The sequence below is a fragment of the Protopterus annectens genome, chromosome 2.part0 (genome assembly GCF_019279795.1).
Source record: "Protopterus annectens isolate FY-2018-M chromosome 2.part0, PAN1.0, whole genome shotgun sequence".
Taxonomy (NCBI): Eukaryota; Metazoa; Chordata; order Ceratodontiformes; family Protopteridae; genus Protopterus; species Protopterus annectens.
In genome coordinates, this window is record NC_056728.1 from 821,314,332 (window position 1) to 821,386,420 (window position 72,089).

The window sequence follows — 72,089 nt, forward strand, 5'->3', positions numbered from 1 at the left end:
ACATCGCCCAGTATGTTGCAGACATGTGAACGGCTGTGCTACTCAACATATGCACACATGACACATCACCTGGTACACCGTGTCTGCCTTGCCACCTGCTATTGTGACCACCCTGTGATGACATTGTACGGCCCACATGGACGTGGACATGTGATGGCTCAATGGTGAATTAACCGTCCAGGTGTGTGTCTAGCCAGGTGTCCAGTAGCCACTGGTCTGCATGCAGGGATAGTCTACATTGGCCTACTCTGTCACTGGGACTGTTGACTATGGTCATACTGTTGTTATGCAGGCATGTGCTGTTTGTCCAGTCTGATAGTCGTGTTGAACCACACTACCGTGGCACACATGACGGTGGACATCTGGCTAAGGTGTGCAGCCCACATGTACATCTTCTCATGCTATGCTGCCTGTGCAGCGGTGTCACATGTCTGTCTCTGGCAGGGCTGTCACAGGTAGGCACAGCATGCAGTGATGTGTGACAATGCTTACACCCTCCACTGTGTTGTACACTAGCACTGCACACACAGTACAGCACACATGTCATTTATCTACGGTGCCTGGGACCTGCCTCCATGCCCTACACGGCACACCTGCCAGTCCAGATTGTACACAGATCATACCTCCCAGTCACATACCTGACTGCAACACACACAGGTGGGTGGTTCCCACACCACACCGTGATTTACACACATACTGTATTTTCCCATGACACATTGCATCATAGGTAGTCCATGTTCAGATACCCATGTTTGTGGCCACTACGCACATTGTGACACGCGACAGTGCAGACACTGTACACCACAGGTTACATGCCAGTCGGGTTGGCATGCTGTACATTGCACCTGGGACAGTTGCTACTGCTATGTATTGCCAGCAACACGACCTTCCCTAGTATGGACTCCCACGCACTCCACACATGCTTGGCCATGCAGTACACATAGCTGGGTGACACATTACACGACACATACCATACCTACACTACCCTCAGCATGCACCAAACCTCCATGTGTCTGTATGCTAGGCCTACACACCTCCCCTCTGTTTGCTGAACATCCATGCTTACCATCCCTGCTAGCCACACCCTAAGCACACAACCATAGCAGCATGCATGGTACATACACACTACAGCCGGTATTACTGACATCCACTGACAGAGGTAGTTGAGGGCATGGCACCACGTCCGATGGACAGTCTATGTGCCTATGCCAACAGTGATCACAGTGCACTTCTGCTACATTTACACACTGGTAGGGACCATGCTATTCCACACTGAGACATGGTGGTGCTGGCATTTTCACAGACGCCACAGTGGTATTCCTGTTCCATGCACACGTGCTGTATGGGCACATGTGCAGGCTGTTGCACGGTAGTTTTGTTCACCTGTGTGTTGTGTGTCACTTGACAGTCATGGTGTGTCCTGCTGGTGCATGACATATCCACAGCTAGCTACCTACACATGACTGCCAGACATTGCAGTGTGGGCCCTCACGCAGTGTGGTGGTATGTCTCTGCTGTTTGACTACATCCACATTCAATGCAGCATACCACGGTCATGCAGGCATTGACGACACAGATGTTGCTGGCATCCTGCCTGCCAATGGGGTACCTACCAACAATACACACTCTCACTCACTACAGGGTTCCAATCCTTGGCTGGACATTGTATTAACCCTGTGGACACATACATAGTACTGGCATGCACATGTTATGTCTGGGAACACAGTCCCAATGTCACCTCCAACCGCCGTAGTTGTTGTATCCCGCCAACCTGGCTGTTACATGTCTCTGCAGCAGCACACGCCAGTGACTGCTAGCCCATTCATGTACGTTGTGCACCCTGACCACCACACTACCACATCTATCACACTACACATGGATGGTACTGCATTGCACGTATGGGGCTGCATCTCTACACCCATGACTGGGCCATTCAGTATGGCACTGGGCCACATCTTGACATACATGCTTCACACACTCATTGACTACCTGCATGCCTTTCCTGGCACCCTTGTTGGGCTTCTGTGCGCCACAGCACACCACATCCCATGCTGGCCACCTGTCATATTATTGCATGGGTGGTTGGGGTGGTACAGAGGGTATCACATCAGACATGATCCGCCTTTGCCCTTCAGCACCATTCCACTTTATGCTATTGACAGTGTACACATCCAGCATCACATCGCACCCTATGTATCGGCATGTTACGCCATGTGCCTTCTGTACAGTTCACACAGTGGTGCAGGCATATCATGCTGACTACAACATTTCAGGGACGTGTGGCATTGCACGCCTCAGACATGTGGCCCCTCATGCTCGGTATTTGCATACGTCCACTACCTGCTGTCACACAGCACTGTACATGCCTACATATACCACTTCTACATACCTGGTGCTGACACCCATACAGGTGTCAGTGTGGCAGATATATCATGTAGATATCATTGCATCAGTTACATCACACATAGTGCATACACATCACCTTTGCATACTGACAGTCATGCGGTGTGTATCACATGGATACTGTCCCTATACAGGCATATCACGTTGTACATGGTTGATGTACACACACATGGCCCACATGGTGCTGTGGTTGCCATATTACACCATAGCGTGGGTACACATGTGCAGGACTACACATTTCTGGACCGTATGTCTAGCTGATACCTTGGGTGCCCTTGTACCTGTGCCATACACACATGTACACGCAGGCCGTGTTACAATAACACATGTGTGGTGTACCTTACACAATGGATACAACGTTACATGTCTCAGTATAGTCATGCTGTGCTCTCTACCCAGCTCAGACAGTTTACATATGCAAATGACAGTCATGTAACACATCTGTGCTCACCTGCATGCCACTAACACAGGGGTGTAATGTACTCTGCCATGGGCCATGTTCTCCACAGTACTGATGCATGTAGTACTCCTACATGGCGTTTGCTGTGGGCAGGGGAGGAGCAGTCCTGCATGTGTGCACACATGCCACATTGCTCAGCCCGGCGCCTGTGTGACATCCACAGACTGGACACACACCATGCTGTGGGACATAGGTCCTGTGCACATCCCACAGGGGCACACTGTGTCACTAGTCATGTGATAGCTGCCTTGCTGGTAGGGTGACACAGACCCATGGTACCACCACAGCGGACGAACTGTATAGACATGACAGTTGACATCCAGTTCTGCCGCTCAGTGGACACTACCATGGGGGGGGTGTCAGTACTGTGTACATTGCACATGTGTTTACACACGGCCCTGCTGGACATCATTGTGGCACACATTGCACCTGCTATGGAACGTTTGGACATGGTCACTTGCTGTTACCTCCATTTCGGGTACCTATTCTGCTACTACATTGTCCCATATGTGCAGGCCATACATATCTTGTGTATGTATATAACATTAGCCCATCGCTCCATCATGCATGCTATGCCTGTGATACTGTCTATGATTTGTGAACATATCCATCATGCCAGCTTTGCATTACACATAATTGACATAGTCGCCCCTACTGCGTGGGATAGGTGCACGCCGTGCGCACATTCCGTATGACATCGACGGTATATGCCCATGCACATGTGTGCTGTGACACTATACATAAATGTCCTATCCCCTGCTGTGGCACTTCAGTGTTGGATATCCACTGCCAGCATCGGCGTGGGTGGTGGCATTGTTCTGTGTTTGCAACCCTATGGCAGACCTGGGGTAGGGTTACCACCTGTGCCACTTTGCAAGGGACAGTCCCTCCTTGGGCAGTTGTGTCCTGACAAAATTTATCACAAATGGCAAATGTCCTGAGATTGTGGGACATCACTATATCCCATTCTTATGTAAGAGTTGCATAACATACTTATTTATGTATGTACATTCCTAACTGTTACAAGACACACAATAAGCAACTGAACTGCTACAAGACTACACTTTTCTTTATGCAAAAGAGTAGAGTTCTAACCTTTGTACTGACCATGGGTATGTGTCCACCTGTAACATCTGAAGTGTGTCCCGACGATTTCCCACTTTGGCCTTTTGAAAGGGTGGCAAGCCGCCCTGGGGTTATCCCGGTGTTTACATGTTGTCCCACTGCTGTGCACACGTTGTCCACAGTTGTTGGTATGCTGCGCCGCTTTAGCATTACATATCCAACCTTCGCCTCTCTCTGCCTGATGGACAGGTATCTTTACCTACACACACTGTTCACATACTGTACAGATTCGTCATACGTATCGCGTTACACACCAGTACATGTCGTGGGTTCGACATACCTTTCCGCCTTTTGTTCTGAGTTCGCCTCTATTCCCTTGTTTCTCTTTCTAGTTTGTATGAGTTCGGTATGAACATACGGTTTGAATATCCAGGAGTCTTCCTTATATTCGCCGCCGCCTGATGCATGTGGGTTAATCAGGCCAATAGCTGTTCCTCGGTGTGTACTTCTGCGCATATCAGCGGTGATCCCCTTCCTTTCGCTCATTACGCCGGCACTAGGCCATGGTTCTTTCCTCGTGTGGCCGTTGGTTATTTGCAATACCTTCGTGAGGATGGTATGTATTGTATCATGTTTGTGTGACTGCATCCGCTATGTGTGGTGTCGGGTACATTTCGCTGTGGTGTTAGCCGTGGATTGTGTGTGTTGGGTATGGTATTGTGTTCGACATGTGGGTCCCCGTGTCCTGGCGGCGCCTGTCGATGGCGTTGTGCATTCAAATGTGTTACATGGCTGTTATTTTCCTGTACATAGCGAATGCATGGATGCATGAGCCGCTGCTAGTGTTTCCCAGGAGCTTGTTGTGGGTATGCCGCTGTCATTCACTGCCTGTATGTGTTTGCTACGGTTTTAGCTGTTATCCCTTTGATATGTGCAATGGGGTATATCTGCGGATGTGGGTGACGGGTACGGGGTGTGAGTCTTGCATTTATACATACCAGATATGCTTGTGTGTGTGCTCCATCCCTGCTTGGGGAGCTGCGGGTTACCTGTCTGTTGTTCCGGAATGTTTGTTTTGTTGATGTCGTCTGCTGTCGGTATCGCCTGCATGTGTGCTTCCTGCACGTATTCCTCCTTCACATCGGTTATATATCTGGGGATGTTCGTCCGAGCCTACCATCCATTGGCATTTTGTCGCTGATAGTTACGGTGATTGTGGTCCTATACTTGGGGCGGACTGTATGCTACTGGTAGCCTCCTATTCGTGTGCCGCTTGCTTACGTCACGGTCGTGGAACACACCGCGGTATTTACCGGACCGTAAGTGTTCACGATCGGTGCCGGATGGCACATTCGTATTTTCACCGCACATGCCTGATGCTGTGTAACGCTGTCGACGGACCGTGTGGAGTGTACGTTATGGCCGCCATACCTACGGTCGTGGTTTGTACATGCGTCCTTTGCATCTCCTGTTTGCTATGGCCCTGTGGTACACTTTGGGACATTTGCGCTTTGCATCATTTTACGCCGCCACGCATAGCCACTGAGGAGATGTCAGTACTACTTTGTGGGTACTGCTGTACATACGCCTATGGTTCCTGTACTGTATGCTTACGCCTGTTATTACACTCCGCCTGTGACATGTCACCTTCATACACAGTTTACACTGGCACACACATTACACACACACAGCGGAACACACGACAACCTCACCTCACACATACACATATTGCCGCCATGGCTGTCAACCTTCTATTTCCGGAGTGGGGAACACACACAGTAGTAATGTGAAACACATGGGCATAATGTGGAACACATAGTAATGGCATAGTGACAACTTCAGCTAAGTAGGTCATAGGTTGATTATGATATGCTGATTTACTTACAGTGAAGAACCTTTACTAACTTACTATGAGTACATTCTATTTACCAGGATGTCATTTATATACATTCCTAACAATGGATGTTTGAGAGACATTTTCAATGTGGAACTTGGAGGAACTGCGAGGAACATGAACTGTTTTACACCCCAGATGAGGTACGTTCCTCATAATGTCGTACACTTCACTGGTATGCTTTCCGCCGCACCGACGGTTGAACACAATACCTACGTTGGCCGCATCGCCGGTGGCGGCGTGTATCTCCGCACTCATGTCCTATGGATATGACACGCACATATGTAGGGTTGCCACCTTTTCAAATGGCCAAAGTGGGACATTTTTAGTAGAAACGTCAGATTTTGCATGCCAACACATACCCACGGCCAGTACAAAGGACAGCGATTCACTTTTTGACGGAATACAAAGCTGTAGCATTACAGTTGCTTATTCTGTTTATTATCATATTTAGATGTTTCTTCTACAAAATAACTGTTTTCTGCAACTAATAAAGTAATTATGGGAAATGGTTTTGTCCTACAATCTCAGGACATTTGCCATTTTGTCAATGTTTTGCAGGACACAACTGCCCAAAGGTGGACTGTCCCTCACAACGTGGGACAGGTGGTGACCCTACACATATCCCGTTACTGTACCGTGGACTGGTGACCATCCCGACACGCTGGATATGTATTGATGCAGGTTAACATTTCCATGGCTGGCGTTACCTGCCCTGCCCACCCTCCAGGATGATCGGGTTGTCGGTCACTATGTTTAATATGTGGTGATTTCGCCTTACTTATCTGTGAACTTGCATCCCTGGGTTCCATATTACCCTGTTGTCCTTTCTATCTGTGTATGCGCATATATTTCTACATGTGTACTGATATGTATTTCCGTATCTGTGTATGCACATGCGCACATGTGTGGTCGACTTGCGGCGATAGTGGCAGCATATGGCTACGCCGTGTGCTGTTGAACCGGCGTGCGTTGAGGTGTTGGCGTTCCATGCTCTGCTGGCTATTGGGTGTGCAGTGTTTGGCCGGTGCCTTTGTTGGAGTCACACATACGTCCGCACATACGGTACACATTACGGGCGGACATGTTTGTGTGGCGCCCATTTTACTGTGTGTGCAGGTCAGGAGGTGTCAGTCCATGGGGCCTACACTGTCAAAGTATGTGCTATGCGTTCCCTCTTTGCCAGGGCGTAGGCATATTGGGTACGCCTCTGTCTACCTACTGGGGCTGGCTCAGTGTGTCCGTGGCGCCGCACGCCCTGTGCCTGTGCTTGCCCTGGCAGTTGTGGCGGGCTTGGTGGCCCTCCGGCATTATGTCCCTGCAGCAGCTGTTTCCGCAGAATCATATTGTGTAGCATACAACATACTATGAATATGTGGGCACTTGTGCCTGGAGAGTACTGCAAGGCTCCACCGGATGTATCCAAGCACCGGAACCGTGATTTCAAGATCCCAACACACGCCTATGATTATTCTCGCTTGTGCGTGTGCCTCATTATGGCGTTCTTGCATGTGTGTGTGTGCATTTCTGATGGGTGTCATCAACCACGGCTCCAGTGCGTAGCCAGCATCCCCACAAGGTGACCTTGTGTGATGTCCCCACTGGCGAATACCTGATACAGCTGTGAGGCATGCCAGATATGGGAGTCGTGGTAGCTTCCAGGGCTGCCAGCACACACATCCATGATAATGCCCTGCGCATTGCACACGACCTGGCAATTGATGGAGGGGTATCCCTTGCGGTTTATGTAGCGTCTACCCTGCTCCCCAGGTGGTGACTTGATTTCTATGTGCGCACAGTCTATCGCACCCAGGACCTCCGGGTATTGTGCCACACGGTGGAAGCGGCGCATATTGCTAGCCTCCTGAGATGTGGGGAACTTTATGTGCTCATGGGCATGTGGTAACATGGCATCCAGGAACTGGTGTAGTACCCTGGATGCTGATGCCTGTGAGATGCCCATTATGTCCCCGGTGGGCCTTTGAAAGGTACCTGTAGCCAGTATTCGCAAGCTCACACATACCTTTGTGTCCACTGGGATGGGCTCCCTCTGTTGTCTCTTGTTCTCAGGCGGCCGCACAGCTCCACTATTTGCTGTAACGTGTCCCTGTCCACCCTGTAGCGCTCTACTATCTCCAGGTCTCGCAGCCCCTGGTAGGTCACCCTTGGTCTGAACACTCTCCTTCTCCTGTGAGGCCTACGGTAGTTGTCGGCACCACCCTCCGCAACTCCGCCTGTCTCTGCCACATACCTATGCATCACGGCCACGGCGGCACCCCGCATATACATGTTAAAAGTTCCCGCCTGTTTACACCCTACGGTGCGGCGTTTGGGAAATCGCTGTGTGTTGTGCGCATTCACATTTATTACTGTTGTGCTGTATAGCCCGTGAAGTCATTGGGTGTGTCTGTGCGGCCCTATCCATGGATTATTTCCGTGGTTTTACGCTTGCAGCTGCAACGGTACTGCCTGTAGTGTTACATTACAGTTGCCTGCATTGCCTTCGCCTGGCATCTTACATTACTGCATCCTGCAGGCACATGGCATATGATGCATTTTATCTGCAGCCGCAGTTATGCTACCTCTGTACTTGGCTGTGCTATTTCGGTTCTTTGCTCTTTGCATTTCTACTACATCCCCTATTATCTTTGCTCTCATATGCCTCCCCTTTCCTGTTCTGCAGGAGTCTGCATGCAGACTTATCAGCTGCCGGCGTTTGCCCTTCCTGCATTGATTGGTGTTAATTGCTCGTTACGGATACATTTACACTGCTTCCGCATTTCCTCGTATTCTCCGCATTACCTTCCTATATCCCTGGTTGTTGCCGGTGAGGCCGTCACATGACTGGTTTCGGGAACGTAGTCATCCTCGTGCACATGCATTTGTACGCGCATTCTGTACTGTCAGCGCATCTATTTCCTAACACGCCAGTCATGATGCTGTGATGCGCATTGTACAGCCCAGATTTGCTGTCCTCCAATATCCTTCCTCCTACAGTGGCACACCCTGTGTGGTTGACATGTATCTCGTGTAGGCCACTCCTCGGTGTCGCATCGCCACGCCGCTTGCTCCATCCTTACGCTGGCGCCGTTTTGCGATTCACTATTATCTGCCTCATTTGCATGGAATTGACTACTAATACCTGGTTACGGCGCCGGACACCGCCTCCACTCCTTGACAACCATTGCGCTGGGGTTGCAGCTTTACATACATACTATGGTGTGTGGTGGCTGTGCAGCTGATTTGTGTTCTACTGCTCTTTCGGACATTATCATATTATTTCATTGCTTTACAACTTCTGTGCACACATCCCGGGGTCTGCTGTTCTTTCTACGCACGTGCCATTTATGTCATTTTTACATTTTGTGCATATTTTCTTTGGACATTCTCGGTGCCTTTCCACATTGGCATATTGCACCTATATGATACCTGACTTTGACAGCCTTCCGCTACTCCTCCGGTATGTTTGGGTAAATGTAAACCGCTTTTTGGTTTACATTGCCGTTCTTACGCTACGCCTGCGCCACTTGGTGGTTCGCTATTTGCCCTAATTTGCATGGTGCAATACCGCACACAGTGTGTTTTGCATACCTACGCCGGGCGGGACGGTCCGGCGCACGCCGGTAGTGCACGTGGAATTCATTCATACCTGAATCGCTAAGCAGCCATATTTGGCGTTATAACGCCGACGCTATGCTGGCGCCTGGCGCAAGGTTCATGAATCCCGGGGAACGTCTTTGTATAACAGCAATAAAGACACATTTGGCACAATGGCTAAGGTCTTCAACTCCAGTGCACAAGGTTTGATCCTGACCTCCAGCCTTATGTGTAGTCTGCATGCTATTCCTGTGTCTCTTTGGGATTCAAACTCAAAACTCACCTAACAATGGTGTTATGGGCAAGCAGCACAGACTCTGGATGTTGCTTATATGGAGAATAGTTGTATAGATCAACCACAGTGGTCATTGATTTTGATGTTCAGTTGGGCATCAACTGCAGTACCCTCTAGATAGGAGACTTCTCAATATGTCAAGGCTAGCATTTGGTGCAAAAACTGGATGTAAATAACTGGATCATGTTGAGTAATGCCACCAAATTTGCCAGGGTTGTGGACCCAGTCAATACCAGGGACTCATGCTAGTGGTGAGGAAATCTATGTTCCTCAATTAGCCAATGTGTGCCTATCATAGTCTAGTAACCCTGGGTCAATAAGCTACTGGCCAGCTGCTGCACTCAGTATGGGTTCAATGACAGGACACAGCTTGGAAGTAGATGATATGATAAGGAGGAAGGTGGGCATTCTATGTATCCAGGAGACAAGATGGAAGGCCACTTGGCTTTGTATCCATAGTCTACTTCTTATGGGAGGACAGACTAGAAATGGTGTGGGAATTGTGGTGAGACAGAGGCTTCAGAAGACAGTGATGGATGTCATCAGAATTAGTAAGGGTATGTCAGCATTCGTAATCTTAACCTATGCCCCACAGCAGCGTTGTGATAGCAAGGAAAATAGTGTATTCAGGCAACAGTTACAGGGCCTACCAGATAAAGCAGGACAACATATGTTGGTGGTGTTAATGGAGGACCTGAATGCACATATCAGGACAGACAGAATATTAGGACTGCCTGGGTCCCCAGGGATTTCTCTTTTGCAGATATCCTGATGGTGGCCAATACATGGTTCAGTAAGAGTGACAGTCATGGGATCACACACAAGAGTGCAGGTAGCCTTCCTCCTAGTAAGAAAAGGACATTGGCCTTGAATCAGCAATTGCAAAGTTATCTCCAGTGAAACAATCAATCCACAGCATAAATTACTGGTTGTCATAGTCAGCCGCAAGGCTCTAAGGTCAACAGAGATGAAGCTGAAGACATGAAAGTTGACTAGAGAGAAAGGTCAAGAGTTCAAGGAAACTGCTGTAGCACCTGAAGAAGAAGAGGAAATAGGTGGAGTTGAAGAAGACTGGCAGCATCTTAAAACAACATGTGTGATACTATAGAACAGATGGGCTGAGCCAGGTATGGAAGTAAGGTACATAAGGAAAGCTGGTGGTGGAATGCAGAAGTCTAGGAAGTCATTAAAATAAATAAGGAGTTCAGGAAAAAGTGTGACATAGAAAAGATGGGCCAGGCTAAGAAGGAATGCTGATTGGCTAACAAAGAGGCAAAGAGACCAGGCAAAGAACAAGGCATCAGATGCACACTATCAACTTCTGGAAAGTGACTTGGTAGATGGCACAAAGAAATTCTATATCAGGTTACAAAGACTGAAAAATTAAGAAGCTAGGCACTAGACACCCTTTATAAGGGACACCAGCAGAAACCTTCTCACCAATCCACAGGACATCAAAGGCAGATTGAAGAAGTACTTCCAGAAAATAGTAAATGAAGAAAACCTCACAGGAGGTGTACTGCTCCAGACACAACCTATGAAGAAAGAAGAAAAGGAGACCACTCTAGAAGAAGCAAGCACAGCACAAAGGAAAATTAAGTTAGGGAAAAAAGCAGGCTTTGATGAGGTCACAACAGATATGATCACAATGTTGTTTGAGTTAGGGAAGAAATGGCTTCAGAGGGTACTCATAGGAGTATGGAGAGAGAAAGGTGTATCCCAGATGACTGGTGAATAAGCATCCTAGTGCTTGGGCACAAGATTACAGGGGACACTCACAACTGTGGGCAGTATAGAGATATCAAACTCCTGCTGTACTGCATGAAAATTCAGGAGAAGATGATTGATAAACAAATATGCAGAGATGCAGAGTAGTAGAAAGTAAAATGAGAGATGACCAGTTCTGACTCAGATCAGGATGGAGCACAATCAGTTCAATGTTTGCAGTGAGACAGGTAGCTGAGAAGAAACTAAAGATGAGGCATTGGGCATTCCTAGATTTGGTGAAAGCATATGACAAAGTCCAGAGGAGGCTAATTTGGGCATTCTTTCAATGCTTTGAGGTCCCCGAAACATTTGTAGAATTAGTGCAGGCTCTGTACAAGGGCCTGATAACACAAGTACAAACAGTGTTTGAACTCAGGAAGGGGTTCCCTGTGGGAGTGGGTGTGCATCAGAGTTCAGCTTTGATCCCAATGTCAGGATACAAATCAAAACAAAGACAAAAAGATATAGAAGGCAGTTATGAGACACCCTTCATAAGGGATCCTATCAGGAGACCGAAGACGCATGTTTTTGAATGCGTCTTGGTCGAACTGACAAAACCGAAACTCCAAAATATTAAAGCGGCATGTAAGCAAATTCTTTCCCTGGGAAAGAATTTGCATGGCCGCTTCGGTACTTTGCTGTTTTTGGCACTGTAGTGCGGTCTCGGAGTTAGTATATTTAAGTAGAGGGGTGTGGGGGGTGAAGCCCCCCACTTAATCTCATGTTTTAATGTGCTTTCTTTTTTTTTTTTTTTTTGTTGGAACAGCGATTTTTTTTTCCACTGGAAAAAAATTGCTGTTCTGACAGTTCAGTTTTGTAAGCTTTTGCTTATATGGGGTCGATTAATCACCATTTGCTTACCTAAGTGTTTGGTGATCTAATATAGATTCCTTCATAATCGTGTCTAATAACTATTAGACACCCTTCATAAGGGATGCCAGCAACAACCTGCTCACCAAGCCACAGGGCATCAAAGGTAGATAGAAGGGATTCTTCCAGAAGCTACTAAATGAAGAAAACCTCACTGAAACTGTACTTACAATTAAAGAAGAAAAGGAGACCACAATTGAAGAAGTAAGAATAGTACAATGGAAAATGAAGTCAGGAAGAGCAGCATGCTTAGATGAGGTCAAAAGAAATGTTATCAAGATGTCGGGTAAGTTAGGGGAGAAATAGTTCCAGGGGTACTCAGCAGTATGGAGAGAAAAACATATCCCAGATGACTAATGAATAAGCATCCTAGTGCCAGTGTACAAGAATAAAGGGGACATTTACAACTTTGGACATTACAGAGATTTCAAACTCCTGCCACACTGTGTGAAATTTCTATAGATGATGATTGTTAAACAATCAGTGCTCCGACTTATGGAGGGGTTGCCAGTGAGTGAGGGTGTGCATCAAAGTTCATCTTTGATCACACTGCTGTTCATACTGGTGATGGACTACATTATCAAACAGGTCAGAGGGGACAGCTCTACAAGGTTACTGTATGTAGACAATGTGGCATTACAGGCAGACTGAACAAGAACTTCAGTAAATGATGGAAGAAAGGAATGCAAAACTGAAGGCACATGGGATGAAACTGAGTGCAAATGAGACAGTTGCAATGGCCGAACACTGAGACTGAAGGGAAAACAGTGGAACAGCTGAACAATTTCAAGTATGTGGGATGGGTGGTTGAGGAGAAGGGAGGTCTGAATGAGGGGGCTCAAAGCTAGAATCAGAGGTGCTGCAGCCAACTGGCACAGAGTGTCAGGAATAGTGTGTGAGGAAGAATGCCAAAGAAGATGAAAAGTAAGATGTACAAAATAGTGGTGCGACCAGTACTACTGTATCATACAGAAACCTGGGCAGTAAAGGCAGAGCAGATGAGGAAGCTAGAGGTGATGGAAATTAAGTGCCTGAGACAGCTGGTAGGATGCACATTGTGAGGCATATGAAGAAATGAGGACATCAGAACAGAAGTCCAAGTAACTCCAGTTGGAGAGAAGGTCAAAGACAACAGATTATAGTGGTTTGGGCATATGTGCAGGACAGCAGCATACAATCTAGTGAAGACGATTTTGGACAGACAGGAAGAAGACAAGAAGAAACAAGGGCATCCAATAAAGAGATGGCTGGATTGTGTGAGAGAAGACCTGTGACTGTCAGGCATGACTGTCGAAGAAGGTAGCACAGTGGCATTGAATCCAGAGAAAGAGATGGTGACAGCTAATGTGACACCCCATCCACATGTAGAATATAGGAAAAAGGAGGTTGATAATAATGATAATGCTGATGTATAATAGCAATAAAGTGTATTTGTTTGTGAGGAATGCAGGTTTGGCTGGCTTTGTTCATCTGGGCTTCAACATTATGACCAAATCACTGCAGGAGTGTGTAAACTCCACATTTCCAGAAACATATTTGATATGAAGTGATAGATATCCATGTTTTCTTTTCTTTTCTTGTTTTTTTTTGTTTCTTCTTTTTATGTTTTATCTTCACTAAGGAGTCACAACTATTGAATACAGGTGGCTCACAGCTTCATAGGTTAGTACTATGTAGGTGGTCTGTATTACCATGTTGACTGTGGTTATGCATACTAGGGGATACAGATGGTAGATTTACCTGCCTTCTTAATAGGGGCCATACTGCTAATCCTGGGAGTAGATATGTATTTCAGCCCATCCAGTTATAAAGACTTAAGTTGAAAGAGGCCAAAGTGTTAAATCATTTAACACACAATGGAAATTTGTTCCACAGGTTGGGAATCCTTTGCATAATGAACCTGTCCCTCCATGAAATCCTATTTATGTTACAATGTGAAATTATACTGAATGCTTTAGCAAAGTTTTTTTCTCAAACACTTTTGTTGAATTATCACTTGAGACATAGGCAAATTTACATTCATATAAAAGTAATCAAACTATATTAACATAAATATTATACTTCACATATAATGCTATATATCATATAACGTAAGCAGTGTTACATACATTATTCAATTTCTGCCTTTTTTTAAACAAGAAGACATCTTTATTAAACCATCACTTATAACACAGGCAATCATAAAGTTGTGAGAAGTGACATGAACTGAATGACCATCATCAGTAGTGTCAGACACACCCTCAAAAACTCCAACAGAGTAAGCAAACAAGACTTTGCCTTCACAAAACTGAGCTGACTAAGGCTGTTGTCTTCTTTATTATTTGAGCTATTCTGTTTGGTTTTCTCTGGAAGATGTTGTTTATATTATATTTGTTTTGCACGTAGGCTGATAGTGGGGCTGGTCTTCAAATCTGGGTGCTGGAATGGTGTATGTTAAGGATCATAACTATGTTTTGGTGTGTTAGACTGGGTACGTTTTTGCAGCAGGCTAATTTGAATAGAGGATGACTTGGATGTCAAGATACTAGATGACTTTGGTGGATATGCTTAGATGGTGGTTACTCCATGCATATGGTCAATGCATTATACTTATTTGGGGGGCTAATTATTGCCATTTTTAAATGTGTGTGACTCTGATATCTGGTGCAATTTTTTAGGAGTAGGGATGAAGGGAAATGTTGCATTTTATATATATATTTTTAGCTACTGATACTCTTTAGCTTTGCCTAAAATGATTCATATTGATAGTTTGGTCGTAACATCTAGTTCACTTAGTGCCCCCAGTCTTTCCTAGCAAGGTTAATATTTTTGTCCAGGTCTTGTCTTAAGCTTTAGTCCTTTGGGCTTTGTGCAATTATAACTTTAATGGGAATTTAGAACTGTAACTCAGGTGGGGCAAAGGGGATGGCTTCATTAAGTGCAAGCTGTTAGGGGGTGCAATCTGCAGTTGCCAGTTTTGTGCAAGTGCAGTACAGACATTAATTTATAAAACCATGAGGATATCGTGGTTTCATACATTTACACTGATACTGCATTCATGGTTACAGATGCAGCTAGTAACTGTAGCAACAGATTTGTTGCAGTTGTAGAAAGCAGCTTGCTACAGTTATAGTAAAAGAGCATATTTTGCTCCTCTGGTTTCTGATTTGAGAGGAATAGCTTTTCTTTTCTATTTTTTTTTCTCTTTTTTTTTACTTCACAATTTTTGGTTGGGGGCAAATAAATTAGCTATGGTTTCTTTCAAGATTCCTACTCAATTATAATGGCCACTTTGCGTGACTTTGTATAGGGATTTGGTAAGCAAATTTTATATTTTTTAATTAATATTAGTGAAATGTGGTTTGTTTTCTGAATTTTACTGTTATCCATTTAGTTGTATTGTGTTTGTGTGTTATAGGAGTAAATGAATGCCTCATTATAGTTATTGTGTACTGCTTCAATGGACTGTTAATATAAAACTGAAATTGGTTGCTGTTTTCTTTTTTTTCTGTAATTAATTAGGTCCAACTGACAATAGGGATATTGGTTGGTGACATATGCAAATTGTTTATAAGTTGTTGATGATTTAAGTATAACACAAACAAGCAAATATCTGATAGCTACAGTATGTTTTTTTTTACAATCCTTTCCTGACATCCTTAGTTAGAATGGATGGATGAATGAATGGCTAACATTATTGTTTTTGAAGAACAACTACTTAAACAATGTAAAGGAGTGGCTATGGGGGCTATTTGTGTCCCTATTTTTGCCAACATTGTTTTAGCTTTTTGGGAAATGGAATTTATTTTTACCAGTCCTTTCACAAATTATTGGAACTATTATGGGCGTTATTTGGACGACATAATAATCCTATGGAACAACAGCGAGGATGTACTCAAAGAATTTTTATTATTTATTAAGGAAAGTACTGATTTCCTTGAATTTTCACATACCATTTCATATGATAGAATAGACTATTTGGATATTACTATTAGTAAAAATAAATTGGACAAATGTTTTGAGACCACCATTTTTAGGAAACCTACATATTCCAATACATTATTGCATTTTAGTAGTTTCCATCCTGTGCATTAAAATAAGTCATTGGTAAACGGGCAGGGGGTTAGATTAGCAAGGATGGTGTCAAACAGTTGTGATTTTTTAGACCAAATTCACATTCTTACAGATATGTTAACAAGGAGGGGTTATCCCTTAGAATTTGTACAGAATATACTACAGGAAGTAGTGAATAAGAGAGAAAATGGACATTTTTTCCCATTGTTAGATAGAGGTATGGATACTTCTTATGAAGGGGATATTAGAATTGAGTCCCAAACCTATAGTAGAGCTGCTATTTTTAAATATAATAAACAATATATAGGTATCAGACAAATAATACATCATAACTGGAATCTATTTACTACTATCAAAGAATACTTAGATGCAGTGGGAATGGTGCCTAATACAGTTTATAAAAAAAGATATGACCTTTAAAAACATGATAGAGAGATCCCAGGAAGTTTATTTTGGCAGCAAGGGAATGTACACATGTGGGTTTTGTCTACAATGTCAATATATAACTGAAGGGAGTGAAATTTACATTCCAAATTATGGGAAATTTATATATAAAAAGAAATTTTCTTGTAGCAGTAAGGTGGTTGTTTATTTAGCTAAGTGCACCCAATGTCCCTGTTTTTATATTGGGAAGACTATCAATGCCCTTAGAAGCAGAGTATATCAACATTATTATGATATTAAAAAAACAAGACATCAAGAAAGTCTTGGCTTCCCATATTAAAAATCATGAAGGACATAGTTTCAAATTCTCTGTTATTGAACAGGTAACATTAGGTGATAGAGGTGGACCTCTTAATGATTATCTGGAGGCTAAGGAACTCAGGTGGCAGCAAAGAACCAATGCAACACAAGAAACAGGTTTAAACAGTAACACATCCATCAGTTGTATTCTTAGATTAAAAGCAGAAGGTTTTATATAATTTATTCTTGATAATATTATCATGATGTAATTTGTAGTTAGTATTAGTTTGGTATTTTATAAAATTTGAGTATTGCAGCTTTAATCGTATTGTGATGGCATCAATTTATTATGGGAATTAAGTAGAGTGTATGTATTTATAGGGTCAGCTTTAGTCTGTTTGTTATTCTGAAGAAGTTTTTATTAAAGACGAAAGCGCTAAATCAAACTACTTTGTGGATCCTGGTCTGTTCTTTCCTAGTGTATTTCTTAGTTTGGTATTACGGTTTTGAGTTGGGAATTTTTAATTAATATTACTGAAATGTGGTTTGTTTTCTGAATTTTACTGTTATCCGTTTAGTTGTATTGTGTTTGTGTGTTATAGGAGTAAATTAATGCCTCATTATAGTTATTGTGTACTTCTTCAATGGACTGTTAATATAAAACTGAAATTGGTTGCTGTTTTCTTTTTTTTCTGTAATTAATTAGGTCCAACTGACAATAGGGATATTGGTTGGTGACATATTCAAATTGTTTATAAGTTGTTGATGATTTAAGTATAACACAAACAAGCAAATATCTGATAGCTACAGTATGTTTTTTTTACAATCCTTTCCTGACATCCTTAGTTAGAATGGATGGATGAATGAATGGCTCAGTACACAATCAATAAATACAAAGAAACACGAAGACTTGTATACACATGAACCATGCTTATATACACATGTGCACACTCACACGGGCATGCATGTAGACTCCCATACATGCCTACATAGACACACACACACACACACACACACACACACACACACACACACACACACACACACACACACACACACACACACACACACACACACACACACACACACACACACACTAACAATGAGTACCAAAAGGCAGAACATGCAGGATATTAGAGAAAAATTATGCAGATAAAAAAAAAACAACAACAACAGTGTGAGGGAGGGAGTATGCAAGTGAAGGACACATGCTTAACAGTACAGAGGTATAAGGTTGAGGTTTTCAGAAAGCAGCTAAAGACATCATCATCATCATTTTGTTCATGTCAAATTCTTGGCTGAAGTCATTAAGTGCTTTCAGCTAGACCATATTTAGAATGCTAAGCATATGTGATTTTATGTGATCTCTGGAGGCTAGCTTCTGTGAAATACATGTTGTATATATAGCATAGAAAAGTTTCATTATATTTTCTGAAAATTGTTGGCCTGTAATACATGGAATGAGGTCTTTTACTTACTGGGAGCATGGTTCATTTGTTCAAATTTATGCTTGTCAGAGGTTGGAAATACAGAGTGCATCACTTCCCTTTCCTCATATTTTCTCACATTTAACTGTTATCATACCTTCAGTTTCTCTTTTGTTGTTGTGTGCTGCACAACAGTGGGGATGAATTTTATGGTTCACTGTCTTATTTAAGGAATATTGCATTAGACTGTTTGTTGCTTTGCTTCAAAGTTTTGCTACATTGAAGACTGAAATATGCAATTTATAAATATATTTATATGTTATTGTCTTTTCGCTTTTCCTGGTTAGGGGTCGCCACAGCGGAACTCCGGTCCGCTAATGATTGGAAGTAGATTTTCACGAATGCTGAGGTGCCAGCTCGATGTTCAACCTTCAACGAAGGCACTCCCATTTACGCATGTCTTTCGAACGCCCACCCAGCCATGGGGAGGACATGCAGACTCCACACAGAAGGCAGTCCCCGCACTCCAGCCGAGAATCGAACGGGAGAACTTCTTGCTGTGAGGCAACAACACTACCACTGCACCACTGTGGAATTTATAAATATATATTATATATATATTTTAATTTTCAACTCAGAAAATTTTGAATGAAATCACTCAAAATGCAAAAAAAAAGCTTGACTTGGCAGCTTCTGCTAAAGAGAAAGATTTAGGGAGAGAGTCACAATGAAATATTATGTCAGAGAGGATAACAAATATGCTAACAGGGATTGGCAGTGATGAAGAAAAGATGTTCAAACTACCAAAAAAAGGAAGTAGTTGAAATCAAGTATGTTTATGACTTGGTCATTTATTCAGACTGGAGGATCATCATTTTTAATAAAAATTAATTTAAATATACTTATCATTTTTTATAAAAATAATAAAATAAAATAATAAAATTGTATTTAAATATTTAATGATCCAGTGCTTTGTTTGCTATATCTATTATGTGAAGCTATTACTTGAAACATTGCAAATTAACTTGAATGGAATGTGTGATGCTTGGCTCATGTTAGTTAATTTTAAAACTCAAATGAACATTTAGGTTTGCCTATTAAGACTTCATTATATCAGCTACAATAACAAAACATTCTATCTAGGTGTTTATGTTCATCTTAGGTTATTCATTTCATGTGTAAGTATTTGGGATACATTATCATGATAATGATTTTTACATAACACTGATGGGTTATTAATAATTATGCTAATGATCCTTTGAGGTCAGAGAAATGCAAATGGCTAGCATTTGATGTTTGATGATAGCTGGGATCAACATCAGAAAAGAAGTGGCTGTGAGATAACAAGTAACAGTCATTTAGCCTCTTGGGAAATGTACAAGATTCTTGGGTTAAATAATCTTACTTACCAGCAAGAGCTAGGATATAGGTTTGATATTAATAGCAAGTTAAAGCTATAACAGTGGGGAGCCATTTGTTTCTGTTTTTTAGTAACATTGAGCAGAAAAGAAGCAGAGGATCTATCCAAAAAGGTAATGACTGTAAGAAGGCAGGTATCATCTGATAACATGGAAGCACAAGGTTTTCAGTAAATACTCCACATCACTTAATACAGCAGCAAGGAGCAAAAAGAAGACCCTGGAGCCGCAGTGCAGGAAGATGTAGTCCTTATTGTCACCTAGGTAATGTGGGTTCAGTTAGCAGACCTAGCACTGCAGGATCCAGGCAGTGAGGGCAAGAAATAAATGGATGAGGCACAGTCACCACTTCAGGGGGTGGGGGTGCAGTGGCTAGTAGGCACTAGGGGAGCATATAGTGAAGTGAAATTTTTCCAGAGGAGACTGGGGAAACCAATTCCCTTTCATGAGGTTGGGGGGAGGTAGGCTTGCTTGCTGGCAATGTTCTTTATGGAGCAGTGTGATGCCCAGGGTGGACAGCCCACTGTATGTCACTGTTCAGCGTCACAGGTCAGACATCCACAGGGAATGTAGGGCTAAGTAGAAAACCCTTGAACCACCCTTAATGGTTGTCTAAGTGATGGCCCTTCCTGGTCACAGTGATGGGGAATGAATACACTGATTAGCCGAGAGATGGCCGATGTTTGACAGACCTGTCCTGGCCAGTTAGAGGCGGCAGATGTTCAACAGGCAATGGAGACTAAGAGCATGAAAATTAAAAAAAAAAAAACAAGGAGTAAAAGAAGAGAGGGATATAGAGCCAAGCTTTTTGCTTATATACTTTTTTCCACTTTGGACCTGATAGACTTTCAAGCACTCCCTGGTTGTTTCATAGATCCATTAATTTTCCCCCATTATCCACCTGGACTTAACAGCTCTATGTGTAACAGACTTAGTCTGAAGGTGATCTCATCTTCTTATCTGGGCTGGGAGCAAGTGCAGAATGCCAGTACGCCATAATTCTCAGCAGGTTCTGTGTCTTTGTTTTATGAACCTAACCTCTTTGCTGGTGGTTAATGCACCCAGTACTCCCTCTTCAGAGCACATGCAATTTCCTGCCGAACTGCTTGAGTCGTTACCACACATGTGTGGTTTGGTTAATGCTAAGCAGTCATCGCCAATCCAATATATTGCATGCTACATTTTACTGCATTACCCTGGAGCATCAGCATTGTAATGGACCACTCCAACTCCTCCCCCCATAAAATGGGTGAGTCTGTGTTAGCACCTCATTCCCACCCTCCCTGGCTGGTTCCTCTAGTGCACGAGAAGTTAAGAAAAGAAGAATTTTCTTGACCATAGTCAGGGCTTTATCTCTCCATCCTATGGAGCCAACTTAAAATTCTTCCTGTGTTTTCCCCTTCTACTCTGCTGACCATCAATCCTTCATCTACTGTATTTAAACTCATTTGCTCCCCAGAAGTGGAGATAGAGCCCCAACATGGAGAAAACCCTTCAGGTCCTGTAGGGTGACTGCTATCAACAGGGTCATCATCCTGCCAGATGTGAGAAATTTTGCATCCTTGACAACTTCCTATCAGTTGCGGACATTATGCATACTCTACCTGCTGATAAGGGAATATGGGCCACCTATGCCCCATGATCCATATGTGCTCATTCATTCACACATACAGGCAAGGGTTACCATCATTAACTCAGTAGGCCAGCTTCCCTTCATGCTGTAGTCTCACATCTACCCCCTAGTGTGATATATTTATTAACTGGAGCTGTTAGCATGGCTGGTCAGAGTCACTGACCCCCTTCTCCCAGGATGGTCACACTCATCCTCTGCTATCTACTTCATTAAACACCAGAGATGGTAGTCTTACTCAGAGTTGCCTGGCAGAAGTCAGGGCTTTTGTCACTGCCAAAGCAGGCTAGATTTGTGTTGTTTGGCTCGTGCATATTAGAAAATGAAACAGTGATGCTGCACAACAAAAATAAGGGAGAAAGGTTTTAAATGAGTTCGGAGCAGGACTTCAGATTACATTGAGCAGTTGTTCTGTAAAGAAATCAGTGACCAATGAACTGTGAATGTTGGTAGTAAGGACTTGAGTTATTCAACCAATTGCACATCCACTTTCTACCTATAATATTAACTATGTAGCGTTGTCACCTCATAGCAAGACGTTGTCCCGTTCGATTCTCAGCTAGAGCGTCTTCTGTGTAAAGGCATACGTGAATGGGGCGTGCCTTCATTGAAGGTTGTGCATCAGGGCTGGTAACCCGGTATGTAAAAATCCACTACCAATCATTAGCGGACCGGGGTTCCGCTGTGGCGACCCCTAACTGGGAAAAGCCGAAAGACAAGAAGACCTTCCTTAGCTTCAATAACTTATGTTAAGATGTCTGAATCTTGCAACACACACTATAATCCTACTATCCATAGCTCATTCAATTAAATTCCTGGTCTTCAGCTAGCACATCTGTTACATCTCCTTCCACTTGCTTTTTCTGCTACTGTGTGCTGTCCCTCATTTGCCAAATTTTCTCTTCTTGTTCCTACTCATCATATGCTGAGGTTAATATTATTAATCCAGCCTTAGTCATGTTTCATTGCTAACTGTAATGTAAGCAAACCATTAAAACCTAAAAACAGACACTTTATAATTTCTATCCTTTTCCAGTCTATGTTCCATAATGGCTTGTTGTAGCCAGATCTCACTAAGTATCACATTCATCTAACACTGTTTATCCTAATGGCTACTCCACCTATGTGAATTATCACACAAGACCTTCATCACCTCCACCCAGTCAAATGACTCCTCAGTCTTCTTAACACATGCCACTTTTGTTGAGTGAGTTTGATGGGTATCAAAAATAATTCCAAGCACGAACAGTCACTAGTAACCAAACAAATCAGCAAACCTTGAATCCTGGTATCCACACAAAACGTATTTTATTGTGAAAACTGGACCAAAACAAGAATAAAATCAACCCTTGACACAGGCACTAAGCGCTTTCACCCTTTCGTCCTAGGGCATCATTAGAGTACAAAATTAAGCAGATCATCATCCCTTAAGTACTAAAATCTTAATTATTTAATTGTATAATTTTCCAATCAAAACATTTATCTCCACAATTAGTGAAACAGAGAAGGAAGTTAATACCTAGCCTGAACTTGAGGTGATATATCCATTATCCTAAACTCAATTAGTGATATATATATGAATAATAAACACCACGAATAATGAGAATAATAATAGAAATTAATTTAAAAATGAAAAAAATTAAAAAATAAAAAATAAAACTCAAAATAAGAATCAAAATAAGAAATGAGAGTTAAGAAAGCAGCTGATTTCATCATAGCTATAAAACCCCACAGTTCCCATTTGAGCAAAGCCTACAAGGAGTTTATGTGATAGGCAGTGAGCAGCAGCACTAATTACATATTCATGCCATGCACCACATTTAAACATAAACAAGTATGGTTTTGTGGCCGGCAACAGTGTTGCCAGCCAGAAAACCATATAAAGCACCATGAATAGCAAACCTGGTTACCTCAGAGCAAAGTATGTTAGCGGGTTTGCACAGAATGCAACAATGATTACTAGGGCTTAATATATAGTTAGCTATATGGTCCAAACACAGTATAGGACAGTGTATACAGTGCAGAGTATTGTGAAATTCCATTCCAGACATTCTGTACAAAAGTTGTATAAATGATCTGTAAGGGTATATGGACTGCCATGTAAAATAAATATTCAAGGGAAGTGCGTGTATTGAATAGGGACACAGCTATGAATTGCAGGAATGAACACAGGGAAAGATTACAGGTAAAACATCCTAATGTACAGCAGATGAGGGTATGTCAATGGAAGACATCTGTAGCAGAAACACCAGTCATATATTAATATGGTACAGTACAGACTGCACAATGAAAATTTGTATCATGTGACTATCACACAAGGTAACATAACAATGGAGATGTCTTTGTGAGATAAATATCCTTGCATGAAAAATGCAAAGGGCATCTATTGGGGATGTTATATACAATTGACGTAGGGTGCATATTGTGAACCTGTGCAAACTGATTTGCCTGAATATGAGTGTAATCTCAGCAGAAGTCTCCAGCAAGTGGAACACAGTTGCAGGCTCATGGACAACAATAAAAGAAGCATGTACAATCATGGAAAATATCAGAATAATACCACCACTAATCCCATGTCTCTGACATAACATATATGATTCTGAGAGATCAGAGATGATTCTGCACAAACACACTTGTACAATTATTATGACATGTCAGTAATCTATGAGGGTAATCAAGCACACCGTCCTGACACTTTAACATCTTCTGGATGTGTTAGGAGGGACACTGCTGTACCTGTTTGTGATATTATAATCAATACAGGGTAGCTGATTGGTGTGCATGCCATATATATATATATATATATATATATATATATATATATATATATATATATATATATGTATATCATAATCCACATTATCACAATTGTAACTCATGCCATCAATGTTGTCAAATAGATATTTATGTACTGTGTGCATCACCAGAACAGGTATCACACATACATCTGGTGTGGTGTAACACCATGATGCGGATTCTGAACCATCAGACAGTAATGTTTATGCAAGAAAAAGAATACCTACGTATGGCCAATAAGTTGTGTGACAGCTGTCTGTGGCAAAGTTGGTGCACTTCAGTTACACATCACTGCAAGATGTGTAGGGAGGTACATGAAGAAGGGTACTGTTAGATTAGAGACTTCCATTTTAAAGTAGTTATTAGACATTAGATAGGTTAAAGGGTAAAATAAACCATGTTTCATTCATGCATAAAAGACAGTTAAGCAGAAAGAAAAATAACTTTGCTAGTCAAGCATGAGAGACAGTTTATTAGAAAGGAAAGATAAGCATAAAGTGTATAAAAATACAGAAATACAGAATGCTCTTTTCTCAAGGGAAGTATATAATCTTAACAGCTACAGACTGTTCCTCAATGGAATGTTAAAATAAAGCACATATAAAGCAAAGCCTGAGACCAAGATTAGAAAAAATAAATAAGGAAAATTACTGGACTGAAGCAATATAATATGTTGTGTTCAGGATAGCAGTTCAGTTAAGGTTAGTGAGTTCATTCGACCTGTTACTTCAGAGAAGATTACAGACACTTGAGCCTGAGTACAGAAGACACGTCAAATAAAGACTATATTAGTTTATGTTGTTCAGGGCAATCAGAATATGACGTGCAGTAACTTTGAACACTAATTGTTTATCAGCACTGTTAATGAAGGCAATATTCAGATATTGTGAACATGAACTACAGTGTTTAGAGAATTTATTCTGGAAAGTACTTAAGACTTGGACCATAAAGGAGAGATTGGCACCTGCTCAGCATGAGTTTGGGTAATTAACAGATAAAGACTTTTGTTCTCAGTTTCATTACTGTGTTTCCAGATAATTACGGTACAGTACAGTATTATAATTTTTTTACAATGGCACCCGACTTGGCCTGCTGTCTAGGGAGAGATACATATTTCTTGCAACCCAGCAAGCAGCTACTCAGGACAATCAGAAAATCAGTGACAGTAACTCTTTCAAATCCAGTTTCCAGTGCAGCATAAATTTTCTTCAGCTCACAGTGACTGTTCTTTCAAATCACTACAGCAAAAGTACTATGAATGTTTCAACAGCACTTCAAGGACTTTCCAGCTAGAGGTCCCAGTAAAGGTAAACAACAGTGCTACAAACCACCCTTTCATTGAAGGTATTGTTCATTTCCAGACCTGGTCATGCTACATGTGTTCTACAAAAATATACAGAATAGCAGTGTTTCATTCAACTACATATGATCTACAGAGTAAATCAGCCTCATCAGAAAACTTCAAAAGAAACAGCTGCAAAGAGACTTTTTAGTAAAACAGCACTACTTCATGCAGAATACAGACAGTACTACTTCATGCAAAACAAAAACACAACAGATGACCTCTACATATAGTAAATGCAGCTAACTAAAGAACACAGCACAAGTGTTTAGAAAAGCCTCAAACAACTTCAGCATACCAGTATTAAATCAAAGTAGTGTTGCTTCAGAACATAAAAGACATTATCCAGTTAGCAGCTATCTTCATGAACTTTCAAGTTTCCAGTGTGATGTCATACAGTCAAAAAAAAAAAGTTAATAGGTTGCAGATAACTGCTCACATTCTTTCAAAACCATAAAGTTATGTAAGACTTTATATGCATTTTTTTAGATACCAGTTCAAAAAAGTTTAAATTAATCAGCTAAAGTCATTTGCATATAAACATGTCAAGTAATATTGCTACAGTTAAAACATCAGTAAATCTTTGGTTTAAGTTTAAAACTGTTCTCTTAAAGTTAAAGGTTACTAGTTCAAGAATGTTAAATATTTCTGAACGCAAAAAGTTTAAAATCACAGAAGTGAGTTTATGAGTCAGCTTCTGTCACTATGGGTTTGGACTTAATTAATCCTTGTCTAAATGCTTCATCACATACAATTCAAAATAATACTTTCACTTGTAGTATAGTTTCACATACAGATGTTCAGAATGTAATACATGTAATTCAAAATACAGAAGTATGTTGCAGTATTAAACATACAAATGTCAACACAGTCAATGTACATAACATGCAGGTAATGTCCATAACTCTCAACATGGAAACATCAAAAATCTGGACAAGGCCCATGAAAAATAGGTACAAATCTGTACGCTGATTAACTTAAAAATTGCATATATAATTACACAACCCCACCCACTCAAATGGAATTGTGGGATACCAACTTTTAAACGCAAACTGAAGAACAGAACCAAAATATAGCACTAGAGTCCCCCTGCATCCATTCCAATGTCCCATTATCTGGCTTTTTCACCCCATTTACCATAAACACTAATGTATGCATACTGCTTTACTTCTACAAAGATTATTTGGATTTTATTTTTTTATATTTTATAGCACAATTCAGTAACACTAATAAATATCTGCTAAAACAAAGCAATACTGTCTCACAATGAAAATAGACTTGGCATTAAAACTTCTCTGCCCCTGAAACTCATTCATTGAAACAGCATTGAAACCCACACCACATCCAAAGAAAATGCATCTGGCCAGTGGTGTATAAAAACTACCTTTGGGCTGTTTTCAAACCAGAGGCCCCTTGCACACAAAACAAGAAACATACTTACGTTCTTTGATGCACCTTCCTGACTTTATTAAATTATATTTCTTGTATGACACAGCACACTTGTTAGACTTAAGTTAGAGCACATTTTATATTTATTGTTTTAACATTTTTCCAGTAGGCAATGAAACAAAATGCATGAACCAATAATGCCAAAACTGCCCTATCCAGAACATTTCCATGATAACAGTCTACTTCTACACACACAATATATAAATATTTATATACATACATGACATGGAACTAAATAAGTAGCCAAAAACAGATGTCTTCCAGTTCAGCAGAAGTGCATTTTGTGAATATAATTCAAAATTAACTAAACGCAGAAGCAGAGGGCCCAAAGTATAACAAGTGCCAAGCAACTCACTAACTGAATGGACTAGGGAATTGCAGGCAAATGTCATCACTGTTGTGTATAAATTAGATATTGGATAATATAATGTTAGAATCTACATTCAAAAAGGAATCTGTTAATTGCAAGATAAATCTGTGTGCATGAACAGTGCTATAGGTTCTGGGCAAAGAATAAAGCTGCACAATCAGATATTAGTAAGTTGTGTACAAAAACAAAATATAAGCAGTCAATATTTTAAGAAGGCTATATTTGTGAATAATTATGTGAATAGTACTAGCTCTCATCCCTTAAGTACAAAAAAAAAAAAAAACATGACAGAGTCTTTTTTTTCCAACAGTCAAAGTGACATATATAAAATAGGTATTTCTGTATGAAGTACATTCTGATAAAGTGGCTTGTTTAAAGAGGTTACAAGGAATCTTTTGTAAATACATTGTTGACCATGTTGTACCCGCTTTGTTGAGGAGTCAAAAAATACAACTTTATTTAATATGGACAACATCATAGTGAATTATACACAGGCATTTGCATGTACCATAACAACTGACGGCTTCAAAATGAGAAAAATTACTGAAAATGGCTCTACAAGTATTTTATATAATAATGATCTAAAATTCAATATTTGAAACTTGATTTTCCTACCCAGTCTTGAAGGAAACTCTGCGAGCTTCAGAAGCTCACAGAAAAAGAAGTCAAACAGCATAAGGCCAAATACTTTTCTCCAAAACATTGCCAGAGCAACTTCTAATTGTACTCTGGCAGTAATTCACTTTATACAGATTTTTCTCCCTTCTTCGAGTAAGTGTAACCATGGGGTTGGTACACACACACACACACACACACACACACACACACACACACACACACACACACACACACACACACACACACACACACACACACACACACAGACACACACACACTCCTTCCTTCCTTAAGCTAGCTCTATTAGGTACCTTATCAACCGCATTCGTCGTTCTGACTTACAAGGCAGGCAGTTGTCCTCCCAGAACAGAAATCCTGCTTTAAGTTGTCCACGGCTTAACAGTGGATCTGCAGCTTAATATTCAAACAACAGATGCGCAGCAATTACAGCAAACAGAAATCCTGTGTTTAACAGAGGACCCGTGGCTTAATATTCAAAATCCTGTGCCCTCAAACAGACACACGGCTAATGCTGATGGAGCTAACGTCATCGCGCACGTGATGACGTCGGCTCCAAAAGTGTGAATTCTAAAAAAAGAATAGATTAAAAAATCAGAAATAAAGGGGTGTCACTCAGGAATCATGGCACCCCATTATTGGGACCCCAAAACTCGGTAAAAAACGAGTAATTTGGGATGGTTGGGAAGTATGGTAATGCCTCAAGTTCACATTACTTTATTTAGTTTATTATTTTCAGAATCAAGTGCAATGTTTGCACTGAAGGGAGATAAGAGGAATCAGAGTGCAGATTTTAATACAGTAAATTTCAGTATCACTGAAGAACATACTTCAGTGCTATGTAAAAGAATGCATTCCATAGCTGTCTCAGAGCATTAATCCGTCATTGTTTAAGGTTAAAAAAATAACAATATTTCATTGCTTACAGACAAATCAGTTTCAGTTACACATAGATATTTATTAAAAGACTCAACTGCAGTTTTGTCAGGATTTAAAAGGTCAAAGATTACAGCGGTTAACATTTTAAAGTGTAGCAGCTCTGTACTAGGTATAAACATGTCATTAGAGTTATATGCTGTTTTAGACAAGATTTGTGCAAATGTACAGATTTAAAAAAAATGGTTACGACAGGAACATGCAGATTTATGGGTTAAATATAAAATAAATTCCATTTCAGCTGATGTAGCTGAAGTGCTCAGAAAGACATATTGGGTGTGGCCAGTTAAAAAAAAGGTAACCATATTCTTCTATGTCTTGTAAGGTACATCAGAAATAGTTAAATTAATTCGCAGAATAGAGGGTTTACAGTTACAAATCTGGCAAATGATTTTTTTGTGTTATTGCTTTGTTTAAGAGTTTTGTATTAAAGTGTTGCAATGCATAAACAATAAGCAATGATATAGACAGAGAAAAAATAATGTTTGCTAATTTACAGAATGTAAGATTTAAAGTCAATGCTACATTGTAAAAGTGACAACACAGTTAGAAATTCAGTCCCTATGTATAAAAGAGTACATTACGTAATCAGTTTGAGACTGTATATGTTTCATATGGAAATTGCATTTTACCAAGCATATCAGCTCAGATTACTAACAGCCTAGCAAGCTGAATTAAAGACAGTGCTAGCCATTTAATGCATTTACAATTTTACTTTTTATCCAAAAATTGTACAGTAATAATAAATTCTTTGCAGCATACAGTACTACTAAAAAGTTAAATGACGTCAGCTAAAGAACAGTGGGTGGAGTTTCGCTCACAGAACAGTATGTTAAAATCTAAGGGTCACGAGACAAAATGTAAAAAGTTCAACAGTTAAAATTAATTTCATATACATGCAGAAATGCACAGTGTTACATTAAATACTGTTAGCTTTTCAGATACAAGGCAGCCCACTATGGTTACTGACTGGGCAAATGCTGTAAGTGATGTACAAAGTTCGAGCCCAAGGGATGATCACAAGTATGCTGTAGCTCAGTTTAATGTTGCCAATGACATACTAGATTTTCAGACTATGTATAAAGGCTGTGATAATTCAGCACTGAATTAGTTGGTGTATTTGACTTCATTCCTGGTTGGGAAGGATGGCAGACCATACATTTCATTACTCATCTCATGGGGAAGGAACTGTGGCACAATGTGTTACTTGATACAGGGGCTTCAGTTTCAGTTACAAACAGACCTCTGCCAGAGGACCCAACTACAGTTCCCATTCTATCAGGGTTTGAATGGTCAAAGGTAGCTCCAGTCAGCAGCAAGCCTTTGGAGTTTAGATTTTTAATTAAAGCCAATCAGTCTGGGAAGAGAATAACAACAAAATTCATGTTACTTCTCCAGTGTCACAGTACCATTTTGGGAATGGACATTATGTTATACTTAGGTGTTGTGTTAGATTTTAATAGCAATATAGTGTGGAGGAATAAAGATGCTATGATATGTACAGTGATACAGACAGAAAAAAACAAAAAACAAAAAGCTGTGTGCAGTAGACTGCACAGAACAGGGGAAGGATTTAAGATATCAATTGATGCAAGAATTTCCAGAATTATGGGCTGAAGATAAAACAGACTGTGGTCTGGTTGCCAATGCCACCCTAAGGGCAGAGGAGCCTACAGACAGGTTACCACCTTATCAGAAACAGTACCCCATTCCACAAGAAGCAGTGGAGGATACTATTTAGTTTCATTTGAGATTACCAGTGCTTACAAACTTGCAGGAATTTCTTAGCAGTAAATGTTTATTTCATGCAAAAACATATAAATAAAGTCAGCACAGTAAGCAATGCTGCCAGTTTATATTTGTTAAAGCTGCATCTCATGCAGAAAAATGTAAATAAGATCAGGCCAATAAGAAATGCTATCAGTTTATAATTGTAAGATGCAAATGTTATTTAAGGGCCTGATACGAAATATAATCAAGAACTTTAACTACCTAGCCTTGCACAAGAAATAAAAAGAAGAGGTTTAAAAGGCCTAACTATAAAGAAGACACTTCAACATTAAAGCATTTTACCTCATCAGCGACTGGAATAATGCAAAGTAAAATTTGGCAATAGCTGTGGTGCAAAAGTTGACTGTCTATGTGTTTCAGTTATTTCTTCAATGTTTTTTAAGTGAAAATGTATGAGTTAAAGCAAGTATGTATTTGTGTTCATGTAACACTGTCAAAATGTTCTCATGTTTTCAAACAGTTGTGCAATAGTACTAGTTTTCAGTCTATGTTCAGACAATAGTTTGATTTTCAGAATATAACATGTACCAGTTTCAGTTATGCTTTTATCTGTGTTTAGTTAACACTGGCAAAATATATTCTTTTATTATTAGTTTAGTTAGTTTCCAGAATATACACAGCTATTTTGAATGTTCAGTATACGCTAATGTAAATTCCAGTTAAAATTCAGAATGTAACATTCATACTCAGTTATGTGTTCAGTATAATACATTTCAGTCAAATCTCAAAATACTTCACATTATTAAGTCATTAGTTTAAGAGTAAAATAATAGAATTACATTATTTAGTCATTAGTTAAGGGTAAAGTGACATACTTATTTGTAACAGGCTTCTTACATTATTCAGTCATTAGTTAAGGGTAAAGTAACAGGATTATATTTTACAGGCTTATTAAAATAGTTTTTTTTAATAAAAGGTAGTAACAGTTATTCAGTATACTCAAAGTATAACATGGCAGACTTAATTTGTTAATTCATTTACAAATTACATTACACTTTACATAATTATTGCGCATTAGTCAGAAAGTTACTAACATAAAATGCAAAGGTATAGACCTGAAATACAGAAAGCATAAGTTTAGTAAACTATTAAAATAAGTTATCTAAAAAATAGGTAGCAATAGTTATTCAGTACACTCAAGGCATAACAAAGCATTAATTAGTTTACAGATTACAGTGCACTTTACATAATTATTATACATTAGTCAGAAATGAAGGACACTAACAGACAATGCAAAGGTATAGACTTAAAATACAGGAATTATAGGTTTTAGCAAACTATTATAGCCCATAAATATTCATAAAAGTTAAAAAAGGTAAGTAGCATTATAGAGCAAATTTAAATAAAAATTTATAGACACAAGTTAACACAGAATATGGTAATTATGTTTCAAGACCACTTATAAAGTTATCTTTTTAGTGCAGATTTCAGTTAGTCTTTAGAAAATAGCCATCATGCTTGATAGGCTATGCAATAAAAACAAACAGTACAGTGTGTAAATATGTAAATCTATAAACAACAGGAAAAAGGTTTCATTTGGTATAAGAAAAAGACATCATAGTACACTAAAGCACCAGTTCATAAGATAAAAAACATAGGTAATAAACAATGTAACTTTGCCATTACAGCATATAGAAATATAAAAGAAAAATAGGCAGGGTTAACAGTTTGTACTCTGTTTGACTTAAATAAAAATTCACAAACACAGGTTAATCAGCTTTAAAAGCCACAGAATTAAAAGACATTCATTTTCAGAATAATGAACAGGTTTTATCAAAACTTAGACTTAAAGACTCTAAAGACTATGAATCTAGGTAATATAAAAGGGTCTATATTATATTATTGAAGAGACAATACAGTAAATGCCTCTTCACTGACCCTTAAAGATTGAACTGTGAATTACATGAAAGGCTGAATCAGCGATTTTTTTCCTAGTGAAAAAAATCACTTGGCCATCAGTGTAAATTTGTCCCTATCCCCACTGTAGTGTGATCTTGGCGTTGGTATATTTAGTTAGGGTGTGGGGAGCAAAGCCCCTCACCTTTACTTGTTTTAGTGATATTTTATTTCTGGCTGGATCAGTGATTTTTTTTCCCTAGGAAAAAAAAATTACTGATTCAGCCGTTCTCGTAATTCGCGAGTCGCTGTTTTAGGGTCAATGAGATATTCGATGTAATGCCTCTTCAATAATATAAAATAGACCCAATATAAAAATATAATCATAAAATTAAGAGACTTCAATCCAAACAGACCATAAATGCTCAAGTGACACCTAGTGATCAAAATTAAAATTGCAAGTTTATTCACCAGATAAAAAAAATGATTCCCTAGCTATAATTAAATCATAAAGTTAAAAGACTTCATTTCAAACAGGCCATAAATGCTCAAGTGACACCTAGTGGTCAAAAGTAAAATTGCAGGTTTACCAAATATTTTTTTTTTTTACTTTTATATTATGTCAGGTAGCATAAAGCTGTATACACTAGTTAGCAATATAAATGTAAGGTAACTACAGAAGTAGGTCCCTGTAGGCATTCCTCAGGGACCTCAGGGGCAACTGTTAGATTAGGGACTTCCATTTTAAAGTAGTTATTCGACATTATACAGACAAAAGGGTAAAATCAATTGTGTTTCATTTATGTATAAAAGACAGTTAAGAAAGAGAAATAACCTTGCTGATCAAGCATGAGAGACAGTTTATTAGAAAGGAAAGATAAGCATAAAGTGTATAAAAATACAGAAATAAATGTTAAAATAAAGCACATACGAAGCAAAGCCTGAGACCAAGGTTAGAAAAAGTAAATAAGGAAAATTACTGGACTGAAGCAATATAATATGTTAATTTATAATATATTAATATATTAAATGAACTACAGTGTTTGGAGAATTTATTCTGGAAAGTACATAAGACATGGACCATAAAGGAGAGACTAGCACCTGTTCAGCATGAGTTTGGGTAATTAACAGATAAATACTTTTGTTTTCAGTCTCATTACAGTGTTTCTAGCTAATTATGGTACAGTAGTGTATTATCAATTTTTTACAGGTGCATTGTTGTTGCTTGTCTAGTCAGGATACAATGGATGAGACTTTGTGGGTTCTGTTCAAGCAGCTTTATTATATACAAACACATCAGGAATGAGGCTTATTGACTTTTGCTTAGATAAGCTTATAAACAAACTAGCTATTACACATATACATGCTACTCTCTGGCTATACTCTCAAAATGGCACTGAAGCTAGCACTTACTGACTCTTTATATACACATTCAGTCCTTAAAATGCTTCTTAAAGATACAGCACAGATGCTGTATTTTACATACTCCCTCTTTGAGAAGTCATGCAATGTTGATGACAGTAATTGACATGCAATCAATATAAATAATTCTTTGTCATGCAATTATACAGAACTAAATACATATACACAATTATTTCACACCTGGTCTGGAAATGTGACCAAATCATGTGACATAGAAATTAGAATCAGGTTTAACAACTGGGACTGTCTCTGCTGAATGTTCAAATTTTGTGACATCAGTAACATCATTGGGACTAGAAGTAGAAGTTAAGACACATTCTGCAACAGGAACATTGTCTGGATTGCTCTGAGATCTAGAGTCTGTATCACAGGATCAATGCAGTGATATTGATTCTGATACAGGAAGAAGATGTCTGTGATTTCTCCTGTACTTCACACCTTCAGATTCTGTGAAGTAAGATCTTGGCTCAGTTCATATACCTTTTACATGACCAATCCATTCAAAACCTTTTGCCATTTGTATCCTCACTGTCTCTCCTTCTTTCAATGGACAAAGAAATCTATCATAGCTGGACTTCTGGGAAGAATGATTTCTGAATAGTTCAGCTGTAATTGTCTTGTTGATCTTAGCTTTAGGTCTCAACAAACTGTAACTGATAGTCAGTGTTGTTCTAGTTTGCCTAGATAGAAGTCTCTGAGCAGGTGAGCCAAGTATATTGCCACTGGGTATGTTTCTAAGACTAAGTAAATTCAAAAAGATATCTGTATTCTCATGCTTTCACCTCTCAAGTAATTGCTTTGCACTCTGCACTGCAGATTCAGCTAGACCATTTGACTGTGGATATTCTGGACTACTAGTAACATGTACAAAGTCCCATTATTTTGCAAATTTCTAGAACAACTGACTAGTAAATTGAGTAGCAGTGTCAGAAATAACTTTGTGTGGACTACCATGGACTACGAAATGATGTTTCAACTTAGTAATAACAGCAGTGGACATTAAGTTAGGTAGTAAATCAATCTCAAACCAGTTCAAATAAGAGTTTGCTAATACCAAGTAATGCTGATTGTTCCACTTGACTATATCAGTGGCTACTGTTGACAAAGGTAGTTCAGGAACTTGAGTTAGCTGAAGTGGTTCTTTTTGCAAACGTGGTTTAGTACTATTGCATATTAAACAAGAAGAAAGTACTTTATCAATGTTTGCTGAAAAAGGCCAGAATACTAGTCCTCTCACCCTTCTTTTGGTAGCTATGGAACCTGGGTGACCACGATGCAAGACCTGGATATATTCATGTTGTAAGAAAGCAGGAACAACAATTTTAGGACCTTTGAAAATAATGCCATCTTCCATCAACATCTCATCTCTGTAAGGAAAATAAGTTTGCACTTCAGGTGATACACTAGATTGCTTTGACAGCGATCCAACAGTAATGCAGTGGTTGAGCATTTGCAAAACTGGATCAGTCTTTGCGTGATCTCTCAACTCATCAAGTTCTGTGGTAGAAAAATTATGCACTTCCATGACGTCAAAGTCAAAGCTTTCTGCATGAAGCTGTTCTGTTGTATTTCTGGGCAATCTGGATAAGGTATCAGCCAGATAAAGAAGTTTGCTTTTTGTATAGACCATTTTGAAGTTGTACTTTTTGCAATTTGCGTATCATTCTTTATAATCTTGCTGGAGCTGACTGCATAGGCTTCTTTAAAATAGTAAATAGAAGTCGGTGATCAGTTTCAATATGAATAGCTTGACCATAGATATAATCAAGAAACTTTGAACATGTAAATACTATTGCAAAATGATCTTTCTCAATTTGAGCATATTGCATTTCAGTTTGGGTAAGAGTTCTTGATGCATAGGCTACTGGTCTGTCTTCTTGAAGAATAACTGTGCTAAGACCAAGTTTTGAAGCATCACAGGAAAGGGTTACTGGTTTATGAACATCATAGTATCTTAATGTAGGTGGGGTGTCAATTTTCTGCTTAAGGTCTTCAAATGCTTTCTGGTGTTGTTCCGACCAAGACCATGTAACATTTTTGCATGTCAGCTCTCTCAAAGGTGCTGTCAACTCACTGAAGTCTGGTATAAACTTGCCTAAATCATTGACCATACTAAGAAAACATTGTAGAGCTTGAACATTATCTGGTGCTGGCATCTCAAGAATGTCTGCTTGTTTGAACAGGTCTGGTTGTAAGCCAGTATTGGTAAATAAATGACTTACATATGTAACTTCTGGTAGTCTGAATTTGCACTTCAGAGGATTGAGCTTTAAGTTCACTTCATGTGCTCTGTCTAGATCTCTCTTAAGGTTTCTGTCATGCACTGCTTCACCATTGCCTCCAACCAATAAATCATCTACTATTATTGCACAAGGATAACATGAAAAGATTTGCTCCATTGCACACTGAAATACTTCACTTGCAGAATTTATTCCAAATGGTGTTCTTAAGAATTGCTAAATGGGGTACTGAAATAGTCAGTAATGAGGATTCGAGATTAAGCATTACTTGCCAATATGAACTTTTTGCATTTAATACAGAACAAGCAGTGGCATTCGATATTAGGGCTGCAAGTTCTTCAACTGTATGCATTGGATGATGTGGTCTCTTTAATGCTTTGCTCAAATCTCTTGGGTCAATACATATTCTGATTTTGTTTGAGCCTTTTTTGTGGGCTGCTACTATGGATGACACCCATTCACTTGGTTCTGTAAATTATACCTTGCTGCACCATTTTATCCAACTGAGCTTTAACTCTATCCTGCATAGTTATCAGAATTTGTCTTTCTGGTATGACCACTGGACTGACCTCTGGGTCTAATTTCATAAAATACTCAACTGGAAGTTTGCCCAACCTGTCATCGAAAACATCAGCATACTCTGAGATAGTGGAATCAGTAAAAGTGGAACTACAGGATGTGCTTATATGATAAACTTCTTTGGTAAAAGAAAGCAGATTAATTCAAAAATATCCCTGAGACCCAATAATGACTGCACAGGTCTTCGAACTACATAGAATAACACGCTGTAGCAGTTCTTAGCCAAATAACATGAAAGTACTACTGAGGCTTCAGTTTGAATTTCTTCACCTCCATAAGCAACGAATTTCACACAACTAGCCACATTGAGTTGTTCATTATTTCTCATTTTAGCAAAAGTATCTGCTGACATAACATTACCCTCGAACCAGTGTCTACTTTAAGCTTGGTGGATTTACCATTGATCTGGACAGTACAAAACACTTCATTTTTTTGTCAACAAATCCACTGCATTAGCCTTTTCACCAACTACTGATACACCATCTATGTAGAAAGTAGACTGCTGCAATTCTACTTGATCAGTTTACTTTTTTGAGTGACCTTTCTTTATAACTGTGTGAGTTTTACTTGATTTGCAAAACTTTTGAAAATGATTCCATTTTTTACACTTGTGGCATTGCTGACCAAATGCTAAGCATCTCTCTCTCTTCTAGACTCATGATTGGCACCACAATTGCGACAATTAACAATAAAGCTGGATTTGGGTTTTGCTGACTCATGCTTGTACTGCACTGAGCATGCTCCTTTATTAGAATTTGCTGGAAAATTATGTGGTTTCTCTGGTGAACCAGCAGGGGCTGTGGCTGCCATGTGCTTAGGCCTTCTTCTGCTTGCCAAGTGTTGTATGCTATCTACATTTGCTCTGGAGTCAGCTGAAACCATACTCTTATCACTTGCATGCATACTTGTGTGCCTTTCTGTAACTTAATGTGTTTGACAAATCTCAATAGCTTTGCTCAACATTATATCACTGTCATGAAGCAAAATGTTTCTCACAGCAGCACTATTAATATCACACACCAGCCTGTTCTTTATCAACTCATCTTTTAAGTCACCAAACTGACACATTTTAGCTTTGTTCCTCAGGTCAGTTACGTAAGCTGCAAAGGTTTCCCCTGGTTTCTGATCTCTTGTGTAAAACAAATGCCTCTCTTATGTAATATTTGTCTGGGGGTTACACATTTCCCTGAATATGTGCTTAAAAACACTCGGGGTCTTCCCTTAATTCAGCCTGTACAACAATATGATGGCTTTCACCTTCCCTTTATATACTGCTGGTGCATACACAAATAAACGGTCTCTTTCAAAGGCCTCTGATCCATTTAGGTTTAGCAAAATGAATGCCCTAGTGCATACATCTTTTTCAGAATAAGCTGCTTGTATAAAAATATTGTACTCTTGCTCAGATATTCACCAATTCTTATTCTGATCAAATACAAGTGGTGAGGACTTTTGAAATCTGTCTGCCATATTAACACATATCAGTGAAGGGTTTTTCAAATATGCACAAACATATACACATATACATATGCCAGAAATTTATGCCAGTACTTGTAACTATGCCCAGTAGCCCAACAAGCCTGTGAATAACTGAGCTTTACAAAACAAGTCTCTCAGGCACTGCAATACTCTTGAAATCACTGTACTGTAAGAAATCAACTCACATCAGTGTAAGAAACATCTCAAAATAACTACACTGTGCGAATGAACTGGGCAGAAGAAGCTCAGAGTAAGAACCATTTCAAATAACTGTGACTTGCGAATAAACAGTACACAACACACTGAAATTTCCTCAAATGACAGTACTTTGCCAAATAACTCTTTACAGTGCAAGAAACACTCTGTAATGTTGGCACTTTGCAAATAGACACATCCAGCATGACACTTTTTGAAATGGCTGAACTTTGACTGCACTTTACAAAATAGTTGCACTTTGCACACAAACAAACTCTTCGGAATAAATGCACAGTAATAAGCACACACTGTAAGCACTTTTACACACTTTGAGATAGTTTAAATAACTCTAGTTATGGCTTGAATACAATATGAAATAGCAGTTATGACAAAATACAGTGCTTTGCCAAAAACATGCAGTCACCTTGCTATATTTACGCTTAATGTTCCCTTTTTGCATGTATTATATTCATTTTGTTCATTTAATCTCTTTTCATGCTTTAAAAATACTCATTTTGCTTTAAACATACTCGTTTTGCAATTCCAAGATAATTCTGACCCTTTATGTGCTTTAATGACAATATTTTTATCAAATATCTTAATCTTAAACAGTTTGTTTAATCAATAAACCTTTTGTTCCTCTAGCTTGTTTAATAATGTGGTTTGTGTCCCTGTAATGCTCTGTTTTATCTTTTTTATAAAATAAACTGTGCAAGTTTTCATTACCTTTGTTTTTTTCTGGCTCTTTTTCATGTTTGTTTGTCTTAGTTTACCTTCACTGTTATCTCTGTACCTCATAGCTCTGAATATCAGTCTCTGGAATCCTGGATCTGACACCACGTCACTCATCTAGTCAGGATACAATAAACAAGACTTTGTGGGTTCTGTTCAAGCAGCTTTAGTATGTACAAAAACATCAGGACTGAGGCTTAATAACTTTAACTTAGATAAACTTATAAACAAACTAGCTATTACACTCATACATGCTCACTCTCTGGCTGCACTCTCAAAATGGCACTGAAGCTAGCATGTGCTGACTATTTATATGCACATTCAGTCCCTGAATCACTTCTTAAAGATACAGCACACGTGCTCTATTCAACAATTGTACTTAATTATTGGTGTGATGAAGGTTGTGAACTATGGAGGGATTATATCCGTTGATGCTTTGATGTGAATGTCCTTCACATACTCAGTAGTTGTGTTACATATAAGGGAGTAGTAAGCACTGTGGCCATATGCTGGTGGATGTTTCACATACCATCTACCCAAGGATACATGTCACATACCACATGATCTGCTTATAGGGTGTGATGTCTACATTATCCTGGGGCTGTGCATTTGTTTTCATGATGTAACAATTCCCCTCATGTTTCTGTTTCATCTCATGTGTTGTCATGGCTGTAGATCTTTGTTGTCTGTTGATTTTGTCTGTATGCATCTATAGTACGTACTTGAACTTTTAAAAGTTCGAACGTCATATGGTCAACACCATATGATCAAACTTTTAAAAGTGCGAAAATTTAATAAAAAATTAAACCAAAGAAAAAACCTCCCTCAACGGTTTAAGCAGGGGGGGGGGCAAGCCCCTCACACTCCCCACATGGGGGGCTGCAACCCCCACACCCCGCTCTTTAAATATATCAACTCCTAGATTGCACTACAGAGCAGAAAGGGAAATCTTCCCATTCCGAAATGTACGGAGATCTCTGTTGAAATGTCCAAACTTTTAAAAGTTCGATCATATGGTGTCGACCATATGATGTTCGAACTTTTAAAAGTTCGACAACGTGATATAAACCCGTCTGTATTATAATAATGTCACAGATGGAATAAATGATTGCCCTCAATCTGTAGTCCTTCAGACAGCCTTCTGGACACAAGCTGTGTATGTCATTTGTGATGTCTATGATTTAAATAATGGACAGGAAAGAGCCTAGCAGACAGCCCTGATGTGTGGACCTGATCACTTGACCTGAGATATAAGTCACTTCACACATTTCAACATATTTAGATTGCCATGTATGTGATCCATTGGTCTACCCACTTGGTGATATAGCTGTTTATGGTCACATCTGACAGTATTGATTGAATACCTCAGTGTGGATTTGTGACAAATGCCTTGGCCTGGTCAAGTTCAACAGGATGATAGTGTTGTCATCATGCATGCCCTCATTGACCTCTTTGAGGATATTTATCTGATGTAGCAGACATTATGTAGCAATAACAACTCACATACGTCTGTTCACACAGCCAGGATATTACTATTGCCTATTTAGAAAAGGTCCATGATGACATGTTGGTCTATTTCACAGTTGAGGAGAGTCAGGATGTGTCTATACATGCATGCATAGGGTGCTGTCCCCCCAACTCAGATGGATGCATGTTGATGTACACCCCTCTATGGGGACATAGTCCAGTGGAGGGTGTGTTCAAGTGTGTATTCAATCATGTCAGAAAGGTGTACTTACTGAGTCATGCCATAGGTGATCTGTGATATTGTCACAGCCCATTGATTCTGTGTGATAGGCCTGACTGAAGGTATGACAATGCATACTGCCTATCTTGATCTGGCCTAGGGTTTTGATACAATCCTCCACTCAGGTATCATTGAGAAACTCTGCCAGCTGGGGATTAACCTTTATGTCACTAGATTGATAGCCAGTTGTCTCACTGACAGAACACATACTGTGAAAGTTGGTGAATCAACCTGTACCAGTAAAGTTGTCACCATTGGCGTACCCCAGCAATCTGTGCTTGGCCCTTTACTGTTTGGAATCTATTTCTCTACAGTTCAGGTTAAAGTATAAGGCCTTTAACTTACCAAGTTTGCTGATTCTTGCATATTGGGTGTGAACATTATGACCACTAATGATGATAACATACTACAGGTGGGGCTAACATAAAAATGATTGGTGACAAAGCCACATAGTTTACAAATAAATGCAAAAATGTGTCTTTATTTCAGCCTTCTGCAAATTGGAATTTCCTGCTAATTACAGCATTGACAACACTGTCCCTATGCTGAAACCCAGTGGTTCAAGACCTGGCAACACACTTACATAGCAATCTAAACTTTGACCACCAAGTGTCCACAGTGGTATGGAAAGGCTACATTGTGCATATCATAAGTCATGCCATCGTATTCAGATCTAAGGATTATATAACAGCACTGTACTCGAACCTCATCAGAACACTAATAGAGTATAATGCTCCCTTTTGCATGTAACTCACCAAGCACCTGCAGCAGCTGGAAATACCACAGGGGTTTCTCAACAAGAAAACACAGGGCCTACAAACTGTGCCATCACATATGTGGATAGACTATAAGAATAATGTGAAACAACATATTTTTATTTATGAGCACTTATATGTAAAATGTTTTTAATATGTTGTTTATGTAAGTAGAATATGTTGGATTATTGATGTTTTAAAATAAATATGGAAAACGTTTCCCTTTACAGTCAGAAAAAGCCAGCCACTGACTTTCTTAAGAATTAAATTACCATGATATGTGAATGGGAAGTTGAATATCTCAGCATGGGTTATGACAGTCAAGTTTTCAGAAAGTCAATATGTTATAAGCTTGGTACTCAAACCTGTTAACCTATGACTCTGTAATAATTTATCACTGGATAGTGCTCTGATTAAATTTATTCTTTATACAGATTTTGTTCAAGGTGAAATCAAAACTGCCACCAATCATTCTCAGGAAATCTACTAGTGATATTACATTTTTTTTGTGAGCAATACGGTATCTAAAATAATTCTAAATAATAATATTTCTAAAATAATTATGTGCTGTTTATTATAGATATCCAGAGTGAAAAGTGAAATATTCATTCTTTGGGACTATGACTTAGAAAATTCTGTATGTAAAATAAATGAGATTTGGATAGACTCCATCTTTTTATTGCAAACCATACACCTCAACTGTCCAGATTTTCACAGAATGTCCTGATTTTTGCCTCAGAACTTCAGTTTCTTCTTTATAAAATTTTGGGTTTTCTGGCAAATCACTGGAATCGTCTGAGGAATGAAAATAGTAAATAATGTCATACATTTGGGTTTCAGACTATATATACTTTAGAAAATACATTTAATACATGCCCTGTTATTCTAGCAACTTTCTAAGTTTATAACAGCAATAGTCAAAATATGTCTCTGTTTTTCTCTTTGTACCTCCATTATGTCAGTCTTTGTCTAGATTTCATAGACTATTAGGTTGAGAGGTATGAAAACTATACTCAGATGAAGTTGTCATTAGCTTAGGGTGTGTTGATGAATACATAATTTTCCATTACTGAAATGAATTACTACAGGTTGAGAGTCCATCTTCTAAAGCATGAGTAAAATGCCCCCGCTACTATAATTACTGCTGAAAATAGGTATGAGCAACTCAATGAAGCTTATCATATAATATATGCTACTGACATAATTCTTGGAAGCTTATGCTTAATTATATTGATTAGGCTAAATACAATAGATAAAACTCACAAATACAGCAAAGTAGCTATGGATATAGTGATAACAACAGGCTATTTTAAAAATACCTTTCTCTCTAAATGTGAGCCTTAATGGGCCATCCGAGTGAAACATGTCCCAAATGAAACAACAGTGAAATTTGTGGTACCTGTGCAAGGTAAACAAAAGTTCATCAAATTCTAAATGCACATAAAGTCCTTCTTCAGTAAATAAAGGCAATATGTATGTTATTGTGCAATATACTCACTCAACTGTGTTTACTTAATCAGACTTTGTCTAAGGATTGAAACCTAAGCAGTTGCTGGCATTTCACAGCACAAATCATACTCTAACCATGTATAAATTAAAACACCCTCCATTAAAATAGTATGGTATAGCATGGTTTACTGAAAAGAAATAAATACAAAATTGCTAATATTTTAGCTCTGCTTGTAGTGATAATACTTCATTATTATAAAGGGAAGAGTGCAAGCACAAAGATGTGCTGTGCTCCAGGGTGTTTTTTTGACTATGAAAAAAATTGGACACTGAAATTTTAAAGGTTAACATTTCTGTATGCCATTGTCCTACTATATTGAAAACAAGAGGCAGACTAGATGATTGGCTCACTATTTATGTTACTTTTGGGTGAATTAATTGAGAATAGTGTACATAAATGTACACTATGTGAGCAAAAAATATGCTGATAGTGCAAAACACTTCCCATAGGGTAACTGTAACAAGCATGTTCTGTCAGGCCATTTCCAAAACTGTACTCTTCATCTAATTATCCAAAGAGGTTAGGAGAAGCAGAGTTACCTTTCTCTGGCAAGTCTTTTTCTTATTGGATGACATTGTGCTGTGTCAGACCTTGTGGAATCTGAATTTTTGCTCTCACATTATGTTTAGTGCTCTCCTGAAGGTTATAATTAACTCTATGCTGTAATGTGCAGTATTATTATTATTTGTAATTCTGCACCTTCACCTACTTCAGTTTGCTTTTCCACCTTTGTACTCCATATCTTATGTGTGATTTTGTGGCTCCTCTGTTAAATAAAAAATACACTTGTTTTGCTGTTTTACTATTTTCACATTCTTTACTAAATCAGACCTCTATCAGTTAGAATAGCTGGTTCATTTGTTTTGCACATCTTTAGTCTAAAACAGGATGATTCTTTTTTATAGCTACACTAAGCAACGCAACTGACTGGAAAAGTGCCACTTTAGATGTATGTATGTATGTATGTATGTATTTATTTATTTATTCTTTGTTGATTGGTTTAGTCCAACTAGGTAAGTGGTGTCTTTTCAGGGCTAACCTGAGGTGATATTCATACTACTAGGGGAAATTTGGTGTGGGTATTATGGAACTTTCCCCTTCTCTTTTTGATAGGTGCTGTGGAATCCTTTACATCAACCTGAGCTACCACCAGTTCAAGCAAATATGGCCTCAGTTTAATCTTCCTTCTGAAGGAAAAAAATGTAATTCTTCTGTGAATGTGGTGCAACATTGCATTCTTCTTATCATACTGGAAGGAATTTAAACATAAAAACTGCCTAACTATAGCAGTTCTCCCTTCCTTGTTCAATTTGCCAAAGCCATTCTCATGTTTCTGCATAGGTTCTGCATTGAGTGACTTCATAATGTCTCAACAGTATTTTTTCTGAAGTATCATGATGAAAGAAGGAGTGTATTGCACATGGCACCTCCTACTGATCAATTCCAGCCATTAGATTGGTACCAGTATGTTACTTTCTGTTATAAATATGCAGATTTCTTGGAAAAGTACTGCAATGCTCATATCATCAGCACATTTGTGTAAGACCATAGCCTAACCCTTTGTTACTGTCATAGGTTCATAGGTTCATAGGTGTGTACTAGGCTAATGGCCTTGCAGCCTTTACAAGCCTTGCCCAAAAATATTGCCCAGGCACTGCGCCACCCGATGTTAGTTCACAGTGCACCTATCCAGTAGGGCAACTGGAGTGATCCCTGGGGTGAACGTTCTGTTACCCATCCACTCGTCAAGATTTCTCTTGAAGAGGGCCAGAGAAATGCTCTGCTTGTCATGAATGGGAAGCTTATTCCAGAGTATGGGCAGTCTTTGGGAGATGAACCTGTCCCTCCAGCATGTTCTGTTAATTGTGGTAATGATGTTGTGATCTCTGGAGAGGGTGGTGCAGGGGGATTGGGATTTCTTTAGGTGTAGCATTTCAAGTAGGGCTGGGTCGGACATGGCTTTGTAAGTCAAGCAGAGATTATGTCTAAGTAAATGATTAGAGACTGAGAACAGCTGACGTTTCTTGAGTCTGTCCATGTAGGACGTGTTTAAGGCCTTGGATCCTTTTTTGTGAGGTACTTTTGTGGCCTCTCCAGTTGTTGTAAGTGTCTGGTCAGGTACATGCCAAACGAGACATTATATTCAGTGATTGGTCTAATGAGGGATGAGTAGAGAGGGATGATGACCTCTTTCTTCCTGGATGCGAAACCTTTGGTTATAAGATGTGCCACGTAGAAGGACTTTCTGACCACAGTGGCAATTTGTTGGTCGAAGGTGAGGTGACTGTCGACCTGGGTGCCCAGAGATCTTATGGCCCCTTCAGTGTTCAGTGGGCTCCCATCAATGTGGTAATTCGTGGGAACTGAGATTTTTCCAAAGGGGATGATAACACATTTTTTGGTGTTAAACTTCAGACCATGGTTCTGACACCAGTCATTGGTCTCAGAGAAGCCCTTTTGTAGGATGTCTGCATCACTTGGGGAGTTGTTAATGACTCCTAGCTTGCAGTCATCAGCAAACTTGGTCAGTCAGAGTTTCTCTGTGTTGGCCTGAACTTCTGAGAAGTAGATGCCAAACAGGAGGGGGCCCAGGACTGAGCCCTGTGGGACTCCACTCATGACTGGTTGACAGTCTGACTTGGAATCCACAACTTTCACTCTGTGGGTCTTGTCTGTCGACCAATTTGCTTAGTGATGTAAGGATTGATTCCTAGTTTGGTGAGTTTATCAATGATACCTCAGTGGGGAATGGTATTAACAGCCTTTCCCAGGTCGATGTAGGCTGTATGCACTGCCTTACCCACATCCACAGCCTTGGTGACTGCCTCGAAGAAGTCAACCAGGTTCACCAGGCAGGATCTCCCCAAAGCCAAACTGTGTGGGGTCAAGAGTTTGGAGATTGCCTATATCTTTGTTAAGCAGGTCCATGATGATGCGCTCCATAGCTTTGCATACCAGTCTCATCAGCCTAATGGGGCAATAATTCCTAGGGTCTGTAGTTGCTCTCGCTTTATGGAGCAGGATGACTGTATCAGTGTGCCATTCATTAGGGACATACTCTGAGGTAAGGCTGTGACAGAACAGGGCACACTTATGTGGTGCCAGTTCATTTTGTAGCTCATGTAGGATGCAGCCAGGGATATTATCAGGTCCCATGAATGCTGTATTCTTGGCTTTGGACAATGCAGCTTTTATCTGTGCCACAGAAATGGTGGGTACCAGGCTTTCTTTTGGTATTGTGATAGGGCCCGGGGGGGGGGGTAAAACTGGCACTGAATCTGTCGGCCAGTATGTTGGCTATATCTGTTGGCTCAGTATAGGAAGTACCATTGTGCAATAACTCAGAGCAAATCTTGGTATTGCCTTGGAGGTTTTTGATATAGCTATAGAAGGCTTTGTGGATGTTTTTATGGTGTCAGCCACAATTCTGCCTTCATAGCTAGCTTTAGAGGATTTGATAAGGGATCTCAGCTTTTTGTTGAGACTGATAAGGGAGGTTTTCCAGTCTTGTGACGTCATTTCTTTTCTGCAACAGTTTCTTTCTTCTGTTGTAGAGTTTATTGATGGCTGGGGACCACCAGATTGGCTTCCTTTTTTTGAAGGAGAGCATCTTAGTTCCATTTGGTATGGTAAGGTCCATGCATTTGTGTATGTGCTCATACAGTGCATTTTTGTATGATTCTGCAGTCATGCAGCTAATTTCCATTGGCATGGGTGCCGAAAAATTAGCCACCTCTGTTTTTAGGAGCCCAAATTCGGCTTTAGAGAAGTTTTTCAGGGTGGTCACTTTAGCAGGGGTTGTAGGTGAGATGGAGATTTCCATGGTGATCAGTTTATGGTTGTATTTAACCAGTGAGGAATTAACTATAGGTGTGGATTAATGGTCTCCCATGTTGGCGATAGCCAGGTCGAGGATGTTACTTCCTCTAGTGGGGGTCGGAATGAGCTGTTCCAGGGCATTGGAATTGATAAATTCCAGAAAGCGTTGGGCCTGTACATTGGTACTTGAATAGTTATCCCAATTGATGGAATGGTAGCTGAAGTTACCCAGTATGGTAGAATTGGGTTGGCCATTGATAGATTCCAGGGTGCTTAAGGACTTGGACTAAGAGTCTAGGGACATGTTTGGGGTTCTGTAGCAGGCTATGACTTGTATTGCCATCTTACCTAGTGTTAGTTGTACCTGAAGTATCTCGGATGCATTATGCTGGACTACCAGTCTAGAGGTGTGCATATCCTTTAAGAATATGAAGATACCACCACCTTTGGAGCTTCCGGCCATATTCTGGGACTGAAAGGTATGGAATGAGTTGTAGCTTGGGAGTGTAAGGGTGCTTTCTGCCTCTTTAAACCATGTCTCCCTTACAGCATAGATGTCGACATTCTCCATTTTGAGAAGAGCTTCAAGTGAGTGCATCTTGAGATTTAGACTTCTACCATTGAGCAGCATGACCCTCAGATTGCATTTGTTTGTAGCTGTTACAGTGGAATTTTGGTCTTTGGAACACTGCCTAAAAAAAGGCACTATAGGGGTGGCAAGAGCCTTAGCCAATAACTGGAATCCCAGGGGGGACAGATGCAGGCCATCTCTGACAAAGCATCGAGGTCTGTCGATCATTGTCGTCCCAAGCAGACAGATACTGGATCCCCTTAGAATGACACCAGAAACCTAGCCAATTGTTGAAGTAAATCATTTTCTGCTCTTACTTTGGTATCATTCTGGGTGATGGTAGAATACTGCTCAGGGCTTTGGTCATACCTGCCTGGGCCACATAATCCAAGAGTTCCATCACATCTCTTTTCATGTAGTCCAGAGAGGTACGCCTCAGGTCATTCACACCCACATGGACAATGACTGAGTCATATTTGTACTTGTTCTAGAATGACCTGAGTGCATGTGTTATGTGGCAGATCCTGGCACCTGATAGACAACTGACTTTCACCTTTTCCTGTGTGCCTCACAATTGAGTCTCCTATGATTAGTACATTGGGCAAATTGTTTTGCAGTAAGGGGTTAGGTTGAGGGGTACACTAAGGTGGTGAGTTATGTGTTCTGGGGTGGGTGTTGTGTTGTGGTGGTCGAGTGCATTTCTGTCTCGGGAGTCTCTGTTGTTTGGGTAAATTTTTATTGAGAGCCTCTACAAAGGTGGGTGTAGGATTTGTGTTACTATGTGTGGGTTGTGATGATTGGTGTTTTGGAGGGCTGTGTGTTCTATGTAGTGAGTTGCACGTGTTGACCTTCTCCTCTTGACTAGTTAGTCCGGTCTTGGTTGGAGTATGCACTGCTTCCAGTTTGGTGATATAGGTGTACATCTCACATGTATGAGTGTTGGGAGGTAAGAGAAGAGAGTTGTCAGTGTACATTAGACAGTTGCCACACTGTCTCAGAATGCCCAAGTGCACCAGGTTAGCAGGAGAAAGCACAAAAAATTTCCCTACAATCATACCAGGAGGGGTGATCATAACTAATAAGTACTGGTGTTGTTACTGCGTAGGTCCAGCTAGTGCTGATAGCACTTAAGTGTGCTACAATAACTGTTACAAAAGCCTGCTAAAGTGCTAGCCAATTAACTAATTGAAGTGCAAGAAATAAAAGAACAAGCATGTTCTAAGGGAAAAATTTGAAGAGCAGACTTTCTGGCACCGGTAATAGTTTACCTCAGCTGAGCGCCGCTGTCTCCTATTCTTTTCAGTTACTATCATCTTTGATTCTCCAAGAGCTGCTTTTCATTTATTTATTTAACATTTGTTTACCGGAAAGTCTGACTTGGAACAAAGCCAATTTTCAGTGGAGGCCCGGGGAGAAATGCTCCAGACACATGTCTTTATGACGTGGGAGGAAATCGGAGCACCCAGAGGAAACCCACACGAATGCAGGGAGGACATGCAGACTCCATACACAGCCGAGAATTGAACTGGAAAACCTCTTGCTGACAGGTGACAACACTACCACTGCACCTAATATGTTCATATGTTATGCATTTTCCTGTCCAGTAGTTGACAAGCAAATAGTTGATACAGCAACCACATAATCTGTCAATGCATGTTTTACTTTTACTGTACATTTTAGTTTTCCTTTCAGCAATTCTCTTTACCTTACATTTATCTTGCACTTTTGCTTGTCATCCATATTTTAGTATCTTTTCCTTTACAGTGTTGTACATAATATATATATATATATATATATACAAATGTTTTTAAAATCTCTCTTCCATTGTACACAAATATCTTAAAATCACCATGTTCTTCATGCTGTTGTATATAGTGTATATACAATGGCTTTGTAGTATATTCTTCCTTACTGTTTAATTATAATTATATGGTTGTAATATGCTGCAAAATGGTTTTCTTTTTTTTTTTCGGACTGAGATGGAAAATAGACAGTGTTGCTCAATGTTCTACCCCAGTTAACAAATTAAATAAATACATAAAGAAATAAAAAGGGATGATCAAATTGAACTTATCTGCTGTAATTTTTTGCATTTGAGAAATATCATGGAGAAAAAAAATTACAATTTTAACTGTATTAAAAATGTATACCCTGTCAGTACTGTTAGCAAAATGTTTTTGATTTTAAGCTTTGATGTGCAGAGTATCTGACAGCCTCATAGTCTCATCATGAAAGTAAGGCAAATTTATTTTACTACCAGCCAGTGAACCACCAGCAGCTGATGTAGCAGATGGCATTGGAAGTATTACAGTGAGTCTGCAGGATATAATAAGGATTTTCTCATTTGTAATCACGATTTTGCAATCCACAGTACAAGTAATCCCCTGGAGCTGAGGACTGTTGCATCAGCATACACATAAGTGCCAAACAAACCTACATTCTGTCATAAGAAATGTTTTTACTTAGCAGAGTGATGTGGTTTGATAACTGTTATCATTACATCCAATCCATGTTATTTATTTATTTATATTTGTTTACTGGGGTAGTACACTAATCTCAGTGTAACATTTCCAGGCACAGCCCATGTGAATAGGATCACATAAGAAATGAACAAACATATTTACAGACAAAAGGTTATGGCAAAAAATATGTATATATGTGCATGTATATATTTAGAGATGCAAGAATATGCTGCAACATATAGTTCAAGAAGCAGTTTACAATGTTAAAACATTTTAAGTTTGCCAGCTCAAAATCAGATGCCCTTTTATGTATGCATCTAACATCTGGAGACTGCCTTGGAAATAATCCCCAAGATATAGTTAAAAGCAGGCAATGTGTGTGTGTGTGTGTGTGTGTGTGTGTGTGTGTGTGTGTGTGTGTGTGAGCATGAGCCTCACAGTCCCAAGGTATAGGGTTTGAGTCTCCCTTTTGAAGGGAAACTGGCTAGGCTTTAAATGGCCTGCAAGGGCAGCTAGCTTAGTACTTACTTATAAGCCTATCTTACCTATGAAATATCACAGGCAACATGCTGTGCAAATGAGCATATAATGAGAAAACAATGAACATTATTAAAAAGAAAAAAAAAATCAGTTATAGTGTAAGCACTGGCTTCTTTCCAGCCAAATGGAAGACAGCTGCTGTTATTCCATTACACAAAGGTGGTGCCTCCATGGACCCTAGGAACTATAGACCCATTAACTTGACTAGCCTAATCTGCAAGGCCATGGAACGTATAATCATGGACCTCATAAACAAGGGCGTTGGCAGTCTCCAAGTACTGAACTCTACCCAGTTTGGATTTGTCAAAGGAAGAGCATGTCTGCTGAACCTGGTGGACGTCTTCAAAACAGTCACCAAGGTCCTGGATGAGGGGAAATCTGTGCATACTGCCTACCTGGAATTAGGCAAGGCATTGGACACCATTCCCCACTCAGGTATCATCAACAAACTTACCCAGCTAGGCATCAACCCTTACCTCATTAGGTGGGTAGCAAACTGGCTTACTGATAGAATCCACACAGTCAAAGTAGGGTAATCAACGTCCAACAGTAGACCCATAACCGCCACTGTACCACAGGGATTGGTCCTGGGACCCCTGCTATTCAGAATCTACTTCTCTGAGGTGCAGACAAAAACTAAAGGTGTGTGACTGACAAAGTTTGCAGACAATTGCAAATTGGGTGCTGTCTTAGAATCCCTAAATGATGTAAACATCCTACAAGAGGGTCTCACTCTAATGAATGAGTAGTACCAGAATCATGGCCTCAAACACAATGCTAAAAATGCATCATTATCCCTTTTGGCAAGAACTATGCTCCTGCTAGATACCACATCAATGACAATACCCCAAGCACGCTCTCAGTGGTGAGAGACTTGGGTACACAGGTTGATAGCAACCTAACATTTGACTGCCATGTTTTCACAGTGGTAAGAAGGGCCTTCTATGTTTCCCACATCATAAATAAGGGCATTGCATCAATAAAAAAGAAACCATAATCTCCCCGTACTCTTCCCGCATCAGGCCAATAATTGAGTATAATGCCTCCTTTGGTATATATGTTTCCAAGCAGCTACAGCATTTGGAGAGGCCACAATGGTTCCTGACTAGGAAAATGTAGAATCTCAAGCACCTTACCTATGTGGATAGGCTCAAATCCCTGTATCTCTATTCTGTGTCATACAGCTTGCTCAGAGGTGACCTCTGACTTGCATTTAAAGCTATCTCTAACTGCACTTTATTAGAAATGCATATCCAAAAATCGAAATACCTTAACCTGGTATGTGACATCAATAGAACTAGCTGGAAGGACAGATTTGTTTCCCAGAGGTTACCCCACCTTTGGAAAAGGCTCCGTCTCCATGTGAAGCAGAGCACCTTGTTGGCCCTCTTTAAATGCAATCTGGATGATTGGATGGGTAACCTGAATTTCACCCATGGGGTTCCACCTGTGTCCCTCTTGAATAGGGGCACCAGGTGCTGATTTTTAGTGTCTTCTTGAAGCAGACATCCTTGCGAATAAGATTTGAACTTGGCTATGCTTGTAAGGGCCCTAGGGCCATTAACCTAGTAAGCTCCTATGATCCTACAGTGAAAAATTACACCATCAGCATGTAATATACAATATCAACACCTGTGCTGTTTGTGTGTTTTGTCCACATGTGACGTGTACATAAATGTGTTCCATTGTCCTTTGTATTCCCTTTTGGCCATTTTATTATAGTATAGTGTAATACATATGGATGATATTGTATTGTTTGTCTACAATGTATCTGTCCAACTTTTAAAATCTGTTGGATCCATCACGCTTTGGTAGAATACACAATGTTATTGCTAAGTAGCAGAAATGTAATGCTGACATATACATGTTCTCCAACATGAAATGTGATATTTACAGCTCATATAGAATTCTTTGATTTCCACACCACCAAATAGCTGAATAACTACAGTGTGTAACAATTATTTATGCTATTTTGTGTCAAGATGCTCCCAGTCAAGATTTCAACCACTCATGACCAACCAGGTGAAGCTTCAACATGATGAAAATGACAACAAAACATTGCATGTCGATGGCTTCACCCCACACCCCCTTACTTGTAGGCTAACTAATTTCACAGTCGCACAACTGTAGAGAAAATTGAAAAGCTCAAAAACTTTGATTTACTGCCTGACCACCAATAGAAACTTCAGCTGTAGTAATTCTCAGTTGCAAACATTGAAAACCATGATTCAGCTGGAGGAGGTGCGCACATCCAGTTTCAGCTTCATCCAGTTTATGATCAACCAAGGGAAGGGAAGTATATTCTCTGAGACAGTTAGACTTTTCTGACTAGGTTAATTCATATAGCAGGAAGAACATTTAATAACATCATTATAACCAAGATAACTAAATACAGCAATGTATTTTTAATTATATCAACTGTATGTGAGGCAGAATGCTAATTGGTGATGGGAATAACAAGTTTGGTTTGGACAAGGCTGAACTGGGAATATTATTTTCCCATCAGTTTCACTTTTCAGCTTAAGTTACACAACAATTAGACTATACTATTTTGAGTCAGATAATACCTCAGAAATAATATCAGAAACAGTGCACTCTGTTCTAACTAAATTAAAATAGTACCATGTGAATGCTTAATACATAATTCAACCTAGTCACTAAATCACTACAGGAGGATATAGTACCAGGAGAAATGACAAACATGCCCCCAGATTCGCTATTCTTTCATGCAGGACTAGCTGAGTCCTGCATGGAAGCGGCCGTTTAGGAGCAGGATGGCAGTGCGCCATGCATATTAATGAAGGCGTGCTGCCTGAGCTCCTAATCTTACATGGAACATGTAAGAGTGCAGAAGGCATGTAAGCTCTCAGAATATACACGCCCCTGCAATGAAGAACTGCAGAAAGGCCAAAGGAATGAGTGAGACCACTCATAGGTGTCCGCATATCCCCAGCAACATTCCCCCACATGTACAACAGCAATAGTAAATACAAATCAAATAAACAAACCTTTTTTTTAATAAGAATCCGATTAAAGCTAACCATAGGTGCACGGGTGTGCCCATTGCTTAGCTACGGTTAATGCAGCTTAAATGGCTGAAGAGGATAACAAGGAAGATATACACAAATGAAGCAGTATAGCAATAGTGTAGTGGGCAGAGCATTTGCCTTACGAGCAGGCATTCCCAGTTCGAGTCCCACTGCAGCACATTCCATTTTCCATGGCAAATCACGTTATGACCAATATTTTAGTTGCATTACCCACTAAATAACATATATTTGATAACTGGAGTACTGCATTAAATGCACATGTGAGGTGTCAGTATCATAATGTTGCAAAGTCCCCAGATAAGCACATGTGCCCCATACAGTGTATGTACACAGTAATCATGGATACAAATGGAAGGTAAAATGTGTAATGAATGACAACTCCATACAGCTTCCAAATCCCCCACCTTCCCAAGAACCATTAGATATTACTGTCTAAATCAGTGCAATTGTAAGTGGGAGTAAACACTAGTAAGCAAGTGTAAGCACAAATAAGCAGTAGTAAGCATATTTAAGCACTAGTAAGTGAGTTTAAGCCCATTTGTATGGGGGTAAGCAATGTGCACACAGGTTAAGCAATATTGCAGCTAACTCTCTGTAAGCATATTTAACCAGAGTTTAGCATTGCTTACCCCTGTGCAAAACCACGCAAACCTGCTTACAACTGCTCAAAAGTGCCTTAATCACTCTGTATCCAACGACCCTTGTTTTGCCCAGCAACATAATAAACAGCCTTGCAGGTCTTGAATCCAGGACCCTATACACTATAGTCACAGCAGTTAACCACCAAGCCATCACAGGAGTACAGACAAATGAGGTATCACCAAACAAGTCCTCACTATAGTAAAATTAAACTGAACCTGTGAAAGGAATCAGTATACAGTCATATGTTCTATAACCCCCTACATAACATAAATATGTGAACTGGAGTACAGCAGTAAGCCTAGATTTGAGGTGTAATTGTAATAGAGTGTTGAAGTCCCCAATAAAACACAAGGAAATTATGCAGTGTACGTACACATGAATCATGGATACCAGGCATATATATAAGATGTAATGAATAAGAAATCAATGCAAAAAAGAAAATATAATGCAAAGTCTAATGTAAGCAATGCTAAACATTGCACAGGCCAGCTTAGGATGTGTAAACAATGTGTAGGCCAGCTAACTCAATGTGCCCAGTGTTATACCCCTTTAAACAATGCCAACCTTAGGTAAGCAGGTTTGCCCATAGCCTAGCCTTTTCAAAACCGGGCAATCATGGAAAAATACAGAAATTGACCATACTTAAACCCAACAGGCAGGAATACATCTCTTAACTGGTTGTAGCTTCTTCTTGCAGGCACTATGGCAGAAAGGGGAGAAGGTGTGCACTTCAGGGCACAGTGCTGGTGCATCCAGGAGTCCAGAGTCATGGCAGGACTCCTTGTCAAAGACCATGAGCAGAGACTGCTGCAGGGCTAGTACCAGGGTTCCCAATACAAGGCGGAAGCCTGGGACTGTCTCACCCATGACCTCACCAGTTCCACTGGCTTACCCCGAACTGGTGAGCAGGTAAGGCATCACTATGCCGTCCTGAAGCAGCGTAAGGAGGACCTCTTGGAACAGTGGATCCAAGAGGCTAGAATGGCAGGGGCTGTCCCAGCTGTGTGTATCACTCCACTATGTGTGTAGTAATTGGCAGCTCATGTATATCATGGATAGGTATGGCTAAATATTCCTTTTATGTCCTCCACAGCTGCAAGTGAGCGGGCCATGAACCACGAGGCCCATGGAAGTCGCTTGGAGAGGTTGTGATGTGAGGCAGGTCAGTAATACTCTTGCGTGTACTGTCATAGGAAATAAATCTAAAAGTATTAGTAAATTAATTCCCTGTATAAAACCTGTATTGTTTAAGGCAAGTACTGCATACACAGGAGAATATGGCAGGAAGAGTCTCATATAGTTTGTATGTAAATAAAAGTGTAATAGCCTGACAATAAAAGTCTAACTGCTGGACTGCATGCGTATACGCTGGTATCGTATGGTAATGTAGACTTGCAATCACGTAATAGTACTGTTGTATTAAGCACTCTTACCCACACTGTGCACCATAAATAGAATGTGAAGGAATGCCTGTATATGACTGGCGTAATCCCCAGAGGCCAATTAGTACAACTGAGAGACACATAGACAGAAAACAATGAAAAGGCAGATAACAAAATCTGAATAGCACATGCAACTGAGAAGTGAACTGCTGTATTTTTAGCACACACAGGCATGGTTCGAATCCTGGCAGTGGTACGTGGTCTGCATACATAATCATACTCCACAACTGTACAGATATGTCCAGAATGTCCAGTAAAGTGGCCCATATCTGCTGCCTGTCAACCTGTCCCCCTGGAAAATCAGAGGGATGATCCCAGACGTATAGGCAGCAAACAGGAAATACAACTAATTGACACACATCTATGAGAACAAAGCTGGCACACTAGCAACTCCCCAAAACCTTATGAGAGTAAGAAGCAATGTATGTCCCATTTACACCCCCATGTTGTCAAGCTGTGGCCAGAGTGTGGACAGTAACAGAGTGAGCTGTATGTGCATAATAGTAATGTGGAATCTAGTACTGTGTGTGGCAACATTCAGGGAGTGCTAACAAACATTTCTCCCACAGGTCTGTCAGATACCACCACTGTGCCCAGAAATACAAGAATGATACCCTGTACTGGTACTGTTTACTTTGGAATTGTATGGCATTGTGACTGATGCAGTTGCTCTGAATAATAAATATTACTCATCACTGTTGCCCACACTGTCCTACAAAATATAACTTTCTAGGAAATCTTGTATAAGAGTGTTGTAATACAAGGTCAGAATGCAAAACCACGGGAGAATTATAAGACAGAAAGCAGATAGGAGATATACAGCAATATCTATATAGCACACACAACTCTGATGGACAGTGTTTAAGTTGTAGCAGACACAGCCATGGTCTGCACTTTTAAGCAGCAGTAAGCGGGTTTAAGCCTGTTTGTGTGGGGGTAAGCAATTGAAAAGCTGTGTATAAGAAACTGTAACCGGAAGTTAGCAGTGCTTACCTCTGCACAAACCCGCGCAAACCTGCTTACATCTGCTCAAAAGTGCCTTAATCACTCTGTATCCAATGGCCCTTGTTCTGCTCAGCAACAAAATAAACAGCCTCTGCAAGGCTCGATCCCAGGATCACGCACACCATAGCCAAAGTGATTTACCACTAAGCCATGTCCGATATGCATACCTCTGATGTTTTCACAAACATATCATCCAGCCCAGGCATTCAACAGTATAGGGAATGTATTTCAACATGTAGATGTATGTGTGTGTGTATATATATTAATATCTAAATAGATATAACATATCTATATATATATATGTAGATATAGATATATGTATATATATATATATATATATATATATATATATATATATTTATTTATTTATATATACATATATACATACATATTCATACATCTATAGATATATATATCTACGTCTACATCTATATGCCTGTATATATATATATATATATATATATATATATATATATATATATATATATATATATATATTTATATATACAGCAATTTATATATATGTAAGCAGATACATATAGCTATATAGATATATATGGGCATACATCTGTAGATAAAAATGGGAACATAACAAAAACATATATGTCCACATGCACTGTTAATGGGGTTGAGAGGCCCCAAACAACATACGTCTTGTATGAATAGGTATTCTCCCCACAGCCAAACACGTCTGCCCTGCAATACACTACCAACTGTTGCAGATCCCATAACCAGGACTTGACATGACATGGGTACAAGATGTTAACAGTACTCCATCCCACCTGTATGATGTCAGGCTGGTATCAGTAACATATCATGCAGTATAGTCTGGCTCCCATAGGGAATGTACAATGTGGAAGTAATCAACATCCATAGGATACATATACACAGACACATATATGCAGATACAGGTATGCATATATATATATATATATATATATATATATATATATATATATATATAAATAAATAAATATATATATATATATATATATATATATATGTAACTACACATACACATGCAGAGATATGTATAGGAGGAAACATATGTAGAAATTGCACACAATATGGAACAGCCACTATGCCTACAGTTACCACCTTACCAACTGGACACTGTATGAGCCCACCCATACAAATGACAATCGTTGCCTGCAACATATACTCACAGAGAGGTCAAAGGATATAACACCACACACAGGTTTGCATAGATAGGAAAGCTTTATTTGTGTACTATTACAGTTGTATATGCCATGTCATATAGCTGCTTAGAAAATGACATCCATATAAACAGAGTAATGCAACTGTGAAACAGTTATACTAATACAGTATTCTGGAAAGGTTTACATATGTTGCTGTCCAGGCCGAGGCCTTCAAGTAGTGCAATAATAAAGACAGACTGGGCTACAGGATATCAAACAATCAACAATAAGTAATGCAGATGTATAGATCAGCAGCCTCTGTCTACACTTTGTACACAATCCCTAGGGGGTAAAGACCTCAGGTGACACAATGGGATGTAACTGTTACATAAGGCATAACTGACACCATCACAATCACACTGACAAACAGAACAGTCTGTACAGCAGGAGGCAGTAGGCCTGCATTTATCCAAGGTGGTTTGTATGGTAATGTACATCCAGATACCTTAAGGCAGCTAAGCCCTGATACCCCCACATGTAACAGCCTATGTTAGTTATGGTGCATCCCCCCCAGACTCAATAATACAGGGTCATATACCACTGTTACATACACTGGCCTCTAGAGTGCATAAGGGCACACGTGTATTGTGTAGGTGAAGCCCACACATATATGGCCCCAACCCCACAGTATGTGTGGGGGACACAACAGCAGTGGAGTGATGGCAGGAATGGCAGCATGACATACTCACAGCCCACTACAGAACAACCCCTGACAGCATGTCATATGTGCAAAGCTTGGTATGTAGGTGAAGGACAGAGGCTGGAGCACAGGCCCATATGTGTAAAACTTTCATACACTAAGCAGTCGCTGGTGTTACAGGATAGTCTGCAACATACCCTTAGTCAGGAATATGAAGTTAGAAACAGAAATGGATCTAGCCATGTACTGATAGCACTCAACACACACACTGCCAGTGATATATCTGACACAAGACCTGTGTGGTGGACAGACAAAACATAATAGGCACACCTCTGGCCATCAAGAGGATAGGCCCACAACTGAGAGCTATGCAGACAAACTGCATTCCAAGTTAAACTAGTATGTACACAAACCCTGTAACATCAGTGCTATACAATGCATACAACAACTATACTCACGCTCTGTCTGTATTTCTGGATCCTCCTACAAATATGTAGCTGGCCTGAGTGTGCAGGTTCCCCTGTAAGATGTATTGCTACCTGCTGTCTAACACCCACATGATGTAGGGATTTATAGTAGGTGGTTGCCATGACAGTGGTAACTGGAAGTATGAGAGAGAAAGAGAGAGAGAGAGAGAAAACAAAAATAAAAACAAACAAAAAAAAAACCCCAAAGAAAATAATTACATCCAGCAAACTATCCAGAACAAACATCATTCGCACAACAGGTATGTGAAGTATATATGCGTGTAATTGAATGTTGTACTTGGTCCATAATAATGGGATAGATGATGTGAAATGATTTATATGTGCCATCAGGTGTTGTTGTAATGATGAACTGAACAACTGCTATGGACAATAGTGTATGTCCCTGTGGGTAGTGTGGCATAGCTGTCAACTGTGCAGACCAGAACTGACTGACAAGATGTAAGCCATTATAGTGTGTGTTATGTAATGGGAAGTATGTATATTACGTGGCCAATAGTTGGTGGTGGAGGTAATGCCATTATGATGGACACGTGGGATCCACAACCCACCCCTTGCAGGATACTCAGGTTAATCTGTGTAAAAGAAAACACAAAGATCAATGCACATTAGGTTCAAGCAAGGCACCCTTTATTACTTGCAGCAAGGAGACAAAGCATGTAGGTACAAGGTTTGTCTGATTTTCCATAGTTCAGCCTACAGTTTTTAAACAGTTTTCTGCAAGTTCACAGAAAGATGCTATTATTACATTTGCTGCTGACATGGTCAGATAATTGCTGTCTTGCAAAAACATATTTGAGAAAAACAACCTGGTCTTGAGCTTGTTTCAGCTTTCCTTAGTTTCTCACAATTCTTTCTCTAGTTCTGATGTGATACATTCTAGATACAGTCCTGGCCTCAATACACATTCTGCTAACCATGGTGGATTTACAGACATCCATTGTTCTTTTTTCAGAGCTTCTAGCAGCTGCATATTTTCACACAGAATAAGCAGAATAAATGTATTAACTCCTTTTAACCCTTAATGCACTAAAACTGCATATTGCAGTTATATATTTCAATACACTAAGCCTACATATTGCATTGCAGTTATACATTTTCCTAACAATCTGTAATGTAGCATGCAGGAATGCCATAGGTGTGTAATAGGGTTACCTGCAATCTGGTCCTACATATATCCCCCTAATGTCAGGCTGTGTCCATATGTGGCACCTGTCTGTGTTGTAGCAAGGCAGAACTGTGCAGCTGTGCAGGAAAGTGCTGTGAGATTGCGGACCTGATGTCTTAATGTACCCCACATATAGGTATGCATATGCGTACATATGTACACATATATAATATATAAAACTATATATATATATATATATATATATATATATATATATATATATGGGTCTACTTTATTCCTGCAAAAGCTGAATTGGTGGAATACAATTCGCACAAACCATAACAAGCAAAACATGAATACGTTGAATGTGCTAAACTGCAAAATTCGAAATCTCGATCTCTCATAGTTGGCCAACCCCACCACCCGCAACATACTACCTATTGAAACACAGTAAAAAACAACACATACACACACTAACCAAAACCCTACTTCTAACCCTAAAGTAAAGCACCAAAACCCTACTTCTAACCCTACACTAAACCCTATATATACAACTATCTATGCAATATTTTTAACCCCTCCCTAACCCTAAGGTCTGTAAATGCCACACACTTACCCTACTGAGCTATACCCAAACAAACTAAATATTCCACACACATACACTTAACAAAACCCTACACTAAACCTTACATACATTGCCTATCTATGCACTTACCTTAACCTGCACCCTAACCCTAAGGTCCATAACTATCACACGCTTACCTTACGGAGCTATTCCGCAGACAGGCCAACTATGCGAATTCGATATTTCCACTTTCGTGGTTTAGTGCATTCGACGTACTCACGTTTCGCTCGTTATGTGTCGCATGAATTGTATTCGACCAATTCAGCTTTTGCGGGAATAAAGTAGACCCGTATATATATATATATATATATATATATATATATATATATATATATATATATATGTTATGTCCACAAATATAGAGATACCCATGTGTAGACATATATATGAGCACATATATACAACATCACATATATCTACACATATATAGGTTCATAGGTTCATAGCTTGGTCCTAGGCTATCGGCCCTAGGGCCTATACAAGCCTAGCCATAACAATTCCCTGGCTATTTCTTCCCACACTATTTACTTCCCTAGACCCATGTCTAGCAGGGTGACTGACGTGATCCCCGGGGTGAATTTCTTTTCTCCCATCCAATCATCAAGGTTCCTTTTGAAGATGGCCAAAGAGGTGCTCTGCTTGACATGTATGTGCAGTCTATTCCAGAATCTGGGGAATCTCTGGGTCAGGAATCTATCCTTCCAGCATGTTTTGTTTATTGTGATGACAAGGTTTAGATCCCTGGAGTGTGTGGCTCTGAGGGATTGGGATTTCTTTAAGTGTAGCATGTCCAACAGCTCTGGTTTTGACATGGCCTTTTATGTTAAGCAGAGATCACTTCTGAGTAGACGATATGCAACAGAGTATAGCTGGAGTTTTTTATATAGATATATACCTATATGCACATGTCTACATATATACAAACACACACACAAACATATATGTATGTAAATACATGTCCCTTATATTACTGCCACAGTGCTGCATGCTATGTGCAAGGAAACAGCTCACATAGCAATACACACAGATATCTGCAGCTGGCAGTTTGTGCAACATGGAGGGGTATGTCACATGTAAACCCCTTGTTGGGACCACATTGCCCTTGTCTGTGAAGTATGGAATATGAATATGGGAAATTATGGCAGGTATAGTTGTGGAGGTGGTCAGGGTTGGTAGATAAAGATGACAGTCTACAGGGGTCGTATATGACACATGTGGTGGGTAAACACCCTGGCTGGTGTGTATGGTCTGTGATGTGGATGCCCCATGGGCCACAATATGGACACAATGGGAACAATTCTGCCACCCACTGCTACTCACAACAGCAGTCCACAGCCTGAAGGTGCCTGGCCTGGAGGCTGAGCAGGAGGAGCATGTCAGTCCTGGAATGTGTACTGGGTGCCTCAGAGTGATGTAGCACATCTCACATGTGTCTGTGGAGCCCGTTATGGAACAGACCCTTTACCTGACCTCAGAGGACAGGACCATGTCTGTGTGTGCCCCCCGAGGGGGGACAACATCCCCTGGGTTGGTTCCACTTGACGGTATTGCTGGACCAGTACATGAGGGCGTCCCAGGGTGGGACACACATGTGATGTGGCCGGGTAACATGGGCAGATGGGTTTGGAGAGGTGGTTCTGCTGGGCAGTAGTACATATACATGCTATTGTGTCACTGTTATAGAACATATGTTGGTAGTAATAGTCTACACAATCCTGGAACATGTCCAACAGCATGCATAGATATCCCCAATAACACAGAATGTCACATGTGCAGCAATCACAAAGCAGCCATACCACAGGCATATATGAAACCATAGTAGCCCTGACAATGGCATGCAGGTGAATAGTCTGTAACAGGCCAGCAATGATAGTGTCCACACAGGGAACATGGGAACAAACACATAGCACAAATTGTGGTAGAATACAATATCTGTCCCACTGGTAGGTAAGCTGTAGCCATACCTAATGAGTTGTGTGTACAGTTTGTTGGCACTGATATGCTGGGGGGGGTGACCGAGATGTGTATTAAGAACTGTGGTAACTTTGCTGTATGAGATGCTCAGACCTGTTTCCATCTTTATGTCTTTCAGCCAAGATGTCACATGCACGGCTACCATCTTATTCAGCTGCCGAAAATAAAGGACTGCTCACCTATTTAATCCAGCACTACCCGGTCCAGATTGGCCAGGCCGCCCATGAGTAGCAGGAGTGGACCGCCTTGTGGAACAACCTAGTCCACAGGGTCAATGATGTCGGACTGCACAACTACAGTTATGAGCAGGTCCAGCATCATTGTTATGGCCTACTTAGCAATGCCCGTCGGCGTGCTGCTGCAGTCCGGGGGATCGCCTCACCACAGGGGTGGACCATGCCATCTATCCCCTCTGACATGTGTGGAGGAGCTCCTGGCCAGCCTTGTGGTACCTGCCCGTCTGGCCAGCCACCAACCGCAGGACACCTTTGTGGAGGTGGATGCCACCCCCACACTGGCCAAGATGCATGCAGGAAAGGCCACAGGGCACATCAGTAGACCACTGTTGCGTATACATCTGCATCAGTACAGGTAGATCATGCATATCTGACATGTCATAGATATATTGTGTTGCTGCATAGTAGTGATAAGCAGATGTCCATATGTGGTAGTATTGTGGAACTGTACCATTGATGTATTGTAATACTGCACCCACCCTGTAGCACTGCCACAGGTGTGACCACTGACATTGCATCTCTCACCCTCTTATGTAGGTCCCTCCAGGATACCACCAAGGCAGCAGCCTGTAGCTGGTGAGTATGGTTTATGTAGATGCTTGCCAACACACCGGGCATGTAATGGTGATGGTATATTTCATCCACACATCCAACACACCTACCCAGAATGCATGCTGTACATGTGCATGTATTGTTGTTGTGAAATGCACTGCATCACAGGGGTAACCATGATGGGGTATTGGAAGGGTATGTCAGACACCTGCATAATATCTAACATCCTGTCATTGTGGAATGTGTCCACAGGAAGCAACATAATGGTGGGAGACATGGCCTACAGTAGGGACATGTTTGGAACAACACCCATATACAGTGCAACACCAGTGTATATACCTGTAGGACAATGGCAACTGCTGCAGAGATACACTGTGGCATAAGGCATTACAGTAGTCTACATTATCAGCTGGGACTAGGCTGTAACATGTGGTGTTCAGTGTATGGGACACTGCAAACTGACACACGTGTAGGGCTTACTTGTCATGCATCTGCAAAAAGGCCAAAGGAGGGGGCCACTGATAGACGGAAGAAATTCATTTACTTATGCAAGTGCTAAGCTAGTGGACAATATCCTGAAAAAATATTTAGCTAATGAAACTCAAATTAGTAAGGACTCATGGGCATTCTTAATGAAAATCAACGACATTACTTTTAATGATGATTTAAATTTTCTCACTGTAGATGTCATTGATTTGTACACCGTGATACCCCATGATATAGGAGTTGAGTGGGTCAACCTGTATTTGGTAAAGAAAGGTGCACCATCTAGTGAAATCTATCTTGTTACATCATTACTGGATATAATTCTGACAAATAATTTTTTCTTGTTTGACAATGACCTTTACCGCCAAAAATGTGGAGTAGCTATGGGTTCCCCAGTAGGAGCCAGCTTTGCTAACGCAGTTATGGCCTACTGGGAGAATGAGTACATCTTAAACTCAAGTCAGTGGAGTGAAAAATTCTTTTATTATACTAGGTTTCTCGACGATATCTTCATATGCCTTAACGGTAACCTTAATACAGCAAAGGACGTTGTAGAGTATATGAACAAGTCAACTGATTTCCTTAGATTTACCTTTAATTTCCAAGAGAATGTCATTAACTACTTGGATATTGAACTAACTAAAGACTTAATTAACCAACAATACATAGCTAAGATATTTAGAAAAACTACGTATAGCAACTCTTTCTTACACTTTTCTAGCTTACACCCCCATTGGCAAAAGAAGGCAATAGTCAAAGGTCAGGCTATCAGCGCAGCCAGAATGGTTACAAGGGATGTCGACTTTATGATGGAGTGTAGTGTAATTGAAGACATGTTCCATCATAGAGGTTACCCTAGACACTTCCTAAACGAGATCTTCGAGGAAGTAGTTAACAAGAGAACTAATGGGATCATTACACCTCTGTTGAAAGACAGAACCATGGCTAATGGAGAAGAGGGAACTATAGATAGGTTTGGCTCAAGCCCCAGGTTGAACGCTATGCAGGAGAGTAGCTCAATTCACTATGAGATTAATCCACAATTAAATAACAGCTCAGGGAGTAGCAAAGATGAAAAAATTCCCAGGTTCATCACAACTTTCAGTTTGGAAAGTAACACTATTAGAAAATTAATGGAGAAAAATTGGTCTATAATTGGTAATGACAAAAGATGTTCTCTAAGTACTAGCAACTTCCCGAAAATAACTTATAGAAAAGGGAACAATTTAAAAGCACTTCTTGAAAGGAAAGTCCATAGCAGTAATGATAAGGGAACTGTCTGTTGTGGCTGTTGTAGATATTGTAAATATATTAAAAAAGGGAATAAACAGGTTATTAATAATAAAACATATATCCTAAATACCAAAATTGACTGTAATTCCAAAATGGTGGTTTACGGGGCTCTATGTACAGTATGCACATGCTTCTATATAGGGAAGACAGAAAGGAGGCTAAGAGATAGGATATATGAACACACCAATGCCATCTCGAATTTAAAAACTGATAATGCCCTAAGTAAACATATTTCTGCCTTCCCTAGCCATAACTTCAAATTCACTGGCCTCGATCAAATTCAACCTGATAGTAGAAGGGGACCGTATAACCTCTTGCTGGAAGAGCATGAATTATCATGGCAACTAAGAACAAATGCCTTTATGGTACCAGGATTGAATGAGCATTGTAATATTCAATGTCTTTTGAAATTAAGGAGCCTGAACAGATGATTTCTGTTCAATTTAGGAGGGCTTTTGCTTATTCTTTTTAACCTGGCTTCTATTTCTGCTTTAGAATTAATATACATTAATTATTGTGGGACATCGACTAAGTACAAACATACTAGGAATTAGGGCTAGATTCATTAATTAATTTGAGCCTTTGACTGGACTTTCTTTAAAATCAAGAAGGCCTCACCCTAACTGCGAACTTATAATAACTACTAATATTATAAAATTACTAGTTTTAATATATATATATTTTTTTATATACTCTTTACATGTAGCTAACTCTATAAGACGTAAGGAGAGTATTTTTCTACCGGATTGTTAGGTTTTTTTTAGTGTATTTTCCTAGGCTTTAGGTATTTGGAGAGGTGTTGAGTATTCCTTTTCTAGTTAACAACAAGGTTTTATTATAATGTGTGTATCCTGATTTTTATTAAATTTTCTCTACAATGACATAGTTTAAGCATATTGTATAATATTTAGTATAATCTAAGTACTTTGTTAGCATCATATGTAAGTTCAAAGTATACTACTAGTATCTAGTTAATAATATTATTTATTCTGAATTGCAAGCACAATTAGTTGCCTTAGGAATAGCCCTATTTAAATCAATTGTAAAATTACTAATTGATGATTGATTACTTGGACTATATAAGCTGGAAGCTGTTTCATCTATTTTATCTGAAGAAGTCAACCTATTTAGGTCGACGAAAAGCGCTTTATGGTACCTGTTGTTTTACGCTATCTTTCTGTGGTTTTACTTGGTGTAGCAGTTGCAGTTGGAACTGATTAAAGTTGAAGATTTTTTATCCAACAAGAAGTGGTTTTTCTGCCAGAAGCTTCCTATTTTTAGTTTCCTTGGTTTGTGGACATTTTATTTTAGTTTGAGATCATGCATATCTGACATGTCATAGATATATTGTGTTGCTGCATAGTAGTGATAAGCAGATGTCCATATGTGGTAGTATTGTGGAACTGTACCATTGATGTATTGTAATACTGCACCCACCCTGTAGCACTGCCACAGGTGTGACCACTGACATTGCATCTCTCACCCTCTTATGTAGGTCCCTCCAGGATACCACCAAGGCAGCAGCCTGTAGCTGGTGAGTATGGTTTATGTAGATGCTTGCCAACACACCGGGCATGTAATGGTGATGGTATATTTCATCCACACATCCAACACACCTACCCAGAATGCATGCTGTACATGTGCATGTATTGTTGTTGTGAAATGCACTGCATCACAGGGGTAACCATGATGGGGTATTGGAAGGGTATGTCAGACACCTGCATAATATCTAACATCCTGTCATTGTGGAATGTGTCCACAGGAAGCAACATAATGGTGGGAGACATGGCCTACAGTAGGGACATGTTTGGAACAACACCCATATACAGTGCAACACCAGTGTATATACCTGTAGGACAATGGCAACTGCTGCAGAGATACACTGTGGCATAAGGCATTACAGTAGTCTACATTATCAGCTGGGACTAGGCTGTAACATGTGGTGTTCAGTGTATGGGACACTGCAAACTGACACACGTGTAGGGCTTACTTGTCATGCATCTGCAAAAAGGCCAAAGGAGGGGGCTATCAGCATGACACACCAGTGCACTGCAGCAGGGATTCTACGGATCCTAAGAATGGCTGTATCTGCACATAGTCGGGGTTCAGGACCTGTGGCAGACATAACCCTTCCCCCAAAGCAATAGTGACGTCAGTGTGTGAACACCAAGGGAAGTGCACATGAGTAGACCTTGCAATCATGCAGATTAGGGGGACATGTGTAGGGCAGAGTGAAGATACACTCGCAATTGCAGATGGCTCATGCTAGTATGCTCCTGCCAGGAGTATTGACTGCTGTAGTACACACAACAAGAGGTGTGACAAACCGTCATAGCACAAATATGCCCACATGGAGTGTATGCATCGCGGTCAGCATCCACACACCTAACACATTCCGTAGACACTGCATGTGAAAGTACAGAACATATGGCACATATCGGGCTCATGTACGGTTAAGATATGCAGTGATGTGGTCCTAATGCAGATCACGGATGGGTGTGTCATATCAAGAAGTGTGTGTACACCACCCATAGCCATGGTATGCTCTGATGGTTGTTAGTGTAAGAGTATTGGATTGGTCATACATTGTCCAGTTCTGTTGAGAGTTGTAAATCAGACATCAGGCATTCACAAATGACAACTGTCCACATATCATCCCAGGTATGTGTTGCTAAAAACATAAGGGCTGTTAGCATTAAAGCTGAAATAACTGACACAGTACTACACATTCTGCAATGGGTTGTACACCTGTGAGGTGTGGTGCACAGTACATGGCAGGGTGCAGAACAGGTGCACAGCTATACTGTATACATGGGTGCAGTGGTATTCAGGTGAAGGGGCATCACCTAATGACACAGCACATGCATCACACATGTATACTGTTACTAGCATGGATTGACTATAGCTGCACTGCATGCTGTTGTGTACCATATGTTCTACATATTGACAGATGGGTAATAGGAGGAGTGTGTGTACTATCATTTTGCAACCTCACTTGTGTGTGTGTGTGTGTGTGTGTGTGTGTGTGTGTGTGTGTGTGTGTGTGTGTGTGTGTGTGGGTCCTGGTGGTTAGTTAGTTTGTCTGTAGGGTCACTCTGGTGAAGTGGAAGGAGGTTGATGCATGTAGGATGTGTGTGCGTGTGTGTTTGTGTGGGTGGCCATGTATGCACATGTGTGATTGTGGGGTGTTCATACAGCAGTACCTCCCTTTGGGACCATGCAGTACATGTACATGGACTGCCACATTACACACTGGGAATACTTATCATGTATGTAATCACATGACAGCTGATAGTATAATAAGGTCTGTAGCATGGAGCAGGCATTGAGAGGGATGGTAGACACCAGGTATACCCTTAATATCACATTCAGCAGAGAGGTGACCTACAACCCACGTATGCAGCACTAGAGATGCATTGGGGAAGTACTAGTCAACACCAGGGAGTGTATCCATAAATTACAGTTGTCACATGATGGGCTGATTGAGCAGCATATCTGGCATGTACTGAGCAATACATACACATGACACACCAGTGCATGATATTATGGAGTGAACATAGTAGCCCACACATATAGGGGCCATGCTCATGATATCCGGACATATGCAGGGTGAGCACTGAATGACAGCAGTGAGGCCATCTAACACCACTACACACAGGTCAGGCAGGTAATGTAGTAACAGATCTTGTGTTATGCTCACTTGTCTAGGCATTTAGAGGACTGATATGCTAATGAGTGGTATCAATGTGTGTGTTACCAAGTGTGATGCAGGATGAGGAACATATGGAAATATTTGTGGGACTGTCTGTAAAGGCACAGACAGGTAGGTATTACGGTGGTGTTTGTGTGTGTGTGTGTGTGTGTGTGTGTGTGTGTGTGTGTGTGTGTGTGTGTGTGTGTGTGTGTGTGTGTGTGTGTACTGTTAGGCAATGCTGTACAGGTTTTAAAGTGTGTTTATTGTTTTCCCTCACAGGTGGCGAGGTGGGTCAGGGTCCCTCCTGCATGCAATCTGATGTTGGTGTCCATACTGACATTGAAGATGATGATAGTACTGTTGAGGCACAGGTGGGGTTGTCAGGGGCCAACACAGCACCATCATTTGACATCCCCCTTTTAACCACCCCACCCCCATACACAGTTTCAGTGCCTATACATACTCCATCACCAGTGGCCATAGCGGAGGGACAGCTGGCGTTTGGTGGCTGTGCACAGGGAAGTGTGGTAACCATGCCTACTGTGTCTGGTTGCAGCAGGCATAGCCAGATGTCTGGCAGGGCACCACATAGGCAGATGTTCCAGGGTGCTCATGGTAGGGTTGCTGGACATCATGCTCTGGCAGAGGCAACATAGCTGATACCAGCATGCACATGTTTCAGGCTGTCATGGAGGCGCAGGCATGTATAGAATGTTACACCAGACAGGGCCTGAGGCTGCAGAGGGCTGCTTTCACATCTGCAAGTGACAATGCCCATAAATGACAGGTGCCATCTGTGTATTAACTGAGTTCATGGATAGATGGTCAGGTGAGATGATGGCCCTCATTGACCATGGTCTGTCTGTGCTTGAACATGTGGTGGGAGTGTGGCGATGGCTGTATGGACATAGACCAGCAACACCAACAACTGGCAGTCAACGTGGACATGCTAAGACACAAAGGGGCTCCCATAGTGGCAGTACCAACCTCGGCAGTGCAGGGGGGTGCTGTCCACATCACACCACAGCAGGCCACGTGCACGTGGTCCTGGCCAGTCCCAGGAGGGGCCTGGTACCAGCGGACATTTGTCATCAGCAGGTGAGAGTAGCACATCATGGCCTGTAGCTGGATGTGCCCATGGAATCCCTGGCAGGCACAGTTCACGTGTCCATGGCCAGGGGCAATGAACTGCACACCCTGCCAGGTATGGTCTGCAGCTGTCCATAAACACCTGTGTAGGGCAGTCACATGGCAGAACTGTGTGTATTCATACCCACACACTATACAAACACACCTAGAGCAACCCCATACCTACACACACACACCACAGCACCATGCCCAGCTCACTGCAGTACACCCCTCATCCACACACATGGTGTCAAATGTATGGCCCACCGTCGGCCTCTAGAAAACCAATATCACACCCTGTGCATATGATACCTGTGCCACATCCCTGTCATCCATACCAACCATGCAGGGACAGGCTAATATGGTTCTGACGCACAAAGTGACTGTACTACAGTGTACCACAGTACTGCAGTGTACCATGTTGTAACTAGTAAAGCGTAATGCATCTATGGTAGATATTGTAGCCATCCAGCAATGATGCATTATAGCTGTTAGTAACACTGGTTGGTTGTGGTCTCTGTAATGTTATCCATTTGTGGTGTAGTTGTACATGTGTCAGCACAAGGATGTCCTCTGCATATGATGATAACTGTGCCACATCCCTGTCATCCATACCATCAATGCAGCGACAGACTAATATGGTTCTGATGCACATGGTGACTGTACTATAGTGTATCACAGTACTGCAGTGTAACATGTAAGGAGTAAAGTGTAATGCATATATGGCAGGTAGTGTAGCCATCTAGCAATGATGCATTATAGCTGTTAGTAACACTGGTTGGTTGTGATCTCTATAATGTTATCCATTTGTGTTGTAGGTGTACATGTGTCAGCACAAGGATGGTCTGCAGTCATGTTCCACAACAGGTTATGGCACTGTGGTGACAACATGGCTGTGACATAACTGGGGTACAGTTAAACATGTCACAGGTTACTAAAATGGTTATTGCCTGAGCCACATGGACAGGTGACCAGCTGAGGCATGTATACCCTGCAACCTGATGTAGACCCATCCACATACACACACACTGTTACTTAGCAACACTGGGACTAGACCCCTACCTTGCTATGTAGTGATACTGAAGTGTGTGGCTTACATTGCACACACCACAAAATGTTTAGGGTGAGGTGTGTCCCAGGTTACATGTTACATGCAGAAAATCCCCAGACATGTACAGTATGCTATTGGAGGATGTAATGGGTGTATATGGACAATACATAGTATGACATACCTTCATATACACATTAACAGACACATAATAGGCAGACAGACATCCGAGATACCAGGGCCTATCACTGCTAACTAACTTGACCGTGTGTCCAATGTCTTACAGGTAGGCTGCACACATCACATGCATAACTGGCTTGGGTTGATGTATCACTTACCTATATGGTTGATAGTGGCAGTGGTAACCATAGCGTGGAAGATGAGACATATATCGGGTGTACTTTGGTATAATGACAGTGTACACAGCACCCACATCCCCCAGTGGATATTGTACTCCCTGAAACCCATGATGACACTCTGCCATACCTACCATCACACATTGGTTGCAACTGCAATACAACCCATAGTATACCCCAACAGTGGTACTACAGGGATATGCATCTAATGCACATGCCATACGCGTAGTAGGGTGTTGCATTGTCATGCCTCACCTATGGGCAGCAACAACACTATCTGTACTACTGTGTGGCAAAGGGTATTGTAATAGGAGTATGTGGCCTAGGAATGCTGTACCCTACAGATATACTGACAT